The sequence below is a fragment of the Rhododendron vialii genome, chromosome 4a (assembly GCF_030253575.1).
Source record: "Rhododendron vialii isolate Sample 1 chromosome 4a, ASM3025357v1".
NCBI lineage: Eukaryota > Viridiplantae > Streptophyta > Magnoliopsida > Ericales > Ericaceae > Rhododendron > Rhododendron vialii.
Genome location: NC_080560.1, coordinates 2,710,918 through 2,764,717, shown reverse-complemented (window position 1 = coordinate 2,764,717; position 53,800 = coordinate 2,710,918). Strand labels below are relative to the sequence as shown.

At 38.2% G+C, this 53,800-nt stretch overlaps 3 protein-coding genes, 1 non-coding gene and 1 pseudogene across 9 annotated transcripts; 4 read left to right on the top strand and 1 right to left on the bottom strand.

The window, feature by feature from the left end:
• The first annotated feature begins 1,007 nt into the window (after positions 1-1,007).
• Positions 1,008-31,561, top strand: LOC131323544 (universal stress protein PHOS32-like). The gene is made up of 5 exons (XM_058355391.1): positions 1,008-1,088; positions 1,119-1,541; positions 2,690-2,958; positions 31,062-31,112; positions 31,298-31,561. The coding sequence occupies exons 2-4, from the start codon at positions 1,120-1,122 to the stop codon at positions 31,067-31,069; spliced, it is 699 nt and encodes a 232-aa protein (XP_058211374.1). The 5' UTR covers positions 1,008-1,088; position 1,119; the 3' UTR covers positions 31,070-31,112; positions 31,298-31,561.
• On the top strand, positions 4,526-17,375 carry LOC131324866 (uncharacterized; annotated as a pseudogene).
• Positions 24,558-24,648, top strand: LOC131324992 (small nucleolar RNA SNOR75). Its single transcript, XR_009199566.1, has one exon. It is a non-coding gene; the product is annotated as a small nucleolar RNA SNOR75 (small nucleolar RNA).
• Positions 31,562-33,087: 1,526 nt separating the features above from the next.
• On the top strand, positions 33,088-37,108 carry LOC131323541 (receptor-like serine/threonine-protein kinase SD1-8). Of its 2 annotated transcripts, none has more exons than XM_058355381.1 (6): positions 33,088-34,917; positions 35,157-35,359; positions 35,525-35,735; positions 35,863-36,097; positions 36,216-36,363; positions 36,509-37,108. In XM_058355381.1, the coding sequence occupies exons 1-6, from the start codon at positions 33,525-33,527 to the stop codon at positions 36,812-36,814; spliced, it is 2,496 nt and encodes an 831-aa protein (XP_058211364.1). In that variant the 5' UTR covers positions 33,088-33,524; the 3' UTR covers positions 36,815-37,108. The 2 variants fall into 2 exon arrangements, with proteins under 2 accessions (XP_058211364.1, XP_058211365.1); XM_058355382.1 differs by having other exon boundaries at positions 33,090-34,917; positions 35,160-35,359.
• Positions 37,109-40,388: 3,280 nt separating this feature from the next.
• Positions 40,389-47,945, bottom strand: LOC131323543 (uncharacterized). 5 transcript variants are annotated; one of them, XM_058355388.1, is made up of 10 exons: positions 47,841-47,926; positions 47,551-47,611; positions 46,797-47,158; positions 46,543-46,621; positions 46,054-46,410; positions 45,663-45,760; positions 45,496-45,533; positions 45,300-45,373; positions 42,835-43,094; positions 40,389-42,299 (listed from the first exon to the last, which is right to left on the bottom strand). In XM_058355388.1, the coding sequence occupies exons 2-9, from the start codon at positions 47,557-47,559 to the stop codon at positions 42,867-42,869; spliced, it is 1,245 nt and encodes a 414-aa protein (XP_058211371.1). In that variant the 5' UTR covers positions 47,560-47,611; positions 47,841-47,926; the 3' UTR covers positions 40,389-42,299; positions 42,835-42,866. The 5 variants fall into 5 exon arrangements, with proteins under 5 accessions (XP_058211371.1, XP_058211370.1, XP_058211369.1 ...); XM_058355387.1 differs by having other exon boundaries at positions 45,496-45,760; positions 47,841-47,945; XM_058355386.1 differs by lacking the exon at positions 47,841-47,926 and having other exon boundaries at positions 45,496-45,760; positions 47,551-47,774.
• Between the last annotated feature and the right edge of the window lie 5,855 nt (positions 47,946-53,800).

The window sequence follows — 53,800 nt, the reverse complement described above, 5'->3', positions numbered from 1 at the left end:
ATCAAACCCTGCAAAAAAAATTAAAAAGTTATTTTTGTAATCCCATCATTTTTAAGTTTGCAAATAGGTCCTAATTTTGTAAGTACTTATTTGATAAAGTGGAATGCGGCTAGTATTCTTTGTAAAGTATCGAGTAAAGTACTCGATACTCACGTAAAGTGTGAGCCTCATGTGATTATGATTTACTTCGTTTTTTTTTTTTGGTTGGCATCTTGCTAATCAAATATTTGAGTCTCGGATAGACACTAGTTGCCTTTCTCATTGTCCATTTGGTCTTTGTAATATCTTTCAAAAATTAATAAAAAAAAAATTCGCCCTAAAAAAAAAAGGTTATTCACAATAAGTCAATAACTCACCCAATGTTTTTCCCATATGGGCTTCCCTCCATCTACACACCATTCAACCCGCCAGTTACTTAGCCCGTCTCCTCCCCAACACAAGAAGCCCAACAAAGAATCGCCTCCACGAAATTCAATAGTACTCAAACCCCAAGGCGTATCTCGAGCGGCAATAGGGATGAATTATAAATTCACACAAGAGTTTAAAACTTGACAATTTTATGAGGCAGGCTAGAAGTGAGAAATCTTTTATAAATTTCGTAGTTTAGACGTGAATAACCTATTTTTGACCGAATTGGATAGAAAAATAGTTGAGGGATACGTTAATTAACAAGGACATCTTTTGAAGAAAAAAAATACTTCATTCATCTCGTAGAGTTGGTCACTTATGAAATTACGTTCAATTTTTAAGCTTAAAAGTAATGTACTTATCAAAATAATTTTTGTGCCGTATGAGTCTTATTCGAGACATCTCAATAGGATTTTTTTAAATGGTAAAAAAGAGTTGAAAAATTATTTTAATAAATACATAGTATAATTTTTAAAGTTTAAAAATTACAGGTATTTTCATAGGAACCAATCCTATCATTGAGGAGTACCCATTTCGAGGAGGATTTCCTCTCTCCCCTCCACACCCAAAAAAATCCGTCGTGAAGAAACAGAAACAAACCCAAAGACCAACAAAATCCGCACAGTCAACGATCGGAGCTCAAGATTTGACCCCAATTCTCTCTCTCTCTCTCTCTCTCTCTCTCTCTCTCTCTCTCTCTCTCTCTCCACTATGCAGCCGGACTCCGACCTACCACCCCTCTCCGCCATCAAAGTCAAGCCCTCCCCTTCCCCTTCCCGCTTCGCCCCTCCCATTCCCACCACAGACACCCCCACAGCCGGCGCCCAACGCCGCATCGGCATCGCCGTCGACCTCAGCGGCGAGAGCGCCTTCGCCGTCGAGTGGTCCGTCCGCCAATACCTCCGCCCCGGCGACGCCGTCATCCTCCTCCACGTCCGCCCCACCTCCGTCCTCTACGGCGCCGATTGGGGCGCCATAGACCTCTCCGTCGTCAACGAGGAGTCGAAGCAGAAGCTCGAGGACGAGTTCGACGCGTTCACGGTGACGAAAGCCGATGACGTGGCGCAGCCGCTTGTGGAGGCGGGGATTCCGTTTAAGATCCATATAGTGAAGGATCATGATATGAAGGAGAGGTGAGCTAGGTTTCGTTCCGTTATATTCTGTGTTCGATAACTCAGTCTTCTAGGTAGGGCTTTTTAAACGACTCACAGAGCCGTTCGCTAGCAGCACGATGCTCGCCTCGGCTCTCTAGTAAATGAGTGGAGTTCGAGCTCGAGTTTTAAAAGAGCGGAGCTTTGAGTTAGTTGTAACTCAGGCTCGATTATAACAGAGTAGCTCGATACTTGGCTCGGTTGTAAATCTATAAATGAGTGGAGTTCGAGCTTGAGTTTTAAGCTAGTTTAGGAAAAGAGTGGAGCTTTGAGTTAGTTGTAGCTCAGGCTCTATTACAAAAGCTCGGCTTGTTGTAGAGGCTCGGACTGTAGGGGAGCTTTAGTTAGTTGTAACTGGGCTTGATTATAAAAGCTCGGCTCGTTTGTAGTGGCTTGCATGGTTTGTAAAGGCTTGTGGAGTAAACGAAGCGTGCTCGAACACCTCGATAATAAATGAGCCGAGCTTGAGCTCAATTATTTGGGCTCAACTCGAGCTCGAGCTGGACTAGTTTTGAACGAGCCAAGCTTGAACGCGTCAAGACTTGGCTCGCTTGCAGCGCTACTCCTAGGTGTTATCAACTCGGTGCAGTTCACTTTAAATAGGGCTTTGCCTGGCGTTAAATGGGCCTGCTAGTAGATGGTGGGATTGGTGCCTGAGATTTAGTTGAGCTGTAGTCGAGGTGCGCGTAAACTTTGTCTGAACAATATGAGTTATAAAAAAAAAAAGCCTTTGACGTGGATAACAGAAATAAGTAAATAACAAACTAAACTCAACTGAGCAAAGATAACAGAAATATATAAATTTTACTAATATTTGACCAAAATTGAAGTTAAAGATTCATTTTGTGTGAATCAAGAAAATGGACAAATTCAAATGGAATCAAGAAAAAGGATTTGTTACCGGCATAGTTGTAAATTTGGCAGGCACGAAAGAGTAGAAGATCTGAGTCTCTTGATTTGATTGAAACTCAATTTGATGGGGTATTAGCTTAGAGTCGAGGATGGGAGATGCTCTTAAAGAATGCTTAAGTGCATCTCCAATCCATCTCTAAAACTTAAAAATGGAGAATGGATGTGACATATTGAGGGAAGATTTTGTTTGATCTGATTTTTGTCCTCTTGGCTAACAGGTTGTGCTTGGAAGTGGAGAGGCTGGGGTTGAGTGCGGTGATTATGGGGAGTCGCGGGTTTGGTGCAACGAAGAGAGATAATAGTGGGCGGCTTGGGAGTGTTAGCGATTACTGTGTGCGCCACTGTGTTTGTCCGGTGGTGGTTGTGCGGTATCCGGAGGAGAAAGACGGTGGTGGTGGTGTAGAGCCCGTAGTTTCTGTGGCTTCTGCGGTGGAAGATGAGGAGGAGGAGGAGCCTGAGTACCATGATGCCACCGATCATCGGAAAGGTTCAGGTTTTCCTTCAGTACTTAATGAATCTTTTCTTTTGAATATGATAATCTTATGCTACGTTTGCATAGATGTCTATCTTCAATTAAAGAATTTGACGTTGTTAGTCAATCCCGTGTCTGATTGATTAGCACTAAGTGGAAAGATCATAAGAAAATTAAGCCTCTGACCAACTTAGGGAAGAACTAAAGGATGCTGAACTAAATTAGAAACTATAGAATGTAAAAATTCTGAAGAGTGAAAATTTCTGGCAAATATGAGTTTGTGAACTCCTCGATTTGATGAATCGTATTCAAGAAAGAGAAATGGAAAAAAACCCACAGCAGCATGCATCTCTAAGTGAAGAGTTAGTAAATTTCCGTACATAAAAATCAATTTCTTGGACATGGTTATTCTCCTCCTCATTGTTCATGCATTAGAATTTTTTTTTATGTGGATTTGACTGTGGACTCAAGATTATAATGAAGACTAGTCTAGCTTTACTGGGAAAACTTGCACGTTTTAGCACGTTTTAGCATGTTTATTGGTTTTTAGCCCAAGTTCTATTTGCATCTGATTTTAGTGGTAGTCACTTATAGAAAATATTTTAGAAGACACTGGAACATGCATCCTGCTTGATGTGAGCGTTCTATTTTTCCTTTGGCGGAATAAAGTCAAAATCTATCAAAAGGTCCCAAATTCGACCAATTTTATTCTGTGAGCCGAGCTTCACAGATAAAGCATTAGGGTGTGAAAAGATTGGACTAAGTGGTAAAACATCATAGAAAAGTTAAGCCTTCAGTTTTTGGGTGCCTGTGCTATGTGCGTGTGTATCCAAATTCCAATAATTTGATGCAAGGATACAACTTTTTAACTTGAGTTAATTGCCCTGGAGGGCGTTGGATTTTTCAATCCCTGTATCACGTAATTTGTGATGCACATATGAGAAGCATGAATCATGCTGGTAGGGTAGGTATTGATGAATCTTTAGATATTCCACATTCCTGGTCTTGTTATGGATGAGGATAGGAAATCCCCTCTATTTAGCCATTTAATAGGCCGCACGTGCAAAATATGATGATGCAAAAGTTCTGTATCTTTGTTGAGCAGTCAGATCAAGTAATTGAGTCAGTTTAGACACAAGATTTTGGATTGCTGAGTGCTGAGCCCACACCTCTTGGATGTGTGCATGGCTTGAGTATATTGGGATCTAAACAATTGACCTGTATTTCTTTGGCAACCCATAGATGTGATTTAGGACAAGTCACCTGAAGAATGACTGATGCCGTATCTTTTCATCTTTCTATGCAGAGGAGTGTATTTGGTGTATGTCATGTCGTTGCAAATTGCCTAGTGAGATAAGAAATGTAGACTCAATGTTAATGTATTTTACATTCACTTAAATAGGTTCGGAAAACCTAGGAATATTCTTGGTACTTATACTTAAAATGTTCGAATTCCAATATACCACTTTCTTAAGCAGTGTGCTGTGTGCACCTTCAACGAGGAGGGAGCTTAACATGATGATTTAGTGTTGTTACTATAGACTATAGTAACCTGATTATAGTATGCCTTATGTTTTAATGGCAGATAACTAGCTGGAACTCCACGGAGGACTCCGTTAACTGCAGGTTATTTTTGGTAAGTACAAATATGCACATTGGTGTCACATATTTGACCTCAAGGTGAATTTGTCACGCTCTGGGGCTCTCGTAATTGACCTTTCATATCTCCAACCCACCCACACATGCCTATGCTCAAATACTATCTGATATTGGCCTTCTTTTGTTTTGGTTTTTATTGATAAGTTGCTTCCCTTGTTGCAGTTGCTTCTCATATTTCATGGTATGTCTGAAGGGAGCTTCTGGATTTTCTTTTGGTGCTATGTAAATTGTGGAAGGCGTATCAGCGTATCAGCTGCAATTTAAGCCCGGTTGTATGAGAACTGATTACATGTTATTGATGGGTGGATCATGAGGAGTAAACGAGCAGTGGTTGTTCACTCCGTCTCTCCTTACCAACTAATTGTCAATTGTTAACTGAATCCTTGTATGGACATATCACGCATTTTCTGGGAATAAAATTCAGCTTTTGCTTATGTGCCAATGTAAATTTGCATAAATTAGTTTTCTGAGCTTTATGATGGTTTTATCAGGAAATGGATTTCACTACTAGAAAACGAATCTCCGGCAGATATGGAGAAATCTATGTAACATGCACTTATCCCGTGTACTCTTGTGTTTATCTCCTGAAACGAGCCCTGATTTCCAATCTATTCAGAAATTCGATGTTCTCAAACGTTCGAGAATGTATGTATGGGTTGTTTTTGCTGCTCCACATTATTTACATGTTTGCTTTCAAAACTGGCAAATATGAATGAGGCCATTAAACCTTTGACAAGAAAATGGACATTGCAGCCTTCATTTTCGAACAAAGCATATGGAAAACATCCTCAGCCTTCATTTTCTTCTCCTCAGTTACGTTGATTATGGAGGATATATGAGCGGAGAGTTTGGTTGCTGCTGTTAGGCTTCTGTTTGGGAGGGATGAGTACAACTACGTCATTGCATTATACTAGTAGTAGGATGTATTGCTGGCTTATTTTCAGCCCTAGAATCAGTTCATTAATGTGTTGTCACTCTGTGGTTAAAAGCTCTAGAAGATCTGGGTAGAGAAAATGTGGAGAGAGGATACAGCAACGACCCAACACTGGAGAATCACTATTCACCATCTACTCGATGAAAATCACTAGTCTTATATGGTGATGATCCTAGAAGGTGGGTTTTTCAACTTATGGTTCACGACATGCCAGTGGAAACAAGTTTGATTATTGGTCTACATTTTGAATTTGGCTCAACTTGCTTAAAGGGAACTCACCTGGAAGAACGTATTTTATGGTCTTGGACGAGGCCAAGACCCAACGCTTAGGAACATGACTATAACTGCTTTGATGACTTTTCCTCATAGTCTGGTTGATTAAATGGGCATAATCTGAGTCCGAAAATCTAGTTGCCGGACACCGAAAGTTTGAGGGATGACAAATTTTGCTCATCCTGTTTTCTTGTTGATCTCTTCATTTCCGCTATTTGCCAATGCCTTGACAAATACAATCTTTCAAGGACAGTTGGTCACAGCTTCAACTGCCATCACATCTTCCCGTAATGAATTTGAGTTAGGATTCTTTAGTCCTGGGAATAAGAACTCCACAAGAAGCAGTTATCTGGGTGTTTGGTACAGAAGAGTTTGGGAACCAACTGTTGTTTGGGTAGCCAACAGGGATTACCCTCTCACAGATTCCTCCGCGGCTCTCACAATAGCCCCGGATGGAAACCTGGTGATAGTGGCGGGAAGAGTTTCTTACATGCTGTCTAACATTTCATCAAGTCGGAACACTAGTGCCACCCTTTTGGATTCAGGAAATCTGGTTTTGATTGACAGAAGATCTGGTGATTTACTATGGCAGAGCTTTGACTACCCTTCGGATACTCTCTTGCCAGGAATGAAGCTTGGTCATGATAAGAGAAATGGAAAGACTTGGTCTTTGTCGGCCTGGAAAAGCAAGGAAGACCCAGGCCGTGGAGTTTTTTCTGTTGAATTTGATCCTCAAGGGACAAATCAGTTTTTCATCCTACAAGGGTTTCAGAAGTATTGGTCTAGTGGGATCTGGGACAGACAAAATTTCAGTTCGATTCCTGAATGGAACTCGTACTACAACTACTCCTATGTTACCAATGACAACGAGAGTTATTTCACTTACTCTATGATAAATCCAAGGGTGACTAGTAGATTTGTGTTGGATGTATCAGGGCAACTTCAACAGCTTACATGGCTTGAAGCGACAGGTGAATGGAACTTGCTTTGGTCTCGACCGAGGCAGCGGTGTGAGGTTAAACCGTACTGTGGGGCTTTTGGAATCTGCAATCCAAGTATTATTCATTGCCAGTGTTTACCCGGTTTTCAACCCAATTCTGTGGGAAATTGGAATGCTGGCGACATGTCTGGAGGGTGTGGGAGGAAAGCACCTTTGCATTGTGGCAATGATAGTGAAGTTAAGGGACAGAAAGACCAGTTCCTTCGGGTATCTAAAGTAACATTGCCTGCCAATTCAACAGTACTCTCACAAGTTAGAAGTGTTGGAGACTGTCAATCTGCTTGCTTTAGTAACTGCTCATGCTCTGCTTATACTTATGATAACGGCTGTTCCATATGGCATGAGGAGCTCTTAAATGTGGTACAGCTGAAACATGATGACCTTGAAGGAAGAGATTTCTATCTAAGACTTGCTGCTTCTGAGTTCCCTAGCAAGGGCAAGGGTAATGGAATTGTCACAACTACCTATATTACACAGTGTATGAAATTAGATGCATTGTTCTTCAATAGAAATGAATTCCGTCCAGCTAAAACCTCTTGCAGATTCTAGAATCAACAGGTGGAAATGGATTATTCTAGCCGTTGGAGTTCCCATGACACTGCTGGCTACCGCTAGCTTCTTTTATTGCTTGAGGAGGCGAAACTCACAAAACAAAGGTACGAATTTTGCCCTTTCAAAACAAAACTAATCCAATTAAAGCAAATGTAAGTTACATGAAAACAGTGTTTTCCCTTTTAGTAGTAGAAAGGATGTGTTTGTAACGGCATGCAGTGCTCAGTCTTGGTTATTTTACATATAAACAGCTTTTATCTCTTTATTAGAGAAGGAAAGTAGGGGCTGACAATATATTGTGAACTCAAAATTGTCATTCTGTTTCTGTATAAGTTCAAATGGCCCAAACAATTTTTACCTAGCAGGGCAGGATTTGGTGTTATTTGATCTTGGCACAAGCATTGGAGCTGCCAATTGTAAACTAAATGGAGCTGGCAAGAGTCATACCGGTAAAAAGAAGGAAGTTGACTTGCCGTTGTTCAGTTTCGCTAGTGTATCAGCTGCAACTGATAACTTCTGTGAGGCAAATAAGCTCGGAGAGGGTGGTTTTGGACCTGTTTACAAGGTAAGATTCAACCTAACTGAGCACGTATAACTCTTGAACGGGGATTACTATACAGAAAGGCTCATTTTATCTTTCTACCAGAGTCATGTTCACTTATCGCGTTACTATTAGATAGTATTTCCCTTTTATTTATCCATGGGATATGAGTAATCTGGGGCTCCGTATCAGGGGAAGCTACAAAAGGGGTATGAAGTGGCTGTGAAAAGGCTTTCAAGAAAATCTGGACAAGGATTGGAGGAATTACAAAATGAGGCAATGCTCATAGCAAAACTTCAACACAACAATCTTGTGAGACTATTGGGCTGCTGCATTGAGAAAGATGAGAAGATTTTGATCTATGAATACATGCCCAATAAAAGCTTGGATTTCTTTCTTTTCGGTTTGTACTTCATGCATACTTGAGTAGGGTACCAGATTCAGTGTTTGTATGCATACTACTAGGAAAACTTATCCTAGGTAGATGGTTTTGTTATGTAACTTGGATGTGAAATTGTGACAGATCCAATCAAATATGGGATACTTAACTGGGAGTCACGTGTTAACATCATTGACGGAATTGCTCAAGGGCTTCTCTATCTTCATCAGTATTCCAGGTTACGAATTATCCACAGAGATTTGAAAGCTAGCAATATTCTCTTGGATAAAGATATGAACCCCAAAATATCTGATTTTGGGATGGCAAGGATTTTTGGGGGAAATGGATCACAAGCGACAGATCGAATTGTCGGAACTTAGTAAGTATAATAACATAAAATTAGCTTCTTACACTTACTCCAGCACCTTTGCACCAAAAGAGCTTATTTCTGCAGAAAAATACGATATTGACACTACTAGATGATCTGGTTTGACACTTAAATTCAGCGGCTACATGTCACCGGAATACGCCTTGGAAGGTCTCTTCTCAATCAAATCGGATGTCTTTAGCTTTGGAGTCTTGTTGCTAGAGATTTTGAGTGGCAAAAAAAATACAGGCTTTTATAATAGTGACTCCCTTAATCTTCTTGGATATGTAAGTTCCACAATGATTATTACATTTCTCAACCTTTTCTCTGCCATTTTTTTTTCTTGTTTCTTTCTCTATATTTGTAAACACGAACCAATTGACAATGTGTCAAATTTATATATGCTAATCTAGGCATGGGACTTATGGAAGAGCGGTAGGGGAGAAGGCATAAAGGATCCAACATTAGAAGATATATCTTCTACAAATGTGCTGCTGAGATACGTAACTATAGGTTTGCTCTGCGTCCAAGAAAATGCTGCCGATAGGCCTACCATGTCGGATGTCGTATCGATGCTTAGCAATGAACTTATGCTTCTTGCCTCTCCTAAACAACCTGCTTTTTCAACTAGTAGAAGCGTGCCAGATGGAAATTCAAGCAAACAATTAGAAATTTGTTCAATAAATGGTGTGACAGTCTCAATTTTGGAAGCTCGATAACTGCTCAGACTTCATCTCACATTCATGGTATTGTCATGGTTATTTCCAAGGAGATATTCATGTTATATTTTCAAGTAGAATGAAAGTACCTGGAAAACTTGTTGAGCTAGAATGTAAAATGCTGTTGAGAAAGCTGTATCGAAAGTAAAGGATTCCAAGGTATTGTTTAGCATTGATGTCGGTCAAAGCTCTTGAAGTCACTAAAAAGTCATTGAGTCAATCAAAGGGTCTATTTAAGTTTTTAGGTGTCTTCTAAGTTCTCAAGAAGTCTTCCTAGTTTTTAGTAGTCAATTATCTTTATTTTCATTAAGATCTAGTGTAGAAAATCTAAGTATATTTTACCTGTGTTTGGAGGGATGTTCCAACAAGTCCTATATAATGCTTTGATTATGAATGAAATGAGTATAGAGATTTGAGTTGAATTGAATTAGCCTTTGGCTTGTGAGAAGATTAGTTCTTCTTGTTTACTCTTATCCTTCCGTGGATTTTGATATGTGGCGAGTTTGATTAGTCATGTGTCCCTTATTAGACACCTCGGGTGGTGATTATTTGTTTCCCCTGGTATCCTATCTTGTGTGGTGAGCTTTATCCCATTATCTTTCCTTCCTTCCCATTTTCCAAATCCGGTATCAAGCATGTTTTCACATGTTACGTTTCTTCTTCTCCTTGAATGCTATATTTCTAGAGGTGGCAAATGGGTAGGTCTGAGCGGGTTGAAACGGTTTACGGATCAAATATGGATCAAATAATAAACGGGTCGGAATGGGTTGGGTCGAATATGGGGCATGTCAAATCCAAACCCGACCCGACCCATTCCCCAACCCTCCCCAAAACTCACTTGCAAAACGATGCCTCAGATCAATAGTATACTTTTAGGTAAAAAAGAAGAGAAGAATGTAGCGAGAGTTCTTGATTTCGTCGTTTCTGAACCTTGGTTTTACAAGTATGTAGTTTCAGTTCTTTTTTATCAGCGACGACAAGTGAGGTGGAAAGGATCACACCCGCCGTGAAGCACTTATCTACTGGTCTAGACTCTAGACTCAAGTTGCTTTTGGTCATTCATAAAAAAAAAAAGTTGGTATATTTTTTATTGACAAAAAAAAAAATGACCTTTGAAAGATCTCATCGAGATCTTTTAAACGATAAAAAAAATTAATTTTTTATTTTTGTAAATTCATTATTTTTAAGCTTGAAAATTTAAAAAAAAAATATTTTTATATTTTAAGAAAGTTTAGTGGAACGGGTCTTGGAAAACGAAAACAAAAAGTAGGCTCCATGCTTTCGTAATTTTTTATATTCCACTGAATTGCCCGTCAGCTCATATCATGACCCTTTAATTGGAATCAGACCTTGGTATATCTATTTGTTTGTTACACGTGGCTTGTGGATAGTGGTGGAAAATGGGAGCTGTGTGGGACCGAATGGGGTTGGATGGGTTTTGGGCCATTGATTGGTTACTTTGATCAGATGAAGAGTGATGGAAGAGTTTTTGGGCTGTGGGTGATAATTTGCCAGCGACGGAAAAGGAGGTTGGAGTTTACATATTGGGAAAATGACGGTCAAATATGTGTTTAGATAATTAATACGACAAGCTAAGAATAATTGTTAATGTTGAAAATGTTCTTGACGGGTATTAATTATTCAAACACATCTTGGGTCGTCATTCGTTGAGACAGTCCGGCCTTCACGAGTGATTATTGGCATGTGGGTCTTTTAATTCCAACCCATATTGAACCCATTTTCAACCCGTCTAAATCCATGTAATTATGGGATTATACGGGTTCAACCCATATCAATCTATTATGTAATATGGATGAGTTGGGTTGGGTTATAAATGGACGGATTGGGCGGATTAAAAATTTATGAGTTGTGATTGTCACCTCTACTATATTCTAAAAATTGAAACTAGTTTGTTTGTCGGGTACAGTATGCTGCCAATGAAAGAAGGCAAGTTCTATTTTCCGCAATGTTTATCCATCGTTCCGCTTTTTTTAAAAATCTTTTTTTTCAAAAAAAAGTAATTTTAAATTTAAATATAACGAAAATAAAAAATAATTTTTTAATTTTTTTTGCGTCGTTTAAAAGATATCAATGAGATCTATCAAACAAGATCCATATTAATAGGAAAATTATTTACGTAAACACATGATTTTTAATTTTGAAATTTATTTTCTTTTTTAAAAAGTAACTTTTTGAAAAAGGGAAATCACCGTCAAATTATGCAGAAGTCATTTTTTGTTAGAAAAAGTTCAGTGGAAATACTTTTTTTAAATGAAGATTGAAGAGGGCATTTTTGTACACCCGCTGCCGATTCCTCGTAACCAGACACCTGTCCCGGAAGCCATCGCTCGGGATATGGAGTACTGACCGAGCTACCCCTTGCGGGGAGACCGGCCCCACCTTCGCTTCGTAAGCAGATTCGGTTCTGAGCACGCACCACCAGAATCGTGGCCTACCCACGACCTCGGGCGCCACCGGGATTCGATGTCCATTATCAGGAGTAACCGTGGATAGCACCCTCCACGATCACGAAGGTAACAAAGCAGTTGAGAAATGCAGTATATAAACGATAGAAGAGGGTGAAGTCAGGTACGCACTCTGTTTCTTCTTTCAACTGCAGAGTAAGCAATCTCTCTAAACGAAGTACTAACTTTATCATCGGAGGAGGGTCCACGACTTGAAAACACTCCCGGTCATTGGATTTGTTGCAGGAACAGCTTTGAAGACGGAGCTCGGGTTGATCATCCAGATTTTGGCATCAACAAAGATGATCTGATTAGTCTCTGTCGAAATGGTAGTAATTGAATTTGGCACTTACTGCCAAGCAAGGATGGAATCAGGGAGGTCTAGTAGCGGTGACCGCCACGACAAGAATTTTAAAAAATATAATTATTATATGTAAAATAAAAATTATACCCAACTTATATAGTCTCACTGCTACTACTAGATTTTTTTAGTATACATTTTGCTACTGCTATAGTAAAATCCTAGTTCCGTCCTTGCTGCCAATATTCCATGAAGTTGGGAATAAGTTAGTTTTCATGAAACTGCATGCAAAAGAATTTTGTTACCTTGTAAACCGGTCCAAACCCACCCTCTCTGAGATTGTGGATGATTGCGAAGTCATATGTAGGACTAGCTACTTAAGCCAAGTCAAACAATCCCGAGACATGTAGCCACATGTACGGATCTCAGCATTTCATATTGATAGCATGAGTCTTCCTTCATAGCTTCATCAATCAGTTCTAATGCCCTGCCTTCTTTGCAGAGTATCCCTGCCTAGATAACCCAATATCATATTGTTAGGTTTTTTCAGAACCATAACACAGGATATAGGTGATGTGAATGCAGAAAAGATAAAGAATTTGTTTGGGTAAGATGTAGAACACGCGGAAGCTCAATTTCATGAGCCGGTTGAAGCCTCGGAAGCCCAAACGTTGCTTAATTGCAAATTATCCGATTTGGCAAATTTCGGACGAGTTCGGATCAGGACCAAACTTGGTGCACATGTATGTGCTGTGGATTTTGGCCTAATTCATTCGTTTAGGCCTTCAATTAGAGTTTTTTGCCGTTTTAGGAAAGTTTAAGAACTTTCATAACTCTTAGACCGTAATTCCTTTTCAGTTGGTTCTTTTTGGGAAAGTTTTTTTTTATGTCTAGTTTTTAATTTTATTAGGTTCCCAAATTTTGGGAAACTTCATTTTTTAAGTTAAGGTTTTGCTAAGATTACGCATTTTCTCAAAGGGCTGTAACCTCATTATGTAAGCATCTCTTTATCAACAATATTCAGACTTTATCTCTTTCTCTCGTGGACTTGAGTTTATCATTCTTCTAGATCAACACGCAACTAATCTCTTGTTAATTCCACTGCGTCAGCAATATATGGGCCGTCCTAAATTAATTACGTGATTAATTTTAATTGATGTGAATTAATTAATTCATTTCTGCTGCATAAGACGGAAAGATAGTTCGAAAACCACACCCACTTTACACGTCTAAATACACACCCACACACAATGCACACTCTAGTGTGTGTGGAGCCAAGTGTGTGTGGGTGTGTATTTGGGTGTGGTGTGGAGCAAGTGTGTGTGTGTGTGTTTGGATGTGGGGGTAGAATGATTGAAGGCAGAAATGCCTGTTATGGTGGGATGAGCTTATCACCTGAGTTGGAAGGTTGGGAGATCCCACATTAATTTTTTGCGGAGGTAGTTGAGATAATTGAATCAGTTCATTACTGTGTTGTCTGTCACTCTGGAGAGAGACAACGCAACACTGGAGAGTCACTATTCACCATCTACTTTCAATGAAAATCACTAGTCTTATGGTTCATAACATGCCAGTGGAAAGGTTATCTAACATGCCAGTGGAAAGGTTATCTTTAAATCTTGCTGCCAACACCGATAATTCGAGGGATGACAAATTTTGCTCATCCTGTTTTCTTGTTGATCTTTTCATTTCCGGTATTTGCCAATGCCTTGACAGATACAATCTTACCAGGACAGTCTATCACACCCGCAACCACCATCACATCTTCTGGCAATCAATTTGTGCTGGGATTCTTTAGTCCTGGGAATGAGAACTCCACAACAAGCAGTTATCTGGGTGTTTGGTACAAAAGAGCTTCGAAAAAAACTGTTGTTTGGGTAACCAACAGGGATAACCCTCTCACAGGTTCCTCCAAGTTTCTCACCATAGACGTGGATGGAAACCTGGCGATACTGGATGGAAGACTTTCTTACAAGGTGTCTACCATATCATCAAGTGGAAACTCAAACGCTAGTGCTACCCTTTTGGATTCGGTAAATCTGGTTTTGATCGACAGGAGATCCGGCGATTTACTATGGCAGAGCTTTGACGACCCTTCGGAAACTCTCTTGCCCGGAATGAAGCTTGGTTTTGATAAGAGAAATGGAAAAACTTGGTCTTTGTTGGCCTGGAAAAGCAAGGAAGATCCAGGCCGTGGTGTTTTTTCTGTTGAAGCTGATCCTCAAGGGACAAACCAGTTTTTCATCCTACAAGGGTTTCAAAAGTATTGGTCTAGTGGGATCTGGAACGGACGAAGTTTCAGTTCGATTCCTGAATGGAACCAGAACTATCTGTACAACTACTCCTATGTTACCAACGAGAGTTATTTCACTTACGCTTTGCTTAATCCTTCGCTGACTATTAGATTTGTGTTGGATGTATCAGGGCAACTTAAACAGCTTACATGGCTTGAGACGACATGTCAATGGAACTTGTTTTGGTCTCAACCGAGGGAGCGGTGCGATGTTAACCCCTACTGTGGGGCTTTTGGAGCCTGCAATCCAAGCTCTATTCAGTGCCAGTGTTTACCCGGTTTTCAACCCAATTATTTGGGAAACTGGAATGCAGGCGACATGTCTGGAGGGTGTGGGAGGAAAGTGCCTTTGCAGTGTGGCAATGATAGTGAAGTAAAGGGACAGAAAGACCAGTTCCTTCGGGTATCTAAAGTAACATTGCCTGCCAATTCAACAGTACTCTCGCAAGTTAGAAGTGTTGGAGACTGTCAATCGGCTTGCTTTAGTAACTGCTCATGCTCTGCTTATACTTATGATAACGGGTGTTCCATATGGCATGAGGAGCTCTTAAATGTGGTACAGCTGAAAGATGATGACCTTGAAGGAAGAGATTTCTATCTAAGACTTGCTGCTTCTGAGTTTAATGGAATTGTCATAACTATCTATACTACATAGTGTATGAAATTTAGATGCATTTTTCTTCAATAGAAATGAACTCCGTCCAGCTAACTCCTCTTGCAGATTCAAGAATCACATGTGGAAATGGATTATTCTAGCCGTTGGAGTTCCCATGACACTGCTGGCTACCGCTAGCTTCTTTTATTGCTTGAGGAGGCGAAACTCACAAAACAAAGGTACAAATTTTGCCCTTTCAAAACAAAACTAATTCAATTAAAGCGAATGTAAGTTACATGAAAACAGTGTTTTCCCTTTTAGTAGTAGAAAGGATGTGTTTGTAACAGCATGCAGGGCTCAGTCCTGGTAATTTTATATAAACAGCTTTTATCTCTTTATTTGAGATGGAAAGTACGGGCTGACAATAGATATTGGGAACTCAAAATTTGTCATTCTGTTTCTATATAAGGTCAAATGGCTCAAACAATTTTTACCTAGCAGGGAAGGATTTGGTGTCATTTGACCTTGGCACAAGCATTGGAGCTGCCAATTGTAAACTAAATGGAGCTGGTAAGAGTCATACTGGTAAAAAGAAGGAAGTTGATTTGCCGTTGTTCAGTTTCGCTAGTGTATCAGCTGCAACTGATAACTTCTGTGATGCAAATAAGCTCGGAGAGGGTGGTTTTGGACCTGTTTACAAGGTAAGATTAACTGAGCGCTTCAACTTGTGAATGGGGATTACTATACAGAAAGGCTCGTTTTATCTTTCTGCCTGAGTCATGTTCACTTATCGTGTTACTATTAGACAGTATTTCCCTTTTAGTTATCCATGGGAAACGAATAATCTGGGGCTAAATATCAGGGGAAGCTACAAAAGGGGTATGAAGTGGCTGTGAAAAGGCTTTCAAGAAAGTCTGGACAAGGATTGGAGGAATTACAAAATGAGACAATGCTCATAGCAAAACTTCAACACAACAATCTTGTGAGACTATTGGGCTGCTGCATTGAGAAAGATGAAAAGATTTTAATCTATGAATACATGCCCAATAAAAGCTTGGATTTCTTCCTTTTCGGTTTGTAATTCCCGCGTACTTGTGTACATTGAATTATACCAGATTCACTGTTTGAGTTCTTTACTAGGAAAACTTATCATAGGTAGATGGTTCTGTTTAGTAATTTGGATGTGAAATTGTGACAGATCCAATCAAATATGGGATACTTAACTGGGAGGTACGTGTTAAGATCATCGAAGGAATTGCGCATGGGCTTCTCTATCTTCATCTGTAGTCCAGGTTACGAATTATCCACAGAGATTTGAAAGCCAGCAATATTCTCATGGATAAAGATATGAACCCCAAAATATCTGATTTTGGGATGGCAAGAATTTTTGGAGGAAATGGATCACAGGCAACAAACCGAATTGTTGGCACTTAGTAAGTAAAACATAGGATTAGTTTATAACATTACCCACTTCTCCACCTTTGCACCAAGACAACTTATTTATGTAGAAAAGTACTGAATGATCTGATTTGATACTTTAATCAGCGGCTATATGGCACCAGAATACGCCTCGGACGGCCTCTTCTCAATCAAATCGGATGTCTTTAGCTTTGGAGTCTTGTTGCTAGAGATTTTGAGTGGCCAAAAAAATACAGGCTTTTATAATACTGACTCCCTCAATCTTCTTGGATATGTGAGTACCACAATGATATTTACATTTCTTAACCTTCTCTTTTCCATTATTTTTTCTTTTCTGCTTTCTTTCTTTCTATTGTAAACATGAGCCAATTCACAATGTATCAAATTGAGATATGCTAATCGTGTTATTTTCAATTCAGGCATGGGACTTGTGGAAGAGCGGTAGGGGAGAAGGCATAAAGGATCCAACATTGCAAGATATATCTTCTACAAATGTGCTGCTGAGATACGTAAATATTGGTCTGCTCTGCGTCCAAGAAAGTGCTGCCAATAGGCCTACCATGTTGGATGTCGTATCGATGCTTAGCAATGAACTAATGCTTCTTGCCTCTCCTAAACAACCTGCCTTATCAACTAGTAGAAGCGTGCCAGATGGAAATTCAAGCAAACAATTAGAAATTTGTTCAATAAATAATGTGACAGTCTCAATTTTGGAAGCTCGATAATTGCTCAGACTTCATCTCACATTCATGGTATTTTCATGGTTATTTCCAAGGGGATATTCATGTTTATATTTTCAAGTAGAATGAAAGTAGCAGGAAAACTTGTTGAGCTCGAATGTAATGGTCTGTATCGTAGGTAAAGGAGTCCAAGGTATTTTTGAGCACTGATAAAAAGGAGTCCATTCACCGTTAAATTATGCAGAAGTCATTTTTTGTAAGGAAAAGTTCAGTAGAAATACTTTTTTTAAATGAAGATGATCTGATTAGTCCCTGTCAAAATGGTAATTGAATTTGGCACTTCCTGCCTAGATACCATGAGTTGATGAGTTGGGAATCAGTCAACTTTTAAGAAAACTGCATGCAAAAGAATTTTGTTACCTTCGAAGCCGGACCAAACCCGCCCTCTCTAAGCTTATGGTTGATTGCGAAGTCATGTGTACGACTAGGTACTGAAGCCAAGTCAAACAATCCAGAGACAAGTAGCAACAGCTGCAGCAAAACCCTGAATGAAGCACCAGATTCTGGGGAAATATGTGTTTAGACAACATATGATTATTGTTAATGTATTCTTACGACTCTTTATCAGCTTCTCTCTTACTTCCTCTGAAACAAAACTTCTAACAATCCCGAAGTCTGGTTTCTTGATACTGCCATTTTAGGAACACAATGAGCACGAACTTCTTACAATCTCCCTATCGAGCATCTTGGAGGGTGATGGTGATTTTATTGGCTGACCTTGGTGCCTCCCAGCTTGATGAACACTTGGCCTCGAGTAAATTCCTTTCAGTGAAAAAACCAGGCTGTTTAGGCTGATGCAATTTCATTGCCTAACATTAGAACCACAAATGACGTGCTTGGCCTATCTTCTGGACACAGTTGCACACATAATAGAGCCACATGTACGGATCTCAGCATTTCAGATTGATAGCATGAGTCTTCCTTCATAGCTTCATCAATCAGTTCTAATGCCCTGCCTTCTTTGCAGAGTATCCCTGCCTAGATAACCCAATATCATATTGTTAGGTATTTTCAGAACCATAACACAGGATATAGGTGATATGAATGTAGAAAAAATAAAGAATTCAAAAGCACAAACAACATGTACACTGGATGTATGTCCGTTCACCGGGTGTGGGCAATGCAAGATACATCAGAGTTTTCCTAAATGGGTTTGAATACTTTTGTTCTCATCCTTAATAGGCATTCTATTTAGAGTACTTATTTAAGTGGCATAGCCTAATGGATTTGAATACTTATGTTCTCATCCTTAAATTGGTTATATGATTCATTTTGCCCTTATTAATTAATTCTCTCACCCTCTCTTCTTTAATGCAATTCTCTCTCTCCCCCCATTTATTACCAATCATTTATTACGTCGTATTAGCTACCTACCAATTTTACATATATGATTAAAAATAATCCATGTTTAATTTTCATGAATTATTTTTTTGCAAAATTACCAAGAAAAATATTATTTGAACCATAGTGTATATTCAATTTGATCATGTTTTTCATAAATTATTTTTCTCAAAATTACCATAAAACATATTTCAGAACATGGTTGATATTGAAATCAACCAAGTTTTTCATGAATTATACAATGTTTTTTCATGAATTATATTGGTGAAGACTAATAAAGGGCCCTAGTTGAGAGGTATATGAAATTAAGGTGGTCAAATGTCAGGTTTTATATTTCATGAGATAATGAATTTGAGAACGTGTGAAAATTTAGAGGGCAAAATTTAATTAAGCCTATATTTTTCTTCACTTTTTTGGGGGAAAACATATTTCAAGGTAATAATTTGTTCGTCTCTTTTTAGAAACATCTACTTTTTGTTGGAAAAAATATTTTCCTGTATTTTTGTGGGTTCTTTTAAGTGGAACGAAAAACTTCAAAAAATTCAAGTACAACAATAAGTATAACGTTTTCATCCAAAAAAACCATGGTCTCTAAAAAGGAACAAACAAAAGTGGACGAAGGGTACTACATTCGCAACCTCAAATCCAGTGGGACAACCGACAAGGGTGTTTGTTGTGCACCAATTCACAGCACGTACGTGTGCACCCGTTATGGGACCAACCTTGGGTCTCGTTATTAGATCTGAACCGTTGATCATGTTTCTCATCGAGTAGATAATCTACGTAAAAAAATTAGGTTGGTCAGACACCGATAACTTTTAGGGGAAAAAAAATGAACTATGGCTGTTTTTTTCTCATGCATGGACAAAGCATTTTGGAAACATAAGTATCGATATCCGATCAATCTAAAGTTTTATACGCAGACTACCCACTCGTGAACACAAACTATATGCACTCTTGAGGCAAATAACAGGAATTGGAGTAGGTCCCATAATACACATTTCTCTCACATCGATTGAGTTGCATCACTGCAAGTGAAACATGTCTCACGTCTACTACCACTGCTTTTAAAAGGGAGGAGTGCTAGAGACAAAGAAAATTGGCAAAGAAAAGACCCTTAAAGTCAGTGAATTTGGGCCGTTCATGTACACTTTAAGGATCATTTCTTTGTCTATTTTCTTTGCACTTAGCATTTCTCTTTAAAAGGAGGCTAGAAGTGCCATTATATGTTTTTCTACTTTTTTGCCCTTTCGAGTGAATTCGACGGTGCATGGCGCAAAGTGAGATACTCTTCTTCAACACACAACTTCAAACAAGAGGTAGAAATTCTAAACACAGACACACTTACCTCAATACCAAATGAAAAATACATATAATTTGGAATGTTTACAAGCCAAAATGGTTTGTCGGGAACCCGGAAAACGTCAATTACAAGCCCTAAAAATCTGAGAAGAGGAACCACCAACAAGCAGACACACGCAGCAATCAGTCCATGTCCTCATCGTCCTCGATCATCATCAACCTGAGCAGGAGATGGATAGTCCAGTGCCATGCGACTCTCCAAGCGGGCAAGAGTGGCAGTCATAACACTCAAATCATGTTGAACAGAAGCAAAAGACTCAGTAAACTGGTGGTGATAGCCATTATAAATCGCCTCAAAATGACTGTCAAAGTAGGCAAAGCGACACTCATACCCAGATAACCTTGAAGAAATCTCATCAACGCAAGTGGACATGTTACCCAATTGTTCTTGAAGAGTCACCAAATGGTCAGGCACAGGAGGGTTAGAGTGAAGGAGCTCGGGAGGTGGAGCTAGCGAGAATGTTAGGGTTAGGTTGCCCGCAAAGGAACATAATCCGGAGGAGGGTAAAGCACGAGGAGCCTTCAATGATTTCAATATATATGTCCTCAGCTTTGATGGTCACCTCTTTGGCTGCCTCATGGTAAGATCATCCGCAGTAGTAATAATCAAAACTAATAGTAACTAAAATATACCATGTCAACATTTGATTATCGATTTAGTTCATAATCAAATTTAACAACTTCTACCTCCACATTGATTATTTTTGCATCTCTAACCAAAATACAAAATGCACATTTGTTCAATCGCAAACGAGTTCCAATGACGCAGCCGACCACACCAAATTATTAGTCTCGATGAGACAATTCCAATGTGAGGTGTTTTTTGAGTTATTGAGTTTTGATTATTGGTAAAAGTTGTTAAGTTTGGTTATGGAATGAGTGAAATTTGGTTATTTGCAAAAAAACTTGTAACTTTACTTATTACAATGTGGGGTATTTTGAGCATTGTTGTTAAAATGTTTCCATTGCCGTGAATCTTTTATGATTAAGCATGGGTTTACTTATTTCTTAAGGTTTGGTTTATTATTTTGGTCTGGATCGTATAACTATGGTAGCACTTTAATTTGTAAGTTTTTGACAGAACAATGGAGTCAACATTAATTATTAGAAATTATAATTCTCGATATCATGAGCGTGTCTACGTATTTATCATTTCTGCTCCAAAACCTCTTCGTGATGTACGTTTGTGTTGAAAGTTGATTGGTCAGAAGAATATTTGTACCCTCTAAAAGGTAATAAGAATGCAGTAAGTTGGATATGATGATAAATAAGTTTTTCTTTTCTACGTTGTCGATTTTAAACAAATTTTGACCCACTTTGTGATGATTCAAATTATGTTTGATGTAATATATGTAGGAATGTTTGAGAAATGACAACAAATTAAGTAACATTGGGATCTTTGTGATGACAACTTTAGAAAGGCATTTGGACTTTCATTATGATAGTTTTAATAAAAAATTGGTCTATGGTCTACTATAAAGAACTTGTAACATAGTTAGTCTACTTCTAATGTTTGTAACCTCTCTAGTCCATTAATATTGTTTAGTAAGGCCTTAAGTCCATTTCTTTTCAAAAAGAAATTACACCAAGACAAAAATGTCCTCCTATGTAAGCTGTCATATAGAGAGAAACCTTAGATCAAAAACAAATTTGGATCACAGCCTCCTCTCTCTCTCTCTTTCTCTCGTAGCCGCCGAAGAAAAGTGTGGAGAACAAAACTGACCCCTCTGACAATCATGATATGTAACGACCCTGATTTTCGATAAATAAAAGTTTCGTTAAATATTTGAATTTTATATTTATTATTACTTGGATTGTTTTTAAAATTCCCTTTTAATTTCTATAATCCGTCATAATTAGGTTTTAGTCCTTTAAAAATTCATTTCTTAATTAAAAGCCCTACTTGGCTAGTAAAGTTAGTTTTCAACCGATTAGTTAGTGGAACCGGACCACCGATTCACCTAGTTACATTATTCTAACCTTAATTGGACCTTTTAGACCATCTTTGAACCTTATGAACCCCTCCAAACCCTATAGGACCATTAGACCATAGGAGTAATCATTTTTACTCCCATGACAAGTCATTTCAAACCCTAATTATTACCAATATTCCTTTACCTCTTGGTCCATAATTGTCAGGGGAATTTTTATGCCTTGGTTAATAGACCTTTGACTTGCCAATAAGCATGACAAGACAAGTCATATTAAGGGAGTCATCATTTTGCTTCCAAAGGAAGCAAGACTAGCCTTGCCATGCATGCACACCTATGTTCTAGCCTTAAGCCTAACTATTTTTGGTTTTACTTTCCTAGATGAATATATACATGTACTTATATATATACATATATATGTTTGTGCATAGTGCAAGAGAGAGAGAGAGAGAGAGAGAGAGAGAGAGAGAGAGGGAGAAAAGCCGAGAGGGAGAGGGAGGCCGAGAGAGGGGGAGAGAGGTGGAGTGTGTGGTGTGTTTTGGACACTTACACAAGCAACCTTAATAGCCATAAGCCTATTTACTACATGCCAACCCATTCTAGTCTTTCAAAGTACAAAGCTAGCCCATGATTATGTTCTTTCTTACAAGCAACCTCTTTTTAGGACTAGACTAGTCAAAAATCCTTCATGATGGCCTAAGATTTGGCCTACAAACGGAAGTGACAAGTCATGGAAGGCTATGACTTGATTGAAAGGCTTGAAATGACAAGACAATGGAGCAAAATCCATGGGAGAGAGAGAGAGAGAGATATGGCCGGCTATGGAGGGAGAGGAGGAGGCCAAGTTTTGGCTATAAATAGCACCCCATGTTTGCCATTCAACTCACACCTTCACCTAGCAACCTCTCTCTCTAAGAAAGTCTTGTATTCTTGCTTTATTTTTGTTGTTCTTGAAGTTCTTCCCAAGTTCTTCAAGAAACTCTCCTAAAACACCTTTTTCGATCCATAAAGTTTAAGTAGTTTAGTCAAGATCAAGTTTCGAGAGAAACATTTCTCTTTTGAAACTTCCGGAAGCATACCGTAAGAAGTTACTCCGCCCGGCGTACTTTTCTCTCCGTAGTTGTCACTACCGCCAAGAAGAAAAGTAGGATATTCTTACTCCTATCTCTAGTATAAGTAGAATCCCTAGTCTACTAACTCTACGTATAAGTATAGAATCGTGTGTTGAAAAGTAAAATGTTCTTAGTTCTAGTAGAAATATCCTTAAACCATTTTTCTTAAAGTAGGTTATCTATCGTTATTAATCATCGAAAAGTATGATTAGTATAACTTGCTAACAGAAGTATGAGCATGTTGAACAAACGACTTTTGACTTCGAATAAACATGTGTTGTTTTGAACTTCTCACAAAGCAAGAAAGAACAGTTTTAGAAAAAATAAGACTTTACCATTGTTTACAAGTATTCATATTTTGATCTCTGAATGATTTCGAGCATGATTAGTAATATTGAGTTGAATGATCTTGCTAAGTGTAGTTTCAAGATTTCAAGGAATGATGTATGTTTACTTTTGTGAAAAGTCCTACCGTGGAGTCTATGCATGAAAACGAGACACGAAAATCGAAAAAGTAAAAACATGGCACCTAGGGTGTGGTTAATGAAAATGCGTGTTTGAAAAGGGTGAAATATTTTGAAAACCGCAATGTGGCCGGACGTGGTAGCCCATTGTGTGGTGTGAGTTTTGTGTGTGTTCCAATGGGAATCCGGGATAGCGGAACCATTGTGAGGTTATGTGCGTTCCCATGGGAATCCGGAACGGCGGAACCATGGTGAGGTATGGCTTGGTTATCCGCGGAGAGGAGCCAATGCAATGTGTGCCAATGGGAATCCGGTGTGGCGGAACCATTGTGAGGATACTCGGGAGACCGGAATGGCGGAACCGAGGTTGGGTGTGTAAAACGAATTTTGAAAATGTTGATTTGGAAATCGAAAAGTGAAACGGTGACACGATTTACGAGATGTCGCGTCGGAGAAACTCAGAAATCTTGGACACCAACGTTAGTTCAGATAATGAATGCGGATGTGTCATTGTTTACTATTTTGTTAGATATGCATGTTCTAAGTGGAAATTGTTGAATCTTATGACAATTGTTTGTAAGTTAAGGGTTAGAGGGTATGTGTTATTCTATTGAGCCTTCGTAGCTCACGGTGTTACCTTTGGTGACTCTGACATATTATATTGGTGGCGACGCCGGTATAATGTGTCAGATCTTATAAATGAACGGGGTGAACTCTACACCTTGGAGGCTTTTGGAGCCGAGGAACTGGCCAGGATGGAGGAAGAAGAGGAGCAGTAGATCGGAACCCTAGTCTACCCTCCTTTTGTTGAATAAGAATACTCCTTTGAGATTTATGATGTAATATTGAGCCAGACTCCATTTATTTTGAAATGAAATTGTCTATTTAACGTTCCCAAAATTCGGGACGTTACATGATAGGTCATGCAGTCTCGGAGTTTCTGCAATTTTGATCTATGTTTTTGTTTTTTCCTTTCTTGGCTTTCTCTCCACACCTTTCAGATCGATGTCGGGTGAAATTTTCTTCTCTCTCTTCAATTTTCATTTCTATTACCCATGCGTATAGAACGATAGTTGTTTGACTTCTCTCTTCTTTATTTTTTTTTTCCGGGCACCTCTGTTTGATTTTCTTGCCAATTTTGCTTGATGAAGGAATGGGGGTGGGGCTTCTCTGTGATAATGAATACGATGACGAGTCCGATCTATGTTAATCCATTATCAAAACCCTAATGACGATAAGAGGCATTTGTCTGAGAGAAAATCTGTGAGACCCGGTTCTTATTTTAAAAGAAAAGAAAGTAGTTAATCCTATTAAAAGGGGATTTATTTTTATGTGGGCTTTGATATTAGTTTACATGATAGCCGGGTGTTGATTTTTTTGTGAAGGAGTGCACGTGAGGTGTTTGTGTGCTGGAGTGCATGCATGAAATGTGTTTATTTGTTGGGTTGTGGAATAGATGAGGAAGAAGAAAAAAAAAACAAAAACAAAAACAAACAAGCAATGGACACTTGTCCACCAAATGGCACCTAATTGGATGACTGAGCATGTTCTCTATCTATTTATAAAAGGAATAAAAGGAGGAAAACGGAGGGGGGAAAAAAGGGGGAGAAAGAGAATTGGGTTAGTTGAGAGGGCCTTTTTTTTTTTTGTTCTTCTGTTGGAGGGGAAAAAGACTGATTAAAAGGGCAGTGAAAATATTGTGTACTCTCCTTAACTCAATTTTTCTTTTTGTTCGAGAGCCGGGGGAGAGTTTAGAAAACTCTTTTCTGAATTAGTTTTGTGGAACAAAGGGAAGGTTGGGAGAAAGTTTTCAAGGGAATTATACGGGGTTGAGGTCTTGGTGTTTTTGATTGGGAATTTTACACAACATAAATGTTAGGTGTTAATCACCGTATTTTGGTTTTGGATTATGTCTTACGGACTAAAATTTGACCTGAGGATGATTGTAATTCATTGTGGTGCTTGAGGGTTCGGGCAGTTACAAAATCCCTCCCTTTCTTTTTAATTTAACCCAATTTTTTTTTCTTCCCATGAACAATCTTTTTTTTTTTTTGCCCTGTGAATCATGAGTAATTGTTTTTCACGGATGGTATTTTTTATTTTTATGCCTTTGTATTTTTTTTTGTTGCAGTATTTTTTTTGATCGGCATTGTTTTAGTAATTCTGATTTAACTGGTTGATAGGCCTTTATTGTTCTTCACTTGCTCGTTGAACAACAAAATGACTTCAAAGGTTGGGATTTTTGTTGGGAAGGTTCAATTGAACTAGGGGTGTGAAAAAAAAAAAAAAACGAGACCCGACCCGACCCGACCCGAAGGGTTTCGGGTGGGGCCGAACATGTGGTTCGGTCGGGTACGGGTACGATTTTCCAAAAAAATCAGTTTTCGGTTCGGGTCTCGGGGTGCTGTTTTTTTTCTTACCCGACCCGACCCGACCAAACCGACCAAAAAACAAAGGAATTCATATACTTTACTTCGGTTTTGGTCGGACCCGACCCGACCCGACCCGACCAAAAAAATCGGTCACACGGACGGGTATCCCCCTCCTTCGGTTCGGGTTCGGGTCTCCAAAAAGTGTTAACCGACTGGTCGGGCCGGGTCGGGTCCGAACCCGACCCGTCCGACCCATGCCCACCCCTAAATTGAACTGCAGGATATATGGTTTTAGTAAACTATCACTATCATTTTGGGAATTTGTTTTTCGAAATTAGAAAGGAATTCTTGCGAAGTTTGAGGTATAGAACTGGATTATGATGTTACAGTTTTCTGTTTTCAGGCTTAAATATAAACAATGGGCGCTGCTATTCGCAGCCTTCTATTTACTCCCATAGCTCGTTAAAAATTTTCAATTATACTCGACAGTTAGTTACCGAAATTGAGATATTTTTTCAGCATCCAATTACCGAAATATAATATTTTTTTCAACAGATATTTACCGAAAATGCATGTTCGGCTGTTGTTTACCGAAAGTTAAACATATTTTCAACATGTAGTTACCAAAATATAAACTAAATTTTCACTTTAGTTTCTTTTGGTTTAGCTTGCTAAAGCTTAACTCGCTCTAGTTTCTAAAGAAAGACCATAATATCGCTCTAGATCACTCAATTCACCATTCGAAATGTTTGCAAACCATAATTCGGAAAGTTTTCGCTTGGTATTTGCATGCTCCTTTCTATGCTTAAGAGGTTTTGCCTAGCTTTATATTTGTTTCGCTTTTTTGTATTATGATTGTTGTTGTAGAGATTGTTAAATATTATTAACTCTTTAAGGGCACATTTTTTTTATTAGGTCTTGGACACTAAAAATCCTTAGGCTGGCCCTGAGAACAACTAAGTATCTATTGTATTGCTTGGGAGAAATTTTTCAATGTTGGGTGGGTATCACGTGGTGCCCGTTCGGCACATTCAAGCTGTCTGATGCACTTTTGGACGGCTCGGATTTGAAGAGAGAAAGAGGAGGGGTGAGAGAAGAGAGAATGTTTTAATCTGAGCCGTTCAAAAGTGTATCGGACGGCTTGGGAATGCCGAGCAGGCACCATGTGGGATATACCCACCCGGCAACCAGAAATGCAACCAAAAATTTCTCATTGCTTGGACTAGATTTCAAAACCTGGTGTCACCATTTTACTTACCAAAAAGAAACCCGAAGAACAACCTTTCCCCATGAGAGGCCACATCACTTGGGAATAAAGATAACGGACACACGCCTGTAGGGGCTTTGCAGTTCTCAAGTGGTTCAAATCCAGGCCCTTTGAAATCATTAAAAGCTAAAATCAAGAACCTTACATCACAATTGTGTGTATATATATACACACACATATTATATACGGAGTAAATTAAATATCTCACGGTCCGATTCGGTTAATCCACGTTTTCGTAATGAAAATACATGGACCCTCTTCAAGAACATTGAGGGCATGCAAGTACGCTGACATAAGCCCAACCAATAGGAGAGCCGGAAAGGGTAAGTGCTTGAAAGTGCTCGATCCCCATTCAGGCGCATGTTGGTGCTTGAACCCTCTTCAAGAACATTGAGGGCATGCTCCTTTCTAAATTGAGAACACATGAATAGCACATGAGGAGCGCTTAAGCATCTATCAGGCGCAGGCCACTCCCATCAAGCACACATCAAACGCTAGGCTACTGTTCTCTCTTTGCCTTGGAAATATGTTTGCCCAACAACCTCTCACCATAAGGCATCTAACAGAAGCACCATGCGTTAGCCAAAAATTGAATCCAACTCCGGAATCACCCCTAATCATGCAACTAAAAACAAAGTCTCATACACGGGTAATCTGTTTGTGACATTGAACTAATCTAAGCATGATAAAGATAAGTAAAAATAGTGCGCTAGAAATCGACGGCGCATGGCGCAAAGTGAGAAACTCTTCTTCAAGACACAGCTTCAAACAAGAGGTGGAAATTCTAGACACTTAAGACACACTACCCTCAATACCCAAATGAAAAATACATATAGTGTGGAATGTTTACAAGCCAAAATTGTTTGTCGGAACCCGGAAAACGCCAATTACAAGCCCCAAAAATCTGAGAAGAAGAACCACCAAGGCCTAATAAAAAAAATACTTAGTTGTTCTCAGGGCCAGCTTAAAGATTTTTAGTGCCCAAGGCCTAATAAAAAAATGTGCCCTTAAAGAGTTAGTAATACTTAATAATTTCTATAGCAACAATCACAATATGAAAAAACGAAACAAATATAAAGCTAGGCAAAACCTCTTAAGCATAGAAAGGAGCATGCAACTACCAAGCGAGAATTATGTTTCGAAACTTTCCGAATTATGGTTCTCAAACATTTCGAAATGGTGAATTGAGTGATCTAGAGCAATATTATGGTATTTCTTTAGAAACTAGAGCGAGTTAAGCTTTAGCAAGCTAAATCATAAGAAACTAGAGCAAGTGGAGCTTTAACAAGCTAAACCAAAAGAAACTAAAGTGAGTGGAGCTGTAACCCTCTCACACATGCACACTGAGAATATCATCAGTTAGAATTGGTATGTAATATGTTGGAATTTTTGGTGTATATGTTAAAAACTTGTGATTGCCTATGTATTTGTTAAAACCTTGTGGTTGCCTTATCTCACATTGACTAATTACAAAATCTTTTTCTACCTTAAGTGATAATGCACCTTAGTAGTAAAAATATTTGAATGCCCCTAAAACTTAGGATTTTGGGCCGGCCTTGGTTGTTCTTGTAGCAACTTTATCTTGCCGGGAATCAAATTACATCACTCACGAGCCTTCCTGAACGTCCTAATCTAGTGGAGAAAATTCAGTACTGATTGCATTTTGCTAAATACTTTATTGTGCTTTGATGGAAGATCTTTTTTTTTAGTGTTTATTTTTACTTGCTTGTGTAACATAATCCGTAGATAAAACCGTAACTCATCCGCTAGTCAGGGATTGGATTGGAACTGGACCATAGGACTTTTGGTTCAGACACGGATTTCATTTTGTAAAAACAGTGACTAGTGATTCGGTCCTCGGATTTCTAGAAATCTAATCCGATCCGGACCGCGAACAGCCCTAGAAAACACCATTCCTCTTTAATGTTTACGTACACTAGCATAAAGCCATAGCACATAGTTAAATTTGGCAGGCACGAAAGAGTAGGAGTAGAAGATCTGAGTCTCTTGATTTGATTGAAACTCAATTTGATGGGGGCATTAGCTTAGAGTCGAGGATGGGAGATGCTCTTAAAGAATGCTTAAGTGCATCTCCAATCCATCTCTAAAACTTAAAAATAGAGAATGGATGTGACATATTGAGGGAAGATTTTGTTTGATTTGAGTTTTATGCTCTTGGCTAACAGGTTGTGCTTGGAGTGGAGAGGCTGGGGTTGAGTGCGGTGATTATGGGGAGTCGCGGGTTTGGTGCAATGAAGAGAGATAATAGTGGGCGGCTTGGGAGTGTTAGCGATTACTGTGTGCGCCACTGTGTTTGTCGGGTGGTGGTTGTGCGGTATCCGGAGGAGAAAGACGGTGGTGGTGGTGCGGAGCCTGTAGTTTCTGTGGCTTCTGCGGTGGAAGATGAGGAAGAGGAGAAGCCTGAGTACCATGATGCCACCGATCTTCGGAAAGGTTCGGGTTTTCCTTCAGTACTTCATGAATCTTTTTTGTTGAATATGATAATCTTATGCTACGTTTGCATAGATGTCTATCTTCAATTAAAGAATTTGACGTTGTTAGTCAATCCCGTGTCTGATTGATAAGCAATAAGTGGAAAGATCATAAGAAAATTAAGACTCTGACCAACTTAGGGAAGAACTAAAGGATGCTGAACTAAATTAGAAACTATAGAATGTAAAAATTCTGAAGAGAGAAAATTTCTGGCAAATATGAGTTTGTGAACTCCTCGATTTGATGAATCGTATTCAAGAAAGAGAAATGGAAAAAAACCCGCAGCAGCATGCATCTCAAAGTGAAGAATTAGTAAATTTCCGTACATAAAAACCAATTTCTTGGACATGGTTATTCTCCTCCTCATTGTTCATGCATTAGAAATTTTTTTTATGTGGATTTGATTGTGGACTCAAGATTATAATGAAGACTAGTCTAGCTTTACCGGGAAAACTTGCACGTTTTAGCATGTTTATTGGTTTTTAGCCCAAGTTCTATTTGCATCTGATTATAGTGGTAGTCACTTATAGAAAAGATTTTGGAGGACACTGGAACATACATCCTGCTTGATGTGAGCGTTCTATTTTTGCTTTGGCGGAATAAAGTCGAAATCTATCGAAAGGTCCCAAATTCGACCAATTTTATTCTGTGAGCCAAGCTTCACAGATAAAGCGTTGTGGTGTGAAAATATTGGACTAAGTGGTAGAACATCATAGAAAAGGTAAGCCTTCAGTTTTTGGGTGCCTGTGCTATGTGCTTGTGTATCCAAATTCCAATAATTTGATGCAAGGATACAACTTTTTAACTTGAGTTAATAGGGCGTTGGATTTTTCAATCCCTGTATCACGTAATTTGTGATGCACATATGAGAAGCATGAATCATGCTGGTAGGGTAGGTATTGATGAATCTTTAGATATTCCACATTCCTGGTCTTGTTATGGATGAGGATAGGAAATCCCCTCTATTTAGTCATTTAATAGGCCGCACTTGCAAAATATGATGATGCAAAAGTTCTGTATCTTTGTTTAGCAGTCAGATCAAGTAATTGAGTCAGTTCAGACACAAGATTTTGGATTGCTGAGTAATGAGCCCAAACCTCTTGGATGTGTGCATGACTTGAGTATATTGGGATCTAAACAATTGACCTGTATTTCTATGGCAACCCATAGATGTGATTTAGGATAAGTTACCTTAAGAATGACTTCTATTCAAAAAACCTTAAGAATGACTGATGCCGTATCTTATCATCTTTCTATACAGAGGAGTGTATTTGGTGTATGTCATGTCGTTGCAAATTGCCTAGTGAGATAAGAAATGTAGACTCAATGTGATGTATTTTACATTCACTTAAATAGGTTTGGAAAACCTAGGAATATTCTTGGTACTTATCCTTAAAACGTTCGAATTCCAATATACCACTTTCTTAAGCAGTGTGCTGTGTGCACCTTCAACGAGGAGGGAGCTTAACATGATGGTTTAGTGTTGTTACTATAGACTATAGTAACCTGATTATAGTATGTCTTATGTTTTAATGGCAGATAACTAGCTGGAACTCCACGGAGGACTCCGTTAACTGCAGGTTATTTTTGGTAAGTACAAATATGCACATTGGTGTCACATATTTGACCTCAAGGTGAATTTGTCACGCTCTGGGGCTCTCGGAATTGACCTTTCATATCTCCAACCCACCCACACATGCCTATGCTCAAATACAATCTGATATTGGCCTTCTTTTGTTTTGGTTTTTATTGATTCGTTGCTTCCCTTTTTGCAGTTGCTTCTGATATTTCATGGTATGTCTGAAGGGAGCTTCTGGGTTTTCTTTTGGTGCTATGTAAATTGTGGAAGGTGTATCAGCTGCAATTTAAGCCTGGTTGTATGAGAACTGATTACATGTTATTGATGGGTGGATCATGAGGAGTAAACGAGCAGTGGTTGTTCACTCCGTCTCTCCTTACCAACTAATTGTCACTTGTTAACTGAATCCTTGTATGGACATATCACGCATTTTCTGGGAGTAAAATTCAGCTTTTGCTTATGTGCCAATGTAAATTTGCATAAATTAGTTTTCTGAGCTTTATGAAGGTTTTATCAGGAAATGGATTTCACTGCTAGAAAATGAATCTCCGGCAGATATGGAGAAATCTATGTAACATGAACTTATCCCGTGTACTCTTGTGTTATCTCCTGAAACGGGCCCTGATTTCCAATCTAATCAGAAATTCGATGTTCTCAAAATTTCGAGAATGTATGTATGGATTGTTTTTGGTGCTCCACATTATTTACGTGCTTGCTTCCAAAACTGGCAAATATGAATGAGGCCATTAGTCCTTTGAAATGAAAATGGACATTGGAGCCTTCGTATTCGAACAAAGCATATGTAAAAGATCCTCGGCCTTCATTTTCTTCTCCTCAGTTTGGCGATATATCAACAGAGAGTTTGGTTGCTGTTAGGCTTCTGTTTGGGAGGGTTGAGTACAACTACGTCACCGCATTATGGGCTCGTTTGGATGAGGTATTAGGTTTGGAGGTATTATGTAAGCAGGGGGATTGGATAGTAGGGGGTATTATGTAAGAAGTGTGGATCCACATTGATGTGACGGGAGGATTAAATAATACTCCATCCGTTCCTAAATAAGTGTCTGACGCACAAACCTAGGGCCTTCAAAAAGATGCATTTGTTTTGTTAAAAAAATCAAAAAAAATTTCACAAATCAATAGATAGCAATTAGTTCTATTAGATTGTGAAAAAAAATTAAATTTTTTAATAAAAAACATGCATGTTTTGTAAGGCCTAGTTTTGCGCGTCGGACACTTATTTAGGGACGGAGGAAGTACTTGGTTTGGATGAGATATAAAATGAGGGGATAAGGTTGTTTTGTAGTTGAATGGAAGAGAGATGGGGTATTATAAGGGGGGATTTCACATTGCCGGCTCCCACTCTAGCCATGTGTAAGCCCCCCTCAGGAAGTATTAGGGGGGTTATGGAGGAGGGGGTATTAAGATATCTCCCAGTTATTGGCTTGCCAAACCACTCCATAGAGGAGGGCCCACGTATTAGAAGAGTGTATATTACAACAGAAAGTCTACACACACATACAATCTGTGCACAGATTGTGCACAGATTTTGTTGTGGGGCTCACCACGGGTCCCACACAAATCATCTGAACCGTTCATTAAATGTAAAATATTTTTTCAAGGGTCTTCGTAAAAAATAATTTCAATCCGATACCTATAGATACTCGATCCAATCGTATAACTTTTCATTATCCGAAAATCTGAATGAAAAGTTAGATGGTTGGATGAAGCACATATAGGTATTGGATTGAGCTTATTTTTTACGGGGACCCTTGAAAAAATGTTTTACATTTAATGAACGGCTTGGATGATTTGTGTGGGACCCGTGGTGGGCCCCACAACAAAATCTGTGCACAATCTGTGCACAGAAATCTGTGTGGATAGCACAGCTCATATTACAATACCCCTTTCTATTGTGGCATCCAGACAGGCCCTATAGTAGTAGTAGGATGTAGTGCTGGCTTATTTTCAGCCCTTGAATCAGTTCGTTAATGTGTTGTCACTCTGTGGTTAAAAGCTCCAGAAGATCTGGAAAGAGAAAATGTGGAGAGAGGATACGCCAACGACCCAACACTGGAGAGTCACTATTCACCAACTACTCAATGAAAATCACTAGTCAGTCTAGTCTTATATGGTGATGATCCTAGAAGGTTGGTTTGTTGACTTATGGTTCATAACATGCCAGTGGAAACGTGTTAATTATTGGTCTACATTTTGAATTTGGTTCTTGACTTGCTTCAAGGGAAGTTACCTGGAAGAACCTATTTTATGGTCCCAGACGAGGCCAAAGACCCAACGCTTTAGGAAAATGACTATAACTGATTTTTCAAAGGCGGTATTCGATGACTTTTCCTTAGTCTGGTTGATTAAATGGGCATAATCTGAGTCTGGAAATCTAACTGCCAACACCGATAATTCGAGGGATGACAAATTTCGGTCGTCCTGTTTGCTTCTTGTTCTTTTCGTTTTCGGTATTTGCCAATGCCTTGAGAGATACAATCTTACAAGGACAGTCAGTCACAACCCCAACCACCATCACATCTTCTGGAAATGTATTTGAGTTGGGATTCATTACTCCTGGGCAAGGGGACTCCACAACAAGCAGTCATCTGAGTATTTGGTACAAAAGAGTTTCATTGCGAACTGTTGTTTGGGTAGCCAACAGGGATAACCCTCTCACAGGTTCCTCCAAGGTTCTCACCATAGAGGCGGATGGAAACCTGGCGATACTGGATGGAAGACTTTCTTACAAGGTGTCTAACATATCATCAAGTGGAAACACTAGTGCTACCCTTTTGGATTCAGGAAATCTGGTTTTGATTGATAGGAGATCCGGCAATTTACTATGGCAGAGCTTTGACTACCCTTCAAATACTTTCTTGCCCGGAATGAAGCTTGGTTATGATAAGAGAAATGGAAAAACTTGGTCTTTGTCAGCATGGAAAAGCTATGAAGACCCAGGCCCTGGAGTTTTCTCTTTTGCACATGGTCCTCAAGGGCTTAAGGATTTTCGGATCCTGAAAGGGTTTGAAACGTATTGGACTAGTGGGTCATGGAACGGACAATTTTTTTCTCTGGTTCCTGAAATGACCTTAAACTATTTGTACAACTTCTCCTATGTTTCCAATGACAGTGAGAGCTATTTCACTTACTCTATGTACAATTCCTCGATAATTAGTAGATTGGTGTTGGATACATCAGGGCAAATAAAGCAGCTTACATGGCTTGAAAGCACAGGTGAATGGATCCTATTTTGGGCTCAGCCGAGGCAGCAGTGTGACGTTTACGCCTACTGCGGGGCTTTTGCAACCTGCAATCAAATCATTCCACTGTTTTGCAACTGTATTAACGGTTTTGAACCCAATTCTGTAGGAGATTGGAATGCAGGTGACATGTCTGGAGGGTGTGTGAGGAAAGCGCCTTTGCAGTGTGGCAATGATAGTGCAGTTAATGGGCGGAAAGACCAGTTCCTTCGCATATCTAAAGTACAATTGCCTGCCAATTCAATAGTACTCTCACAAGTTAAAAGTGTTGGAGACTGTAAATCGGCTTGCTTTAGTAACTGCTCATGCTCTGCCTATACTTATAGTGTCAGAGATGGTGGGTGTTCCATATGGGGTAACGAGCTCTTGAACATGGTACAGCTGAACGATTTTGGCACTGAGAGAAGAGATTTCTATCTAAGACTTGCTGCTTCTGAGTTTCCTAGCAAGGGCAAGGGTAAATGGATTATTATAGCCCCTGCAGTTCTCCTGATGCTGCTGGCTACCGTTGGCTTCTTTTATTGCTTGAGGAGGCGAAAGTTACAAAACAAAGGTACGGATTTCCTCCTTGCAAAACAAATCTAATCCAATTAAAGGAGATGTAAGTTACATGAAAACGTTTTTTTATTTTTTCCTTTTAGAATATGCTTGTAACATCATGCAGTGCTCTCTGTCTCCTTGGTTATCTCTTTATTTGAGAGGGAAAGTAGGGGCTGACAATATATTGTGAACTCAAAATTTGTCATTGTGCTTCCATATAAGCTCAAATCGCCCCAATACTGTTTTACCTAGCAGGGGAGGATTTGGTGTTATTTGATCTTGGCACAAGCATTGGAGCTGCCGGTTGTAAACTGAATGAAGCTGGCAATTGTCATACCGGTAAAAAGAAAGAAGTTGATTTGCCATTGTTCAGTTTCGCAAGTGTATCAGTTGCCACTGATAACTTCTGTGATGCAAATAAGCTCGGAGAGGGTGGTTTTGGACCTGTTTACAAGGTAAGATTCAACCTATCTATCTTATAATTCTTGAATGGGGATTACTATACAGAAAGGCTCGTTTTATCTTCCTACCATAGTCATGTTCACTCATCGTGTTACTTTTACACAGTATTTTCCTTTTAGTTTTCTGTGGCATACGAATAATCTGGGGCTCCATATCAGGGGAAGCTACAAAAGGGGGATGAAGTGGCTGTGAAAAGGCTTTCAAGAAAGTCTCGACAAGGATTGGAGGAATTACAAAATGAGGCATTGCTCATAGCAAAACTTCAACACAAAAATCTTGTGAGACTATTGGGCTGCTGCATTGCTAAAGATGAAAAGATTTTGATCTATGAATACATGCCCAATAAAAGCTTGGATTTCTTCCTTTTTGGTTTGTACTTCACGCATACTTGAGTAGATTGGATTACACCAGATTCTTTATTTGTGTTTACTACTACTCGGAAAACTTATATTGGGTAGATGTTCTGTTTAGTAATTTGGATGTGAAATTCTGACAGATCCAATCAAATATGGGATACTTGACTGGGAGTCACGTGTTAACATTATTGAAGGAATTGCTCAAGGGCTTCTCTATCTTCATCAGTATTCCAGGTTACGAATTATCCACAGAGATTTGAAAGCTAGCAATATTCTCTTGGATAAAGATATGAACCCGAAAATATCTGATTTTGGGATGGCAAGGATTTTTGGGGGAAATGGATCACAAGCGACAAATCGAATTGTCGGCACTTAGTAAGTAAAACATAGGATTAGCTTCTTACACTTCAGCACCTTTGCACCAAAAGAATTATTTTTCCAGAAAAATACGATATTGACACTACTAAATGATCTGGTTTGATACTTTAATCAGCGGCTATATGGCACCGGAATACGCCTCGGATGGTCTCTTCTCAATCAAATCGGATGTCTTTAGCTTTGGAGTCTTGTTGCTAGAGATTTTGAGTGGCAAAAAAAATACAGGCTTTTATAATACTAACTCCCTCAATCTTCTTGGATATGTGAGTACCACAATGATAATTACATTTCTTAAACTTTTCTTTTCCATAATTTTTTCTTTTCTGCTTTCTTTCTTTATGTCGTAAACATGAGCCAATTCACAATGTATCAAATTGAGATATGCTAATCGCATTATTTTCAATTCAGGCATGGGACTTGTGGAAGAGCGGCAGGGGAGAGCACATAAAGGATCCAATATTGCAAGATATATCTTCTACAAATATGCTGCTGAGATACATAAATATAGCATTGCTTTGCGTCCAAGAAAGTGCTGCTGATAGGCCTACCATGTCGGATGTCGTATCGATGCTTAGCAATGAACTTATGCTTCTAGCCTCTCCTAAACAACCTGCGTTTTCAACTAGTAGAAGCGTGCCAGATCGAAATTCAAGCAAACCATTCGAAATTTGTTCAATAAATGATGTGACAGTCTCAATTTTGGAAGCTCGATAACTGCTCAGACTTCCATCTCACAGTCACATTCATGGTATTGTCATGGTTATTTCCAAGGAGATATTCATTTTACTATTCTTAAGTAGAATGGAAGTAGCTAGAAAACTTGTTGAGCTATAGTGTAGTGGTGTTGAGAAAGCCCTTTCGAAAGTAAAGGAGTCCAAGGCATTGTTGAGCATGTTTTCACATGTTACATCTGTTCTTCTCCTGGAACGCTATATCCTGAAAATTAAAACCATTTTGTTTGTCGGGTACAGTATGCTGCCAATGAAAGAAGGCAAGTCTTATTTTCTGTATTGTTTCTTTCTACATCATGCTTACATGCTAGGTAAGATCATGCAGTCCATTCACCATTAAATTTTGCAGGAGTCATTATTTGTTAGAAAAAGTTCAGTAGAAATACTTTTTTTTAAAATGAAGATGATCTGATTAGTCTCTGTCAAAGTGGTAATTGAATTTGGCACTTACTGCCTAGATTCCATGAAGTTGGGAATCAGTTAGTTTTCAGGAAACTGCATGCGAAAGAATTTTGTTACCTTGTAAAGATGTCCAAACCCGCCCTCTCTAAGGTTATGGTTGATTGCGAAGTCATATGTAGGACTAGCTACTGAAGCCAGTTCAAACAATCCTGAGACATGTAGCAGCAGCTGCAGCAAAATCCTGAATGAAGCACCAGATTCTGGGGAAATATGTGTTTAGACAACATATGATTGGTAATGTACTCTGACTACTCTTTATCAGCTTCTCTCTTATTTCCTCTGAAACAAAACTTCTAGCAATCCCGAAGTCTGGTTTCTTGATATTGCCATTTTAGGAACACACAGAGCATGAACTTCTTACAATCTCCCTATCGAGCATCTTGGAGGGTGATGGTGATTTTATTGGCTGAACTTAGTGCCTCCCAGGCTCCCAGCTTGATGAACACTCGGCTTCGAGTAAATTCCTTTCAGTGAAAATACCAGACTGTTTAGGCAGATGCAATTTCATTGCCTAACATCAGAACCACAAATGACATGCTTGGCCCATCTTCTGGACACAGTTGCACACATAATAGAACCACATGTATGGATCTCAGCATTTCAGATTGATAGCATGAGTCTTCCTTCATAGCTTCATCAATCAGTTCTGATGCCCTGCCTTCTTTGTAGAGTATCCCTGCCTGGATAACCCAATATCATATTGTTAGGTATTTTCAGAACCATAACACAGGATATAGGTGATATGAATGCAGAAAAAATAAAGAATTCAAAAGCACAAACAACATGTACGCAGAAAAAATAAAGAATTCAAAAGCACAAACAACATGTACACTGGATGTACATCCGTTCACCTGGTGTGGGCAATGCAAGATACATCAGAGTTTTCCTAAATGGGTTTGAATACTTTTGTTCTCATTCTTAAATAGGCATTCTATTTAGAGGACTTATTTAAGTGGCATATCTTAATGGATTTGAATACTTATGGTTATATGATTAATTTTGCCCTTACTAATTAATTCTCCCACCCTCTCTCCTTTAATGCAATTCTCTCTCTCCCCTCATTTATTACCAATCATTTATTACGTCGTTTTAGCTGCCTACCAATTTTACATATATGATTAAAAATAATCCATGTTTAATTTTCATGAATTATTTTTTTGCAAAATTACCATGAAAAATATTTTTCGAAACATGGTGTATATTCAATTTGATCATGTTTTTCATAAATTATTTTTCTCAAAATTACCATAAAACATATTTTAGAACATGGTCGATATTGAAGAATACGATGTTTTTTCATGAATTATACTGGTGAAGACTAATAAAGGGCCCTAGTTGAGAGGTATATGGAATTAAGGTGGTCAAGTGTCAGGTTTTATATTTCACGAGATAATGAATTTGAGAACGTGTGAAAATTTAGAGGGCAAAATGTAATTAAGCCTATATTTTTCTTCACCTTTTGGGGGGAAAACATATTTCAAGGTAATAATTTGTTCGTCTCTTTTTAGAAACATCCACTTTTGGGGGGAAAAAATATTTTCCTGTATTTTTTTGGGTTCTTTTAAGCGGTACGAAAAACTTCAAAAAATTCAAGTACAACAATAAGTATAACGTTTTCATCCAAAAAAACCATGTTCTCTAAAAAGGAACAAACAAAAGTGGACGAAGGGTACTACATTTGCAACCTCAAATCCAGTGGGGCAACTGACAAGGGTGTGTGTTGTGCACCAATTCACAGCATGAACGTGTGCACCCGTTAAGGGACCAACCTTGGGTCTCGTTATTTGATCTGAACCGTTGATCATGTTTCTCATCGAGTAGATAATCTACGTAAAAAAAATTAGGTTGGTCAGACACTGATAACTTTTAGCGGTGAACAATAAGTTTTAGGAAAAAAAAAAGAACTGTGACTGTTTTTTTCTCATGCATGGACAAAGCATTTTGGAAACATAAGCATCGATATCCGATCAATCTAAAGTTTGTACGCAGACTACCCACTCGTCAACACGAACTATATGCACTGTTGAGGCAAATAACAGGACTTGGAGTAGGTCCCATAATACACATTTCTCTCACATCGATTGAGTTGCATCACTGCAAGTGAACTGCACGTCTACTACCACTGCTTTTAAAAGGAGGCCAGAAGTGCAATTATATGTTTTCCTACTTTTTTGCCCTTTCGAGTGAATTCGATGGTGCATGGCGCAAGGTGAGATACTCTTCTTCAACACAACTTCAAACAAGAGGTAGAAATTCTAAACACAGACACTACCCTCAATACCCAAACGAAAAATACATGTAATTTGAAATGTTTACAAGCCAAAATGGTTTGTCGGAACCAGGAAAACGCTAATTACAAGCCCTAAAAATCTGAGAAAGGAACCACCAACAAGCAGACACGTGCATCAATCAGTCTATGTCCTCATTATCAGCAAAATCCAAAAGGTACGGATCGATTCGATCCGGACCGATTTCACGATTCATCGGATTTTTTGCATAGCCCTAGTGTTCTCTCTCCAGAAAAATCTGGTGCAAAATTTACCATAAATGAGAGAATAATATAGGTGCAAGTACGCTGACATAAGCCCAACCAATAGGAGAGCCGGAAAGGGTAAGCACTTGACAGCGCACGATCCCCATTCAGGCGCATGTTGGTGCTTGAACCCTCTATTCAAGAACATTGAGGGCATGCTCCTTTCTAAATCGAGAACACATGAGGAGCGCTTAAGCATCTTTCAGGCGCAGGCCACTCCCATCAAGCACACATCAAACGCTAGGCTACTGTTCTCTCTTTGCCTTGGAAAAAATTTTGCCCAACAACCTCTCACCATAAGGCATCTAACAGAAGCACCATGCGTTAGCCAAAAATTGAATCCAACTCAGGAATCACCCCAAATCTCATCAAGCAACTAAAAACAAAGTCGCATACAAGGTTAATCCGTTTGTGACATTAAACTAATCTAAGCATGATAAAGATAAGTAAAAATAGTGTGCTAGAAATTGACGGCGCATGGCGCAAAGTGAGAAACCCTTCTTCGAGACACAGCTTCAAACAAGAGGTGGAAATTCTAAACACTTAGACACACTACACTCAATACCCAAATGAAAAATACATATAGTGTGGAATGTTTACAAGCCAAAATTGTTTGTCGGAACCCGGAAAACGCCAATTACAACCCCCAAAAATCTGAGAAGAACCACCACCAAGAAGCAGACACGCGCATCAATTAGTCTATGTCCTCATCATCAGCAATATACGCACAGGCTTCTTTTGCAGCTTTCTACTACAGGTGACACTTTTTTTCATCTTGGTTAATGCGAAATAGCAAACGCGTATCATCTAAATCACGTTTAACACAAGTAGCGAATTGTATTTTTGGGCGGTAGCAAAGGCCAATCCATCAGCCGCACTATTGCGTTCTCTGTATATGTGTACAACTCTGTAATCCTTGAACATCCCCAATTTCTCAAATATAACGCCGCAAAAAAGAATGTATAAATAACTCTAATTGAACATAATAACAAGAAACGAAAGGCTTTACTTGAATATGTCACGATATTGCAGACGAGGAGAGTCCACGCCTTGTAGAATTCGAATCACATCATCACAATCTCCTTCAATAACTACTTTTTCTATCACCTCTCGCAAGCAATCATCAATCCCACAAAGAGCTAAGACTAACTCAACCTCAAAAGTTGACCTAACGAAAAGAAGTTGTCCATGTCACACACTCTTAATAGATCCAGACGAGCTCCTAATTAAAGACGCATGTGCTGCTCCGTAAACAATTCTTTTTTCCCCCAGTATATGAGGCATTGAAATTCAATTTATCCCAATCAGGTGGAGGTTTCTCCCAATTACTTAAAATCAAAACCTTGTGGTGGAGCAATGTTCTTGGAGCCTTCCCAAAAATAAGAATCTCACATTTCTCTATTAACTGTTGAATGTCTTTTTTATACACATCTGGCGTTCTCAAGATCCATGAAGTCTTCTACAGACATTAACTTGGGTTTTTTGCTAAGATCAATCCCTTGTAGTCTTCAATACTACCCTCCTTGAAAATTCCCTTCTCAATCAAATCGTGCAGAAAACACTCTTCAAAGATCGCACGAAGTAGGTCAAACTTGCTCGAAATACGCTTGTCATGAGCATCGCACCTTCCAGTCTTAGTGCACCGTGCTAGCAACGAACCAGCAAAGGTAGAGCTGAATGTAATTTAATGTAAATCTATAGTCAATTAAGTATCAAAGTATCACAAATTAATTGTTGACTGCAGATATTTTGATACTTAATTGAATCAAATGAGATTCAGCTCTACCTTTGCTGGTTCGTTGCTAGCACGGTGCACTAAGATTGCAAAGTGCGATGCTCATGACAAGCGTATTTCGGACAAATTTGACCTACTTCGTGCAATCTTTGAAGAGTGTTTTGTGCATGATTTGATTGAGAAAGGAATTTTCACGGAGGGTAGTATTGAAGACTACAAGGAATTGATCTTAGCTAAACACCCAAAACCCAAGTTATTGTCTGTAGAAGACTTCATGTCATGGATTTTGAGAACGTCAGATGTGTATAAAAAAGACATTCAGCAGTTAATAGAGAAATGTGAGATCCTTATTTTTGGAAAGGCCCCATGAACATTGCTCCGCCACAAGGTTTTGATTTTAAGTAATTGGGAGAAACCTCCACCTGATTGGGATAAATTGAATTTCGATGCCTCATATATTGAGGGGGAAAAAGGAATTGTTTACGGAGCAGCGCATGCATCTTTAATTAGGAACTCGTCTAGATCTATTAAGAGTGTGTGCCATGGACAACTTCCTTTTGTTAGGTCAACTTTTGAGGCCGGGTTAGTCGCAACTCTTTGTGGGATTGATGATTGCTTGCGAGAGGGGATAGAAAAAGTAGTTATTGAAGGAGATTGTGATGATGCGATTCAAATTCTCCAAGGCATGGAGATTGTGATGATGTGATTTGAATTCTCCAAGGCGTGGACTCTCCTCGTCTGTAGATAAAAGTAGAAAGCATCAGTTAAACACGGAGATGTTTTACGGCTCAAGAATCACAGAATCAGTTTCTAGGCAAGTACCGCATAAATTAATTTGACAACTAAAAAGTATGGCTATCCATCTTTTTTGATAAGTTAAAAAGCTTTCCATGCCACCTACAAGAAGTGCGCTTAATTTTCATGTTCAAAAAACAGAATGAAAAAAATTGAAAACAAAAACACAAGGTGCAATCTGTTTGAAATAAATGCATCCTTTCCATTCCAGTAGATCCCACAAAACACATTTCATTTTGTACCACCAAGATTCCAAAACTCTGTTCTTAGACTTCAAATACATCACACATAGTTCCAACTAGCATCAGCTAAACCTCCGATTCTTTTAAAAAACATAAAGCTAAGAAAATATTTTACTAGAATGAATTGAAGGTCTCGTGAGTAATCCATCTGTAAATTGAAGCAAAAAAGAAGTCTTCTATACACAGCTATAAAGGGACTGAAAACTTGAAAGACAGGTAAAATAAATAATACTCACCTTAAGATATGATGTTTCTGGCTTCCAGCAAATCAAATGCGCCTTATCCCTTTCTTGATCAATAATGCAAACCGTGAATATGTCTTCATTGATAGAAGATAAGGGATGGAATTTTTTGTTGTGGTCTTCTTCTCCTCAAGGTCAAAAATGCCGAGCACTGAAAAATAATACCGCACGCCGGGCTGTAAAAGTGGGGACCCAGGTTTGAAGAATCTCAATGTTGACTGTGCGTGCTCATTCTTGTAGGTAGTAACTGGATTCTGTTCAAACAAAGAACTGAGTTGTATACTTATCTTATCCAATAACGTGGGAATGAAAGAAATACTTAATCAAAACTCCACTTTGCAGGATGCTTTGCACCCAAAAGCATTGTTTTAAAAGGCCCGAGGCGCATCTAGGCGCCAAGGTGCCCTGGAACCTAAGTGATGAAGCGCGAGGCGAGGTGCACGCTTCATTGAAGAGAAGCACAAATTCAAAAAATAAGTATAATATACTTCAAAAAGTAATCAAATCACCAGTAACATCGCCCAATATACATGCTTGTAAAGTCTTCAAAGTTAAAACATCACACATCATCACAGAGAACATTCAAATGATCAAGTATCACATACTAACAAAACAACAACATATAGGATATAGCCATACATCATAAATTTATTTTGTAATGTTTAGTTTTGAAAACATAACCAAATCATAAAGAAGGAAAAGAAAACAGCTTAAAAACAGCAAAAGAAAAGAAACAAAAAAAGAGAAGAAACAAGTAGAGGATTGAAGAGAGAGAGAGAGAGAGAGAGAGAGAGAGAGAGAGAGAGAGAGAGAGAGAGAGAGAGACCCGTCCATCTCCAACAGTGGAAGTCGAAGTAAAAACTCAGACGAGGGAGAGAGCCTTGATACTTGGAGCATTTTACAATGTAAGAAAATATACAGTGTACACGCACCCTAATCTGGTTACATAGGCCTAAAAAAAGGTCTAACCTAGTCCAAATAATTAGCCATCCAATTAAAGCGCACGCTTCAAGTGCCTCGAGCTTAAGCTCAAAGCACATGCTTCATGCACTTCTGACTCTCGAATATACAAAAAAAGAAGAAGAAGAAGACACAAACAGACTTTCTAGTTTACGACTGTTTCTTTAGAACAAGTGAAGACATATGACTCCAGGATTGAGACTCGAACCTTTATTTATGCTACTTCTGGTTGTATAAGAATTAAGACCTTTATAATAGGCATAGAAACTCTTGGCAATACATGGATATTTAGTTTAACATTGCACTTATAACCGAGTTTAGAGAAAAATCATTCTGCTTTTTCTAACGGCAACAGGCCATAATCAACCTTTGAACAAAATGTTGACGAACAAAGATAGATGACAAACACGATCAAAATGAACATGAATCAAATGGGCCCCAGTATGCATACTGAAATCAAAGACCTATCGAGGTAAAATAAAGCAACACTAGTAAGTATCAACTGTCTTTTCTTTTTCCTTTTCCTGGTGCTCAAACGTGCCTATGAAAGACAAAAGTTGGTCTTGCTGGTCAAAAACCTATCTAGATCGTAACTTTCAAAGAATTGTTCGGTTCAAGAAGCATATGCTGCCAACTTTAAGTGTACCAAAATGAACGGGGGATATATTAGATGCTTGTGAATTGTGATGTAGGCTCTAATATGCTCTACAAATAGCAATATAAAGAAACAGAAGTAGGTGGGAAATTGGTGGATTTAGGCGAGGAGGGCTACGTTTTGACAAGTAAATTCGAGGATTGAGAAAGAGAAAATCATGCATTCTATACGAGACCAGATTAAGCCACTATTGAGGGCCACACTTCAAAGATAACTATTTATATTTGGGCACGGTTACTCATGTGGGACGTGCACTTCCACAATACTAGAATAGTATTAAGGGCAAGATATGGACAAAAAAGGACAAGACGTCCAGCTTTTATGTTCACATCATCAGTGGGGATACAGGAAGGCTCTTCTTTAATCAGACATGAAACAACCCAGTTCCTTACCGATGAGGGATACAGCAAACTCGTGAAAGAATTAAAAAATGTAACAAAAGATACAAAACTACATTGCATAAACGCTTCGGAGACGATTCTGCTGCTATTTTTAAGTTTTTTTACAAAAGACTCGCGTGCTCTTGCTTCCATATTTTGGTCCCGCTCCCAAGTTACGAATCAGTTACTTAGCGATAACCGTATGGGATAGCCGCAGACTAAGAAGTTATTAATAACACACACACACACACACAAATTTACTACAACAATGGCTCTTTATTTGTATTTCGTTTAGGTCCATGCAAACAATCACCCTTTTCTGGACCAAGTTTTGTTTCATTGAGGAAAGACCTAAGTTGTTTGAGTTTTTGTAATATAATTACTAATAGCACCTTAGGAAAACTAAAGTAATTACTAATATTATTAGATAGACCTTAAAATCATAGGGAGATATGGTATCTAACCTTTTTGGCACAGAAACTGCCTGATAGTGATTGGACCGGCATGCCAAGATCATGTAATTGACGCCTTTTATTTTCTGTATAAAAAAAGGCATGTAAAATAAGTTGAGTATAATGGAATTCTTTGCTAAAAAAGAAATTCTTCACTGTATCAACAGAGCAAAAGTGACTTTAGTTAAACAGAAAATCAACAAATCACCTAGTTCTTGTGTTTCCAGCTTGATTTTGTCAGTTTCACTATAAAGAGCAGCAGGGCACAGAAAATACACATGCATTAGAAAAATCAAGCTCACAATCAAATCAAATAAGAAATGAAATAGTGAAATTAAAATTGAGGAGATGAAATAAGTGAATAGGTTCCAAAACCAGTCTATGTTGCTCAAATCAATGTCATTGTCCTTCACAATAATCCCCGCTTCATTGAGTAGACACATAATGTCCTTGATCACCTCTTGTTCAGTCATCTGCAAAGGAACAATGTAGACTTTCTTTACATAAAGCTTGAATTGAAATCTCGAAGGATGAATGACGGATGAATAGTGGTTATGAAGTAAATGTTTTCAATGATGAAGCATCATCATTCAAAACTTCAATTGGAGGTTTCATAACTGTTTTCAATGATGAAGCATCATCATTCAAAACTTCAATTGGAGGAGAATATCATTCTCACAAAATCATTACATTACCAGTCAGTCAGAAATAACATGAACGCACTAATTTATCCAACAAACAAGAAAGAAGTGTGATAACAACTTACTTTACTTTGTACAGACCGCACATATGCTTCAATACGATCACCAGCTTTCTCAAATACTTCGAGCAACACAAATGCAGACATTATCACCTCCTTCTTATCCTTAAAACCACGAACTGACTTACCACCGTTACCATGTCCCATTAATCTGGTCTCATCATGAGTTATCCATGTCATCTCATCAAATAGGTGTTGGCGGATATCCATGCTTCCTTCAAAACCAGCCATTACCCTTTTCCTGGCCACCATCAGCAGAGCTGTCATCTCAATCAGTTTTCCCTCCAAGGCATAATAGTAAAATACGTCATCAACCCGCTTTGTCTTCCGTGCAAGCAACTTATTAACTTCAAGTGGTATTTTCTGGCACAAATGTTATATAAACAAAATAAGCAGCCTTAAGAAATTTTTACTCTACACCAAAAAAAAAGGATATAAACAACAGATTGCTTCAAATACATATTAATTCAGGGGATACAATGAAGAAAACATTACCATTTTTGGCAAGCAAAGTAACATAATTAACTTGAAGATAGAATCTTTTGGAGTCCAATCCACCAGGTATTCATGATATCTGCTCGTGCATAAGAAAGAATGATCAAGCAGTGGGAATAGAGCAGTAACATTTTTTGTTTTTATTTTTTTGGGTTTTTAACCTGTAGAACGAGAACATAGTGTTCAATAGATGTTATTTTGTCAGCTCTCCAAAAGAACCGATGAAAAAAACTAATTTGAGAACTGTGCTCTACCCCAGCATTTCGAGTGAAACGTTGAGAGGCAAAAAGCCACCCTTTAAAGTGTCACTATCTTTGGTCTTGACGTCAGCTTGAGCTCCATGACGAAGAAACAAATTGATCATACGGTAGGACATACATTCTGCCATCAAATGCAATGGATATCGCCCCTCTTTTAAGGGAACATTAAGATCCACGATTAGACCAGTCTCTCCTTTAAGCAAAGCACTGGCACACTTTACTGCGTTATAACCGCAAATAGAGACCATAACCTCAGGCATGAGATATTGAGATGTCCCTTTCATTAGCTTCATAAAGTTGCGCCGGTCATCACCAAAGGTGAAACGCGAAACTTCTTTAAAATATTCATCTGCCACCTGTCAATGTTGGCATGAAAACTAGCATCACCTTAAGTATAGATAACAACACCAAACAAATGGAGCAGAGGAAGCAACATCTTAGAAAAATAAAATTTACGCACAGAATACAACAAAAACTGGAGGAAAAAAAAAGGAATCAAGAGAATATTATAAGGTATATAGAATAACATAGAAAATGGAACTTGCTATGGATGTAAGGTTCCTATGTAATACACCGCAAGAAAACAAAACAGAGCTTTGAAGGTGCTAAAATAGAACAGGAAAAACTAATTGAATCTAAAAGGGATGAAGTACATGCATTAGGTTGACGGGTCAGATCCAACAAATGCATTCCCAATAGTTTAATTACGTGAGGAAAGCTGTAAATTAATTTGGATTCGAACGCAAACCTCGTCCATTTTGTGCAACTAAAACTTCTGCACCCAAGATGTACCGATTAGACTGAGCTCCCTGTAGAAAGCCTCAACATTAGAACAAAACAACATTTAATTTCTGCAGCCTCATTTGCTGCAGCATAACAAACATGTGCAGAACATCCAGGGCCGGCTCTGGCCAGAAGCTTAGAAAGCCATCGCTTCGGGCTAAAAACAAGGGCCCCTAAAACTTTCATCCACTAACCCTAATTACTCATAAAAGGCAACACACACACACACACACACACACACACACAGGATGGTACCTGTTCTTACCGCAGCCACCGGTTGTCGCCGGAGCTGCTGAGCTTTGTTCGTTTTAAGGTTTGGGGGTGGTTCTGAGGGTGAGTTCTCCTAATTTTATACTGGGAGAAATTAAGTTGGTTTTTCCTTTATTCGAATTTTTTTTTTTAATCTCTTAGGTTCCGTTTGTTTGGACGTAAAATGTTTTACCGATTTTCCAGTATTTGGTTGTGTAAAAAATGAGGAAAATATTTTACATGAAAAATGAGGAAAATATTTTACATGTAAAATATTTTCCAATAATTGATGAAAATGACTTACTCTTAAATCTTCCGTAAGTTATTTTTCGAAATGACCTGTTGTCTTTTACTGTAATTCTCACCGTTCAGTGTGTTAGCGATCGTCAGTCATGACTCACGTTCAATTCCAATATTCTCAAATCTCTCCATCATTTAAGCCCCCCTCTCTCTCTCTCTGCTATTTTGTAGATTTCTGAAAATATTTTCAAGTGCCAACCAAACACCGGAAAATAAAAGTTTGAAGTTTGTTTTTTGAAAAAATATTTTACATTGTAAAACATTTTACATCGAAATAAACGGAACCTTACTTTGTGCCAAAATTTTATAGATTATTGATTCGTAGAGGAATCGCAAAAGTAATTTTTTTTTTACTTTTATTCAAGTATTTTAAGAAATAACAACTTTTTATCAAAATAAGTGAAATAATTCATAAAAGTTTAACGCAAAATTAACAAATATAAAAAAAAATTAAATAAAAACGATCAAATTAATTTCTTATAAGTTTAGGAGAACTCACCCTGATTTTGATAATTTATATACGTGCGTGTCTGATAATTCTGAGGGTTGTTTACTAACTTGTGAAACACAACTTTTTTTATTTTGTTTTTATTTAATTTTTTTTACACTTGTTAGTTTCAGACCAAATTTGTATGCAATATTGGTTTGTATAGACGAGAGGAATAAAAAAAAAGAAATTATAACTTTTACACAGATATTTTTTGAAAATATCCAATAAAAAGTCAAAAAAATTGACTTGTTGAGTTATTACTTGATATTTTTCAAAATACTTATGTAAAATTCGTATTTTTTTACTTTTCCGATTCCTCTTGTCGAGACAAACCAATATTGCATAAAAGTTTGGCCCGAAAATAACAAATCGGAAATTTTTTTTAAATAAAGACAAAACCAAAAAGTTGTGCTTCACAAGTTATTCATTAGTGTAAATACCCCCTGATTCTGCTGGAATAGTTTGACACATATCTTGACACCTCACTCTTTCGGGTTCCACTATAATGTTCCAAACCGTTAATCTTGTTTAAATGACTAAAACTTGAAAAAATTCAGCTCAATCAGATATCGGTAAGGGCTTGATCCAAACAGCTTTTACAAACACAAGTTTCAGTCACAGTTTTTGCAAAGCTATTTGGATCAAGCATTTTTCGGTCATATTTTGAACTAATTTCTCTCGGGTATTCTTAAAAATATATTTTAAATACATTAAACGGTTCGAGTCATCAAAATATGATTGAGAACTATGAGGTCCGTACCGAAACAAGTTAAGGGATCCCTTACTTGATCCTTGATCCTATAATTTTTATAGCAAATTGATTTTAGCATTCCATCTATTTATGATTGCATAACAAAATTTGTCTTTTAGTGTGCTTTGGGAATTGTGATATGTATAACACAAAACACTAAAAGATAAATTTTGAAGTGTGTTTATCAAAATATGGAGTGCCAAAATTATTTTATTTTTTTATACTATATATATTATAGATTTACCCAAAAGAACTTCTAATAATTATACAAGGGTAAATTTCACTGAACTTCTTGAGGTTTTTGAAATAACAGTGTCCTCCACTCCTTTTGCTGACATTACCAAATCACCCCTCTTCCGTTACACTCCAATTAGAAAATGGATGGAGAATATGATGTCATTGTACTTTATATTTTACATGCCTTTTGCATTTACCTATAATAAAAGATACTACATGCATATATTGCATTACGTACAAATGCAAATATCCCAAGACTTGAAAGGCAATCACGGGTTTATTTAGGTCAATTTGTTTTGAAAGCGAGTTTTTAAACGCAGGTAGGCTTAAGAGTTAAGTTCAGTTACTAACTAGTTTGGTGCATTAACGAACTTAAATGAGCTCATAACCAAACGGAGCCCTTATCATTATGGGAAGAGAAAATAGCACAGAATCAGCACGCAAATTTTTTCTGTTCTGTACTTTTTTTTGTGTGGATCGAACATACTTTTTGGTAGCTTCCGGATTGATATACGTTGACGAAATGAAGTTATGAAATGTCTTGATTGGATTTAACACGTCAATATGAGTATATATGCTTGGACTAGATGAAGAATTAATGGTTTTTGACAAATGCCTAATGTGCTGAACAATAACCACCAAATGTTGGTTTAAGGCCCAGTTATTAGTCCTGCACAGCTAGGTGAACTATATCAATCTTTGAAAATTTCCACCTCAAATGAACCAGGCCAAAGGAATTTGCCAGTCCAACACAAGATAGGTATGAAAATTGCAACTACTACTTGGGTTATGTAACAACTACCCAATTTTGCAAATAGGTTGTGACTGATCGACGTATGGAAAAAAAATGAAGGAATCAGGAGGATTCATGATAGCATGGAAAGTGTTTAGCAAATTTGAAGAGATAGAAAGCTACATCAAAATAGTGTAGCAAATTTGCTTCTTTTTCCTGAAGAGTGTTTAGCTTATGTGACTCTTTAGTTTGATTTTTGTTTTGCTTCCTTCCTTAGAGATCCTCTAAACAGTACTTAATCTAAGCACTAATCGCATGTTTTGTTGCTTTAGGATTGGGCTTAAGAGAGATTTTTATGTATACCGGGGATACCAACCCTTTGGTATTCCTTTCCGGTCTGTTTTACATTTTTCGGCCATTTTCCGATCACATTTTGATGATCGGCTCCGTTCATTTTGTAGAATTCAGCGAGAACCTTAATCACACCAAAAATCGTGTTTATCAAACTTTAAAAGGTACATGATCGGCCCACGTGAGAATTGAAGAAAACCAAAACTGGGTCAAAAAATACACTGAATCAGAACCCAGTTTTGTTTTTTTTCCCATTTTCACGTGTGCCGATCATGTATCAAATAAAAATCCGATGAACACAATTTCTGGAATGATCAAGGTTCTCGTCGAACTCAACAAAATAAACGGAGCCGATCATTAAAATATGATCAAAAAATAGCCAAAAAATAAAAAACAGACCGGAAGAGAATACCAAAGGGTTGGTATCCCCGAGATACATAAAAGTAAGTTTCTCGGGCTGTAGATAGAAAGACCAGTTACTCTTAAATTAAGTAAAGGTGGGACCTTCATTCCCGTAATACCCCTTTGACAAGAGGACAGTGCTACTCACACAACGATTCAAACATAACAACTTACACAACCTCTCATATACATATGGAGCCCACACATAGTAGTGTGTAGAGTCCACATGTATGTGAGAGATTGTGTTTGGATTGTTGTGTAAATATCATTTTTGTTGACAAGAGAAACCAAAAGTAACCCGCTCTGGCAAATGAGCACTTATCAACTAAGTAATAAATACTGAGTAGTAGTTTTTGGTGCTAGAATCATACTTATCTGGGCTTCATTTGTTCTCCCATCACTAATACCACTCTCCCAATGTGTATTTACCACATACCTCACTCAGTGTTGATATCGATACCCACATGATTGATGGGTAAACTGGTTTCCCACGTGTTTCTATAAGTACGTCAAATTCCAACTGCATTCCAATATTCTCATTAAACCAAGCCAGGTCCACCGCCACCCGAGTCTACGTTGGGACTGGAGGGACACCACGCACGCAATCCATGCACGAGTCTATCTGCAATTTAAGCCCGGTTGGACTTCTCTCTCCCTCCCTCCCTCTTTGTATATTTGGAGACAGTAAAAGGATGGAAAATTTAAAAGGTTTTGGAGTCTAACTGCAAAATATTTATAAATCCCATTGACCATTGTAACAACAAAAAGCGGGATGTAAACACATAGGCTACTCAACTGGTACTAATAAACTCTCATGACTAAAATTCTCCATGTTTTTTTTTAATTGCAATTCTAGAGAAAGTCTATGATATGCATCATTTTAAGGTGTGTACCATATGCACCTATTGTGTGGTTCATATTGTGCCATCTCATAAAAGATTACTTGTAGGACCGGTCATTCATAGCATTTTATTTAGTATCGTAACTTTTATATATACTAAAAATTCGTAATTTTTCATTAATATGATTCGTAACTATTAGCAATAGATTCATAATATTTCGGGAATCATAACATTTTGGTGTGTTTCAAAGAGGGTGCATATGACACACACTCAAATAAAGGGTGTGTATTATAGCACTTCCCGCAATTTTCTATTTGATTTGAAGCGTTAATATAATTCTACTCTCTCATGAGTTGTTGATAGAAGCGTAAATATTCACATATGCACCATCTAAATTATCCTTGCTAAGTTTATCTATATGTTATTACTTGGAGATTTATGTTTTTGTTTTTGTTGTATGTATTTAAAGGTTTGATACAACAAGTGCAAAGTTAAAGTATTAAATGATGTCCGAAGGTCCGAATCGCAATACGAAGTCAAGAATTTAGCACTGACTTAACCCAAGTTAATTGACCAAGGAATTGGACTTTCAAATGAGAAATAAATGAGACATTGGACTTTCAAATGAGAAATAAATGAGAAATTGGACTTGCACGGTTTTGACTAAGGATGGGCCCATCACCCATGATGTTATAATAATATCTTGTTAGGGCTTTTAAAATTAAATGAACCGCTTTGACTAAAGATGGGCCCATGATGTTATCATAATATCTTATTAGAGCATCAACACCACCAGATTAGATATATAAATAAACGAAAATCCTATACGTACCGACCAAAAATATAGAGAAATCATACCGACGGCCACGCGCGGCCGTCTCCGGCCACCGGAAGGCCGATCCGAGCCGTCCAAAAAAATTTTAAAAAAAAACCGAGGGGCCCAGCGCAAGAATCAACGGCATCCGATGTGTGCATCAAGCACCCTGCACACATTGGATGCCGTTGATTTCCGCATAGGGCCCCTTGGTTTTTTTTTAAAAATTTTTGGACGACTCGGATCGGCCGTCCGGTGGCCGAAGACGGCCGCGCGCGGCCGTCAGTATACCGTCGGTAGGAAACGGTCGGTGCAAATAGCACCACTCATAATTAAAATTAGTTTAAGTAGAGAAGTAAAATCCAAAAAATACTACTGCAGCAGATTAGCAAAACACAAATGTATTTCATGGATGAGTAGGTAAAAATAGCTACGCACTATTCACCAGGTATCTGTTTTTTTATTATTTTCCTAACAACTCTCTTTCTCTTCCCATTTGTACTTTAACAGTGATAAAGAAGAAGAAAATAAAAAAATAAAAAAAATAAAAGTAATAATATTTTAATAGAAAATAGGTAAAATAGATAATATTGATGTAGTGTTGAAAGAGATATAAGTAGATAAAATGAAAAAATTGTACTATTTACTAGCATTTTTACATGATAACCAGTAAACTTGCTCTTATGCACTTAGAGCATCCGCAATGGGAATAATCAAAATCGATAACCAAAATGTGTCACGTCAGCATTTGATTATCCATTTATTTCATAATCAAATTTAACAAACTTGACCTCCACATTGGTTATTTTTATATCCCTATAAAAAATCCCTCCACAATACGCAATGTACCTATGTCCAATTGCAAACGAGTTCCAATCACGCACCCGACCACACCAAATTATTCGTCTCATCGATTTTAATGTGAGGTGTTTTTTAATTTTTTAGTTTTGAATTTGGTTATTGGTAAAAGTTGTTAAGTTTGGTTATTGAATGGGTGGAATTTGATTATTTGCTAAAAGACTTGTAACTCTGCTTATTACAATGTG

Bases quoted from the DNA above. Each gene is read 5' to 3' on its own strand.
- LOC131323544 (XM_058355391.1), top strand. From the start codon at position 1,120: ATGCAGCCGGACTCCGACCTACCACCCCTCTCCGCCATCAAAGTCAAG. The intron at 1,542-2,689 runs GTGAGCTAGGTT...CTTGGCTAACAG, and splicing joins GATCATGATATGAAGGAGAG to GTTGTGCTTGGAAGTGGAGA.
- LOC131323541 (XM_058355381.1), top strand. From the start codon at position 33,525: ATGACAAATTTCGGTCGTCCTGTTTGCTTCTTGTTCTTTTCGTTTTCG. The intron at 34,918-35,156 runs GTACGGATTTCC...TGTTTTACCTAG, and splicing joins GCGAAAGTTACAAAACAAAG to CAGGGGAGGATTTGGTGTTA. The intron at 35,360-35,524 runs GTAAGATTCAAC...GCTCCATATCAG, and splicing joins GTTTTGGACCTGTTTACAAG to GGGAAGCTACAAAAGGGGGA.
- LOC131323543 (XM_058355387.1), bottom strand. The intron at 46,622-46,796 runs GTAGAGCACAGT...ATGCACGAGCAG, and splicing joins GTTTCACTCGAAATGCTGGG to ATATCATGAATACCTGGTGG. The intron at 43,095-45,299 runs GTTAGATACCAT...TTGTTTGAACAG, and splicing joins GCAGTTTCTGTGCCAAAAAG to AATCCAGTTACTACCTACAA.